Source organism: Myiozetetes cayanensis, unplaced genomic scaffold (assembly GCF_022539395.1).
Source record: "Myiozetetes cayanensis isolate MyiCay16 unplaced genomic scaffold, myiCay2020 scf32, whole genome shotgun sequence".
NCBI lineage: Eukaryota > Metazoa > Chordata > Aves > Passeriformes > Tyrannidae > Myiozetetes > Myiozetetes cayanensis.
This window is the reverse complement of record NW_026087544.1, coordinates 4,136,071-4,201,685: the sequence shown is the minus strand read 5'-3', so window position 1 is coordinate 4,201,685 and position 65,615 is coordinate 4,136,071. Positions and strand designations below refer to the sequence as shown.

Genomic DNA, 65,615 nt, shown 5'->3' with positions numbered 1-65,615 from the left:
CAATATCTCATTAGAAAAATGGGTATTTCTTTGGTTTGGTTGGTTGTTAGAGAGCAAACCAGCTCCATAATGGTTTAAAGACATGGTGGCATTACCTGCACACCTTGGTGCTGATGCTCAGGGATGGGCTTTCCTCAGAAAGGGCTTTGCAGGTTGGGGTCTGGCTGGAGCATTCCTAATTTCTCCAGGACAGAGTCATCTGACCAGAGGATCACCTCTTTCCTATGTGCCCGATTTTACAGCAGATCCCAGGCATTGGCTTCAGATTACCAGATAAAATATTGAGTCCTTGTCCTCCCAGTGACAGCTGTTTCTGCAAGGATTATTTTTATTCCAACACTTTAGTAAGCACTTCCTCGGAGTTCTTTGAGTTTTCCTTCGTGTCCTTCCAGACTTCAAATAGCACCAAATACTTCCTGATGGAATCGTAAACTCACAGATTTTGGAGGGTTTCCCTAAACTCTCCAAGACACGAAGAGGAATGACGAGGCTGCCAAGTTTTACTGGGCATCTTTGCTGTCTGAGTGGTGGGGACACTACAATCTGACTGCAATTCAACTCACTGGGATGGGAGCAGGAGGTTCTCCCATTGTGTTTCTGCCAAACCGTTCTGGAGGACGGATTTTTCTTTCCTCGTACCGAAAGAAAACAAAAACCCCTCAAAACTGCTCGTGTGTCAGTCAGAGAGATGGATAAATGCTTTAAATGCAAATGACCTTTTCTTTTGAAGCCCTACATAGAACACTGCCAGCCACTTACAGCACAGACCTCAACAGATCTCTGCAACCTGAAGCTTCACTTCATCCTCAGATCCAGAGACTGTGAAGGCTCCTCCTGCCTTGGAAAAGACAAGCCTGTACTGAGTGCACTGACTCATGGACTGTCTCTTTTTTTATCGCCTCTATTTACATAATCCAGCACACACAGTGGCCCCCCTGGAGGCATTTAGCAAGATCCTGCCCTCAAGGTTGTGATCCGACCCCGTGCTGGTTGGAGAAATGAATCACCCAGTTGTAAAGCTCTGCAAGGACCCCCAGCCCAGGTAACACCTCCAGCCTCAGCTGAACAGGGCGCAGATGCTCGTGGCACCTCCACCAAAAACACATCTGCTGCTGTTACTGATCAGATGGATCCTCTGGGGATTTGGTTCCATTTCCCTTTTTCCTCTTGAATCATTTGATTTGGTCGGATTCCAATTCCACTGCGCAGAGTCCAACTCTGAGAGCAAGTTAGGCTGTGGAAGGAAGGAAGGAAGGAGAGTGCACAATCCCAATTTCCTTGTGAGAGGCCTATTAAGCAACAAATATCAAGCCTTTTATTACAGGTTCTAATTAAAACAGAAGTTGTCTGATTGAGGAATTAAATGCACTCATTCCAAAATTCAGGTTGATGTGCTGCAGTAACATTCAAGCTCTGTTCGTGCTCTTTTTGTATTGATGATGCACAGGAAGGAAAGGGAAGAGAAAACTGTTCTTGTCACCAGCTCCAAAGGATTGCTTTGGTTCTAGGTTCTTCACACAGAGTGGAACTCAAATTTCTCAAAACGTGTGCATTCCAAGCCTTTAGACACCATGAGATGATAATTTAAATGGGGTGGAATGTGCTGATGGTAGGAAAGAGCTGCTCAACAGGTAAATAACTGATGAGTGTATTCAATTTGCTAAACAGTATCAGACCTATAACTGTAAGACCCAAGTTTTCATACTGTTTTCTCACACAAAGTTCAGAATACTTTTCAGAAAGTCATGAAAAATATTTTCCTATGAAGGTAGTAAAAAAAAAAAAAATAGGGAGACAGATTTTGCACAAATTTTTCTAGAGCTTTTACGTCAACTGACAACAATTATAAGAAATTTTTAGCCACAAATATTGTTTAGCAAACAGTAAAACTGGAGGCTTTGTTAAAAATATTCTGAATCAGAACTGAATCAGAACAGCTGTAATGAGCTAAGATGAAGAACTGAAGGTGACCAGAATGGAAAATTGTGTGAAAAGTCCCTTGTCCTCCTGAAACTATAAATCAGAACGGACAAGGAGAACAAAAAAAAAAAATATTTTGGTATCCCATAAATCAATTTAAGTGATTTGCAACATAGGAAAAGCAATATCTAATGGGAAAGTGCTGTTCTAAACTGGGACTGTTTACTGGTGAAAGATGGAAACCCAGTCCTCTGGTTTTAGGGAGACAAGAGTTCTTGAAGTTCCCTTTCAAAATGCACTCCCAAAGCAGGTCCCGAAGCCAAACACAACAAACCTCGCTGGGCTATTGTTAGGCTGAAGCAAACAACTTCTCAGATGTCTGAGTGAGGCAAGTTATGAGAGCAGCCAAAATCAGAGCGCTCAGGCACCACCACCGTTCTCAACGTGCAGCTCCTGCAGAGTTGTTTGAGTTCACTACACACAACTGAGCCCCTGACCTGCACAATAGCAGGCAAAAGCCAGGCAACACTTTTTACCACAAGTCCATGAGCTGATGCAGAAAACTCATCTGTGATAGACAAAATCTTCGTGCTCCACCCCTTGCCACAGGCAGGGACACCTTCCACTAGCCCAGGGTGCTCCAAGCCCTGTCCAACCTGGCCTTGGACGCTTCCAGGGATGGAGCAGCCACAGCTTCTCTGGGCAACCTGTGCCAGGGCCTCCCCACCCTCACAGGGAAGAATTTCTCCCTAAAATCCAATCTAAACCTGCTCTCAGTCAGTTCAAAACCATCCAATTAAGTTACATCAAGAGAATTTTCTTTCTGAAATTGGATGAGGGTGGGGTCCAGCAACTCCAGTTACAGCCAACCTGAAAACCTCCTTCAAATTGACACTAAATTGCCTCAATTTCAGCAAAGTTTTAAAGACATTACAGTTCCTAATTTTCTGATTTGCTTAAAAATAACCAGACGTTTGGCTGGAGAATTTAAGGTGCAGACTGTCTAATCTGCAATGGATTTGGGACAGATTGAAACAAATATTTATCTTATCTTCCCTAAACTCAGATCACCTTCAGCTTTATCACACCGCTTAGACATTGTGTAAAGATGATTCACTGGTGATTAATCACTCCCAATGCAGCTGTCAACTGCAGCAAGGCTGGAACACCGACCTGGGAACATCAAAGCCATGTGAGGGCAAACAGGGAGAATCAAATTAATAAACGAGATTTTGCAAACCGGATCTTCTCCTGGCTCCTTCAGCACCGGGCTGAATAATGATGTTGATTTGTAATAGTTTATTCCTAACGTTCATAACAACCAGTCATTCTGCAGACAAAAGCATCCAGGAGTTATCTTCCCATCGATCACCAAAGCCCGGGTTTGTGTTAACTAGTTGTAACAGGATCTGGTGTTTGAGCACCAGAGGTGATTCAACAAACATTTCATACTGTCACTTTCTCAGCATCGCCCAGTTCCTGTTTTCTTTCAGCCACTTTTCTCCATCCCATTCTTATTTCTGCTTTATTCTCACAAACTTACTTTTTCCACGCTCAGGGTCTTGCTTATTAATATTGTTTTTAAAATGTTCCTCAACAGCAGCAGCTCTCATTCTATTTTTTACTGGTTTTCACTTACCTGCTTTGCACCTAGTGCCACAAATCTTCCTTTTCTATTTTGCTGCCTGTTTGTCCCCCAAATTGTGCTGTAACTCACCCACCAGGCAGGTGACCATGCACAGGGTGCCCAGTCAGTCAATCTGAGCCTTCAAAAAAGGTTTTATTGCTTTCCTAAAGTGCTCCTGCCAGGATGCTTCACTCTTCCCTGACACAGCCTCTGTCATCCAACTACCTTAGATCCTTCCCTCAGATACTCATTAAATGCTGTGTTTAGCAATTCAAGCATCACTTGCAGCTGGGGATAAACCCACCCCTCCACAGGGGTCAGAGCAGCCCATGGAAATACTGGATTTCTTGGCCTTTTGCCCTGGTTGTATGAGAGCTCTGCAATTGCCTCCACTGGAAAACTGCTAAATCCACCTCTCTGCAAGGCTGATCCTTTTCAGATGCCTTGGAGATGTGGGGAGGTTCCTGTAGAGGAACTGAGCAACGATTTGTTTAGTCAATTATTTATTTATCTGAGGCAGGACTGAAAGTGAAGCAAAAATGTGTGCACTTATGGCATTTATTGCTAATTTCCTGCTGGCAGTCTCCACGTAGGTACCACATCTCAAGCATTGTTGTAAAGCCCTCAACACTCTTTCAAAGAAAAATACATTTTTTGTTGGTTTATTGAGGGGGTTTGTTTGTTTATTTGTTTGTTTGATTAAATAAAGCAGCTACAAGGATAAAAAATATGCTTCTGGGCTGACTCCAGTTGCTTTCCTGGCTTTTCTCCAACGATGTTCAAATCAGGGGTTGTTCAAACTAGGAAACAGTAGTTTTGCCATCTACTTCTAAAAAAAAAACAAACCTGGGAGCTCTTATATTTTTTTAGCACACATTACTAACAGGGTTCAAGAGTACCCTCTCCTCTGTCACGTGGTTCTGGCTGTGCATAAACATTGCTTTGACCAATGGGGGCAAAATTAGATACTTCCCAGAATGATTTGCTGCATTCTCACGACAGTTGCGATCCCAGACTGGATTAGATCCAGTGGGAAAATGTTTAGACAAAAGTGCTGCACCACAGAGCACTCCTGAGAGATGTGCCTGTGGTTTGCCTGGAACAGAGAGGGAGCAAAGGTTACAGACAGGCATGAAAACATGTCATGCTGAGGGGAGGGGGTGTTTTGGAGTGTTCACAGGGAGCAAACGCTCCACAGAGGTTTCAGGAGGGGAAAAATTGGAGCATCCAGCAGAGGTGCATCCAGAAGATGTGCAGCATCTTCCCTGGGAGGGTGGGCAGGCCCTGGCACAGGTTGCCCAGAGAAGCTGTGGCTGCCCCTGAATCCCTGGAAGTGTCCAAGGCCAGGTTGGACAGGGATTGGAGCAACCTGGGCTGGTGGAAGGTGTCCCTGCCCATGCCAGGAGGTGGCACTGGATGAGCTTTAAGATCTCTTCCATCTCATTCTGGGATTCTCCATGATCTCTAACACCAACTATTTGATTCAGCACTCTATTACTTTGATATGACAGTCAAGAAATGAAATCCAGAAAAAGGAAGGAAGTCCATGAGGAGATCAGAAAAGGAAGGTCTCACTTAACCCTCTCTTCAAACACTCTCCTGACTCACTAGATTTAGGTTTCAAGGGTCTTTAGGAAGTATTTAGCTAAAGAACACTCCTCATTCACTGATTTAACAGGAGAGATAAACACGTGGGGACTGAGTTGGAAAGTGCAAATGCAGCATAAAATTGGCAGCTGGGAAATGGTCTTAGCACCTCTGTTATGCTGCACCAGCCAGAGCATAACCAACCTCTTCAGCTTGAAAAAACTAAAGCCTCTACTCATTTCTTTTAGAACAACATTTCCTAACTGTTGCTTGTTTGTGTTTTTTTTTTCCTCCTTCCTATTGGTTTCCTCTTTCCTCCTGTTTTAGAGTTGTCTGGACTCGTTTTCCTTGCAGATTCCACTCAAGGCAATGAAGTTGTATCGAGTCTCACTCAAAACATTTCTACTCTCAAAGGCATTCTCTTTGAGTGAAGACTGTGCAACTTGCACAGCTTTGCCCTTTTAGTCCCTTCGAGTGAGTTTTATCAATTTTTGTTCCTCATTGGCACAGCAGATTGCTCTGAGTAGCAGTTACTGTATGCACAGAGTTGTACAACACTGAAATAATGAATTATGCCTGTAAATTTGACACACGTGTTGTCAGAAGTTCATTTAAACTACATTCCTGCAGTCATATTGTGACAACGTGCTTATGAGTGTGTTTCCTGACTCAGGTGACACCATCATTCAGCTTTTCTTATATTCTGTGTTTGCTGGAATATTACCTAAATCTGTTTAGAAGATGGAAGATGTGAGAAATTGGAATCATCTGGAGACAGCTTCTTGTCTGCCACTGATGACAGGTAACGTCACAAGAACTAATTCAGTGTTATTGTTAAATTCCTGTTACTTCCACATCTTTGCCATGAATGCACAGAAGGTCCTTTGTAAACCAGAGACTAATCAACAGCAAAAGATAAACAGCCAGAATACGTAGGAATGACTTAAACTGTACGTCCTTCATTTCATGTTTATTCTCAGTGTTTAAATTTCCTTCAGTTCCGAGCCAGAGGTCAAAGTGAATTTCTCGTATTTATTTTCCCAGTGTGATGGAAGCAGCAGAACCTCGTGGTGGTGCTGCTTTATGACCAACCCTGTCAAGTGACCTTACAGACATTGGCCCAGGCTCCATCTGAGGTGTAATTTGAGGCACTAACAATGCTGAGCCCACTGTTCTCCACCTGGGAATCTGGGTAATTGTGGTGCCTTTGGGACAGTCTGGTCCAGAAAGGAAGTGGGGGAAGGGGGGAAACTTTAAGGTCCATGGGCAGAATGGTTCATTTTATCAGGGTGGGAAAAGAAATGAGAAAAAAACCAGAGATAAGCAATAGGGGACCTCTGAGCCAACAGCAGCAAAACCAAAACCCTTCTGAACCTTGTCAAAACCAGCTTCTTTTTGGACCTAAACAGGATTTTGGTATTGCTGTAAAAGTATCTGTACCTCTATTTAGCCTCTTCCTTTACAAAGGTAGGACACTGAGAGAGCTGGGAATGAACAAGGAATCAAATAAACACTTCAGCCTCCCATATTGGACATCATCATCCAAACTGTCAGCCCTGTAAGGAGCTGGAGGGCACATGAATATTACCTGGAGTCTGGGAAAGACAAAAATGCACCTCAGCAGTGGAAGGAGTTCAGTCCCATCTGAATTTTGCAGAAGGACACAGCAAATGTCCATCCAAACAAAGCTGCTCAAGCAAGCAGGCAAAGTGCTACAGAAAATAAATAACTAAGAGCCTTGAACACAACCCCACCTCCATCTCTCCTGCCATGGTTGGAATATATAGAATATATCATTTTAATCATCCCTTATCATGGGCTGCACATATCCTGTGCCATTATCAGCATATATCATAGGCCTTACATTGCTCCTTCCCTCAGCTTTTCACAAGCTTTATATTTATAAATAACATTAAAATTTATATTTCAGAAGCATGCAGGCTTTTGGCCTCTACAAAATCACCAAGAAATTCACCTTTACTTCCCACAATGTAGATCCAGAGCATCCAAAGTTCTATTTGCTTGTTATATTAATAGAATTCAGAAAATTGCTCTACAACATTCCTAAAAAAGAGAATCAGCCAAAGTTAGACTTGGCATCTGCACAAGTCTCAGTTATTTTTTGGAATACTTTGACAACACTCTTATGTTATTGTCTCTGGGTTCATTTTTCTGCTCATGTATTCCCCAAAGAAGGAAAGAATGGTATTCCTGTTCTCTGAATAAGGACACATCTTGCTTGTCAGAGGGATTTAATTATTTATTTTCCCTTCTCCTTCTCGAATTGCTGGATCTCTGGATCAGGAGGTTTCAGATCCTTCTAACTCTTGCTCCCCCACATGAGGGCACAGAAATCATCCTACTGCCTCAAAGCCAAAGAAAGGAGAGAAAATTTGAGCTGCAGAGGAGACACTTTCGATTTTTGTCCTTTCAGCAGGGAGAGCCTCCAGAGAGCACAGAAAGCCTGTTAGGTTCCTAAATCTGCTTTAGTATCACAGAAAATCTGAAACCTTTAGAGCTGGAATGAGCAAAGGCAAAGCCTCAGCTCCACTTTGATTCACCTGTGTGCACCTAGAGACAAATTAAAGGCGTAGCATGAACGAGGTGATTCTCCTCCAAAGCTGCTTCTGAAGGAACTCTGCGGGCAATTGAGAACATTTTCATTTTCTTTCTTCCATTTGATCTCCTCTGCGACATATTTTTCATATTATTCCTCACATTTTACTTCCATCTGGTTTCAGCTTTTGATTAGAAACTTGGAAGCTTCAGCTTTAACAGCTCAGTGCAGGGACCTGAGCTGCTTCCAGCCGTGTTCCTCCTTGGAGGATCTTAATTCAGCCTTATGGTTCCTTTTACTGCACCCCTGCCCACACTGGGGGCTGGCTCCTCACTGAATAGTTTGCAACCCTTGCAGAGAGAGCCAAAAACCCAGAGCTCTGTAAATACAGGAGGGGTTTGTTATCCTGAAAAGAACAAAACCTGCGAGACAGATGATAGCGATGTAAAACCATTTGCTGTGCTAAGTGTCGTTCTAGGGAAGTGTCTGCAAGCTGTCAGGTTTATCAGACAGGACACAACACACATTCAAATGTTAGTCAACCTCTCACCAATAACACAGGACAAAGAGTACTTTGGATATCTGAACTCAGCCCAGAATTCGCTGCAGTCGCTACAGACAAACACCGAAGTTACCTCTCAGAAAAAAATAAAATAATTAAAATGTTTAATAATAAGCATTGCTTTGATAGGGTTGTAGAATCAGAGAACCACAGAATGGTTTGGGTTGGAAGGGACATTAAAGCCCTTCTCATCCCACCCCTGCCATGGGCAGGGACACCTTCCACCAGCCCAGGGTGCTCCAAGCCCCATCCAACCTGGCCTTGGACACTTCCAGGGCTGGGGCAGCCACAGCTTCTCTGGGCAACCTGTGCCAGGGCCTGCCCACCCTCACAGAAGAATTTACCCCTAATATCCAATCTAACCCTGCCCTATCCATGTCCTTCCCTGAGCAGGAGCAGGAGAATCTGTCAGGCATCAGGTCAATAAGGGCTGGTGGATGGCCCCATTTTCACCATTAAAAAAAAAGCATCTTTACCTTAAAAGCATTAAAAGAGGAGTATCCTGAGCCAGAAAAGACACTGATCTGTGTAACCCAACAGGGCAGGTCTGTGATACACAGCAGGCAGGCACAGAAACACCCACAGAGATGTGGGTGGAAAGACAAAGTGGTGATTTGGGAACAGTGACCCTCCCACACCACCTCAATTCCAGCAGAACAGCCAGAGGTGCTTAATTCTCCAGGACCTGTGAAAGCCACAAGAGAAAACCAGAAATAATTCAACATCAGAGGCACCAGAAACCCTGAGATTTCCAAAGTCTTTTCAACAGCACCAAGGACAATAACTTTCAAAGGCATTTTGAACCACCACCTTCCACAAGAAGTTACCAACCCTTCCTGCAAAAAGCTGGGAAAAAGGCACTCAGCTGCTGACTGTAAGAATTAAGGGAATGGGTTTAGACTTCCCACATTTCTAAGCAATCCAACAAGGCAGCTAAAGAAAGACAGAAAGCAGGATTCTAAACACAAAGCTACGAAGGAGCAAATTTCCAGATTCATCCTGCTTTTGTCATTTGGATTTATTTTTTTTTTCTAGATCCTAAGCTTTTTTTTCCTACATTCTGGTATCACCTCATCTGGGCTGTGTTTTAATATTAATCTTTGCAGTATTTGTTTGTAGAGTTCACAGTGTAAAGATTTGAGACATATGTAGGGCATATGCAGGAGATATCCTGGAATGATCTCATGTTTACAGCTCGGGGAGGGATCAGGGAGCTGAAAGTTGGTCTGGATTGTCCCCTAGTGGTCCCCACCTTTCCTGGGGAGAACCCCACACAGGCTGTGAGTGCTGACTGTCGTGGTCATCCACAAATTGTCATCTCTCCATATTAACCAGCGTTCATCTCCTTCCAGCACCCCCCAAATTCCTCACTACACACCTCACCTGGCCATCCACTCCCAGTGCTGAATGTGTGGGGATGTTTATTCCTACACAAACCCATGATCTTTAATGTTATGATTTAGTTATAGCTGCTCTTTCAGAGGTTTTCCCTAATCTGTCAGTCATTTATAATTCTAGTTCTGTCCTCCTCCATTCTGGCAGCTTTTTGCAGCTTCTTGCCATTCATAAATTCCTTACAGAGTTTCCATTACATTAAACAGGTTATGTTGAAGAAAATACTGGCCAACACAAGATTCATTGTCATTTATCCTCCATGTTTGACCTCAGCAACTGGGGGGACTCCTGAGCTTTTGCCAAGAGCTTTAAACCCATGGGAGAAGTTTTTTCTCCTTCCTTTCTGCCTAAATCACCTCCCAGCTCCATGTGCATCCCAGCATTTTGGTCCAGGCTCCTACTTGTTGTCCATTGTTCTCTTATTCCTCCTCACTTCTCTTCTCCTTTCCATATTCTGGGCCTTTTCTGCTGCAATTTCAGCTGGTTTTGAAGAAAGGTGATGTCAGGCCACACATCCAGCAGCTCAGGAAGCCCAGAAGAAACTGTGCTATTAAGTGGCTTAAGTGCAATTAACCAAAGGATTGTCATGGAAACAATCTAATTTAAGCTGAAGAACAAAATCATTAGCCTCAGAATTTCACTAAACTTTCATTTCTGTTCTCTCTTCCACCCAAAAAACACTAAGGAAGGAGGAATTTCACCGAAAACTTCAAGTCATGGTATTTGCCTAAAAAACCCCGACATAAAATTAATTAAAAAACCCAACAACAACAAAACATATTTGCAAAACTTTCCCTCAGCAGAAGGAAAGGAGTTTCTTCTTATTCCAGACACAGAAAGCTCCTCCTAGGAAGGTAAAATCTGTTCAGTTTTATATTGTATGCTCTCTTTAGACAGACAAGTTTCCCTTTAACCACTCAGGAGGTTACTACAATCTAAGTCCTCTTATTATCCATGTGCTCCAAATTCTGATTTACAACTAAACTGCACAAAAAACCCTCTGTAAGATGCTGCAAAGAGAAGCTTTACAAAAGCTAATAAAAACTGGAGGATTTGTGCTCTTATGTCATGGATATCCAAGATATGCATGGAAACATGGAAAGATTAGATCAACATGCCTGTAGTTAAAAAGTGGATCTGTGTCTCCACCCACCTTATTCCACTCAAGTTTTTGCATTAAGCTCATTAACAGTTTCCAAGCATAACCTAATAATTCTCCAAAGAGCAAATCCAGCATCTGCCACAAGAAGTTTTCCCTCTTTCCTCATCCCTGGGAACATGGATGGAGGTTCTCCTGTTTCCCTCTCCGCCTGGATTGCCCCTGGATCCAGATCAAAAGAGCCCAGCTCCCATTTGAATGGAATGCAGAGAGATCTGAGGTGGTTCCTGGATCCTGTGAGGGCTTGTCCCACAGCCCTCAGCCAGCTCCTGGCAAGGCTTTCTCCTCTGCACACACTTTTTCCTCGCTACAAGGACGTGCTGCACGTGTCAGCCTGTCAAACAACGTGTCCCACCTCGAGCTGCTGGGAGCAGGAAAACTCCCACTGTGGCTGGATGTTCACGAGGAAACAAAGTGCTGAAAGCCAAAAGGGATAGGTCAGCAATTCAACTATGGGTTTGTTTGGTTTTTTTTTCAGAGGTGCTGCAGGTGGGGTCTCATGAGGGCACAGCAGAAAGGGAGAAGACAAGAGATTGAGGAACCAGACAGGTCACAAGCCTGGCCAGCAATTCTCTGTGACTGGGGGAGTGTGATTGGCAAAAAGTGGGTGTTCCACAGTAGATACAGGAAGTCCATGGAGGAAACCTGACTTATCAGGAGGCCTTTAAATCACCCAGAAATCGCAGCTTGTAGCTTTGTTTCAGTGCTGACTGAGTGAAGATGCTGTGAGCTGGACTTTGGTTGTGTCTGCTGTTTGAAACCCAACCTCCCAAATACCTCCTGCTTCGGAGGCAGCTGCCAATTCTCAAGCAAAGTTTGTTTGACAAATACATTGTGATCATCTGCTGGAAATAAATTGTCAGTGGGGCTGTGCAGCAACATCTGGAGCCAGCCGGGCTCTGAGCACGGGCAGATGCCCAGGAGCTGCTCAGAGCTGGGACTGGGCTCCAGGACCTTGAAATGTGGGGCCCAGCACTAAAGACAAAGAGGCCTTGACCTTCAAGAGATCACAGAGTCATTAAGGTTGGAAAAGCCCTCTAAGATCATTGAGCCCAACCATCAACCATCCCTGCCATGGTCACAGAGCCCGACCCCCTCAGCTCCCCCCTCCTGTCAGGGAGTTGGAGAGAACAAGAAGGTCCCCCCTGAGCCTCCTTTTCCCCAGGCTAAACACACTCAAACTTCTATGCATGTTTTCCACACTGGGAACCAGATCAACATTTTTTTTTTTTTTTCTTTTTTTTTTTTTTTTAAATAACCAAACCTCTGAAATTCTGAAGTGTGTTACAAAGTAGTGGGGTCTGCACTACCTTTCTAATCATCAGGTTTTATTGTAGACACTTTACAGAAAGGCTGCCAAGTGCTGTTTGTTCCATTTCCTCAAAATCTATCATTTTAGGGCACCACACTCTACCTGGAGAGGGGACAGAACTGGAGCAAGAAGTAGGAGCAAACTCCAAGGAGAAGCTCAACTCTTTGGAGCTCTGTTGGAGACTGGATTTTCTTTGAAGCTCCCAAAGTATCCCACATTTCTGTGGCTGATCCATGTACAAGGACCAAACACTACTGCCATCAATCAGCAGTTTTTACCTTATTTGCTCCTAATTTGCCCATAAGCAAAATTTAGACCTGGAAATTTATCCCTATTCCCCCCCCCCTCCGAAATCACTCATTTTTCTACCAACCAGATACTGATAAATCCTGCTTTATTCCCATGTTCAATTCAGTCCATTGCTGCTCCTGAATTAACATCCTACTCCTCTGACCTCTACCTGCTCAGGATGAAGCAGCTCAAGTGCCCTCTAGTGTGGTTTTAGAACATCCAGTCCATGCTTTTCCCACTTCTTTGGCACTAAATGAGCAGGTTGTCTTTGTTTGGAAGCATTTTTGTAGATCCAAAGAATTTTAAGACATAAACCACTGTGAAAAAAGGTTTGACCAAAAAAATTGACAGTGATTGAGAATGATATTTATGGCTACTTTCACAGATATATTAACCCTCTTATCCCCAAATTAGCAAAATTCACTCAACACATGTGAATTTTTCATGATCTATCTGCTTGTGAAATGCTGCTGCTGTTGGATTGTTTCTCTTGATATGAATGGGTTTAGAGCATCACCATTCTACGAAAAAAAAAAAAAATTAAATTATGGTCCTTCTACTTTACTTCTGCAGTTTCTTATAAGCCCAAACTTCCAATACACATTTATCAAAGCCTAATTTATTTTTTATTCCCCCCCCTTACACTTTTAGTGGCCACGACAAACATTTCCTGAGCTCCAGTGATTCTCACTCCTCGATCTGAATTACTTTCCTCGCTGATTCAACCCTAAGAAATTTGGCCCTTTGAAAGCTCTTCACAGTCTGAATAATGAACGTGCTTAGATCATCTCAGAGCACATGTTTCTGGAAGCTTTCCTGGCTGGGCTGCACAGTCTTTGAAATGAGCTTCCTGTTTTAGCTAATACTTATTTAGCTTCAGTCGTGTGCGCACCATGTGAGCGAACAGACCCAGGCACCAAACGGGTTTGTTTTTCCCCAAACTGAAGGTAGAAGTGGGGGCAGCACAGGCTGTGGACTGACACTGCTTCAGAAATATTCCAGAGGGGTGGAATTCTCTGAAGGAAATGCCAGATAAACAAATATATCTTCTGGTGGTACCAACTGCCCGTCCACTTCATTGGAAGCTGCCAGTGGATGCTGAAGGAAACAACTTGAGAGTGGAAGTGTAGGAATAGGGGGGCAGCACATCCCTACTATTGGCCTTCTGGAATTCAGTAATGTTTGTTTTAAGAAGAAGAAGAAGAAGAGGAAAAGAAAATTTAGGGTGAGAATAACAGAAATAAAGGAGAGCCTGAGCTGTCCAGCTGTGGAAGGATTTCAAAGCCCTGGTCTTTGGCTCGTTGTTTCACAAACACTGAAGCACCAAAACTGAGTCTCCCAAATTCTCCTCGGCGGTTCTCAGGCAGTCATGAAACTCCAATACCTTTCCCCTTATTTTTCCTAAACACTTAATCCTATTCCACTCTTAAGAGCCTTTTCTATGACTTCTAAGACCTGGGAAAATGTAGAAGTCTATTTAAAACACTGGCAAGTTCCCAAGCAGCAGCAGCAGCAGCAGCTGTGCTCGGATCAGCTCTCCCTGATGGAAATTTTCTCCTGTTGTACCCTTACAGTATCACACCATGATCACACCAGTAGATTTCCTTCAGATTTTCCAGCCAAAAGCAGAAAAACAGTGCTCAGGGATGCACGTGAATGGAAGAGCAAATCAGATTCCATCACAGCTGGAAGAGGGATCCATATGAAACAGGACCAACCTAGTAAAGTATGGCCTGGTACTGCCACGATTTTCCTTTCCACACTTGTAAATATTTTTCCACATATATAACACCTAATACATGAAATGTTTCCAAGGTGACAGTCCCAAAGAGCGTTTCTTACAGGGGTTAATGGGAATTGTGTTTTTTACAGGAGTTAATAGGAATTGGGGAAGGGAAGGAGGGTTACAAAGCTCAGTGAAGTTTTGTGTGCTTGCTATACAAAAAATGGCAGTGCTAGACATGGGCAAATTCTACTTGAAAAAGGGCATTTTCATCTTAGTGGCAGGTTGAGAGAAAAAGTCACTATTAACACCTGATTTCAGTCTTAAAATCAAAAGTACTTGAGTCTTCTACCCAGATACACGAACAGTTAAACACCTTTATGAGCTGCCAAATACGTCTGAATTGGTCTGAGTAAGTTTGCTCTGGAAGGACATTTTGTACCTCTCTAACATGCAGTCACAGATGCAAAAGGCTTTGTATAAATAGCACAAGAATAGCTCTGGATACACAGTTTTTAAAAAGTTCCTCCTCTTCTCAGTTCCTCTGCTTTCTAGCAATTTTCCATGGAAGATGCATCGAACACTGTGTTCATTTGAGCAGCAACCACTCACACAACAGAATGAAGCTCATTTTGTCCTGGCACAGGAGTAACTCGAGGTAAAATTCAGAAAAAAAACTCTTCAGACTCCTCAGTCAGTGACTGAGATTCTGCTCCTGAGCAACAGCTCACCTCGCAGGGATAGTTTTACATTTGATTGTTGCTAAGACTCTGGGCCACGAAGTTCCCCCAGTATTGATGGTGCATGTGAAGAAGCTGAGTTAAAACTGCTGAATTCAAGGTGCAGCCCAGCAAAGGAATTTACTGTTGGAGTGAGGAGGAGGAGGAGGAGAAAGGCACTGTTGTTGCCAGTCTGACTCGAGTCACAGGATTGGAAGAGGAGCCATTCCCATCATGGAGCTGCAAAACAGATTAAATAGCAGAGAAATCTTCCCCCCAAAAATTAATAAAATCATTTACTGTAAACTCGTTGGATTGATGATTTCTTTGAACAGGAACCAAAACTTCTCTCAGATAACTGAATTCTGTGCCCAAATATTCTTCTGACACAACACAGGCAGAGTTTTCCTGTGCCAAGAGAAAAATCACATTTCATAGTAAGGGTACAGCAGGCAGCTTGATGGTGCCCCAGATATAACATTATCCAAATGTTAATAATGCTGTAGAATTTTAACTCCAAGATATTATTTGTCTGTTTGTTTTAAAAGCCATTGAGCAGTGAAATAGGAAAGTAAATGGGTTTACTAGACTTTTTCAGCTCCCTCGTTTTCTTCTGTTTAACCAACAAACAAATTTACATTCTTAAAGACCATAAACATGTTCAGATTTCCCTTTGTCTTGGGTTTTAGTGAGTATTTCTCTGTGATACCGAGCACCTGCTACAGTTTATACATCACCTGTTGCTGCTGTCTTTATATGTAAACTTGCAAAAATGTCTAAACCTCCCTCAGTTCCCAGCTTAAAGCAGTTCTGCGGAAGCAGACACTTCTCTGTAAGGATCTCTGGTGCCTGTTGGGTACCCCATCCACCAGCACAACGAGATGCCAGCCCTGCAAGTGCCACTCAACCCCTGCTGTCGGCACAGTCTTCATCTCCTGCCAGCAAGAGGCAGATCTGAACTGCAGCCAGACTGTGCTGGAGGGAGCACACCAGGCAGTGCATCCCTCCCTCCCTCCCTGCCTGCCCAGGAGCTGACCTGACTCACAGACCTCACTGGTGGAGCTGGGATTTCTTTCTCCTGGTGGTACAAATCAATCACCCCCGGTGTCAGAGCAGCGAAAGGCAGGGAATACGTGGCACGTTTCGCCACTCGCGTCTCTGATTTCACATTCCAGCCGTGATGCATTTCTGAAGGACCACAGAAATGTGCAGTTTAAAACCTGTCTAGTAAACTTCCTTGATCCTGAGGCATAAGCTTTGAATTTGAGTAATTTTCCTTTTTTTTTTTTTTTTTTTTTTTCCACTGCCTTTTGGAGAAGTTTCCTTTTCCTATTTGGCTCAAACCGTTTTCAAGTCAGGACGGCAGCAACAGCATGTTGATGCAGATTGTGAGTCAGGGCCTTTGGGACCTCTGCTGACTGGATGAAACCCCACGTGCTCCCAGGGAATTGCCCCGGGGATATTCCTGGAATGGTTGGAAATGTCTGGAGTGCCACAAAGCGCCCTGAGTTTCTGCTACAGGAGCCTCCAGGCTCCGAGCAGAGTTGCACACCCTCGCCTGGATCATAGAATCATTTAGGTTGGAAAAGATGATGGAATACAGCTCAGAGATTAGCAGGGCTTTTTAATAGGCTTTCTGTAATAAACAGTCCAGACCACTATGAAATAAGTCATTCTTAGACCATTTTATATGCATTAGATTTTAATTCCCTAAAGGGAACAACAGATTATATGGGAGTAAACCACAGGGCTGAGCTAGGGCAAGTACTCAAGAACTTACAGTTCTGGGATCTCTCCAGTAGCCCAATCTCTGCAGAAAACTTCCACTTCACACAGGTTGTGATATGTGTCTCACAAACCTGGGAAAGCATCCTGAGCCCAGAGTCAATGGACACACAAAAGTTCTGGGCAATCAGCTTTTTCCTCTGTCACCGGGCATCGAGACCAGGGAGCACTGGCAGGAGCTCAAGGTGTCCAGTCTGTAAGAACAAGGGTCATAATGTCAGTCCTTCCCAACTGGGAAGTCTGTAAATACAGGAGAAAAGTCCACGTGCAAGTAGGGACCCATTTCTGGGAGTTGGTCACACTGAAATCCGCAGTGGAGACTCTTTGGCCTGGGCCAAATAAATTTATCCCCGTCCAGCTGTCCCAGACCCCCTGTGACTCATCATGGAATGAGTTCCATACCTCATTTTCCAAGCTGATCCAAATGGCCAGCTTAGCTCAAAACAACCTCAGCCATCATACATAGCAGAAGAATTTCTTCTAATTAAACCCCGAGCAACGGTTTTGATAACCTGTTTTTCCTTAGTGTTTTTCGCAGTTTGACAGATCATGTTGTTATCCTCTAGGCCAGGTTTCCTGGGAAACAAAGCATCTCCTTACTTTTATAATCCTTCCAGGGAAATGAAGCCAAATTAAAACATTTCGTGAGCGTTCATTACATTTTATCAGAGATGGTTCATGGACACATCAACGTCAACTGCACAGAATGTGCTACTGCTTAATGGGGAGCAGAAGCAACTAAACTTGCTGTTTCTAAGTCTACTTCATGTCCAGGGGCAAAATGAACCAGGGACAAAGGTTCCTCTCTGGGCAGCACAGTGTTTCAGCCCAGGTCAAGGAACCTCCACTGCTCTGGGATTCATCAGAGAACCACAGAATGGGTTGGATTGGAAGAGACATTAAAGATCATCCAGTTCCATCCCCTACCATGGGCAGGGACACCTTCCACTAGCCCAGGGTGCTCCAAGCCCCGTCCAACCTGGCCTTGGACACTTCCAGGGATGGGGCAGCCACAGCTGCTCTGGGCAACCTGTGCCAGGGCCTGCCCACCCTCACAGGGAATAGTTTCTTCCAAATATCCCATCTAAATCTGCTCTCAGTTTGAAGAGTAGGTTTGTCCTGTTCCTCCAGGCCCTTCTAAATAATCTCTCCCCATTTTCTTTATCAGCTCCCTTCAGGTACTGAAAGGCCACAGCTGGGTTACCCTGAAGCTTCTCCTCTCCAGTCTGAACACACCCAACTCTCTCAGCCTTTCCTGCTATCAGAGCTCCTCCATCCCTCTGATCATCTTGGTGGTCCCCTCTGGACTCGTTCCAGCAGCTCCACATCCTTCCTGCATGCTGGGCCCCCAGGGCTGGAGGCAGCTCTGCAGGTGGGGTCTCACCTGAGCGGGGCAGAGGGGTGGAATCACCTCCCTGGGTGATGGCTGCTGTAGAAATCAAGTAGTTTACAGGATTCTGGGATATTACACCCTTGCAATGTTTTTTCTGAGAAGCAGCTTTCAGAGATAGGCCAGGATTTGGGCACAGCAAATTCTGGACAGTCCTAAGAAGAGAAAACCAGCCCAGTGCAGTTGTCAGGGCATCCAAGCAGTTCCCAGCAGCCTCGGATAAGCCTTGCAGGCTGATCTCGCATGCAAGTTACTGATGCAAAGCAAGTAAATATATTTAAAAAAAAAAATAAAGAGCATGGAAGGAAACAAAGGAGCAGACTATTTGACCAGACAGTTGGACAAGCACAGTCCCTTCTGACCTTCTTTGTATTCCAGGGAGCAATTCCTGAGCTGCATTCTGAGACAGAGGCAGAGTTGCCAGGCCCAGCATTCCGGCAATTACTCAGTGGAAATGGAAACAGCAACACAGATGCCAAAGGTATGATGCAAATTTCATTGTCCCTGTAAGAATGGGAGTCCAGTGTGGGTTCGGGGCTGCTTGCTTGGAATTTAAAATCACTTGTAGGTCCACAGAAACTAAACATTTAAGTCAGGGAATAAGTTTGTTTGGTTTTTTTTTTTAAGGGAGCTCCTCCTCATTCCCTGGTTGAAGCTTCCCTGAAGGGGAATCTTAAATATTTTAATTCTCAAATTAGTTTAGGGATGATCTTTATGGGAATAAAAACTTGTGCTTTCTTATAGTAATTGGAATTAAGCAACAGTTGCTGAACCAAGGACAGTTTCTTATTGATCTGTCATTACAAATACAGGTAATTCCATATGTTTAGCAGTATCTGAATACCCAGTGCTACTTCCTTCAAAAGTTTCCCAGCCTGGTCTGCAATGGGAAAATAACCAAAAGCGAACAGGTTTTGCCCCAGGATCTGCATAATTGTAAATCTAACTGTAAAGAAGTTTCCGGGCTAGAAAGCTGTTACAAGTATCCATGTGCTTGTTTCATCTAATATATAAGGTGTAAGAACCTCGAGGGGGAAAGGACACTTTGATAATAGAAGGGTCTTTAAGATATAAAGCAATAAAATCCATGGATTTTGAAGGTGGACAAGTTCAAGATGGAAATTACATTTTTCTCAGCAAACATGACCAACTAGCACAGCTCATGGAATAATGTTGTGAATGGTGTACACATGAAATTTTCCCTCACAATTTGATAATCCCGCTGAGAAAAATATTACGAGTGTCTTCTTTCCTTTATTATTCTGATTCGTTCCGAATAGCCTACGAAATTAAAATATTAATCAATCACCTTTTGTGCTTTTCCTCCAAAATCTCTTAGTGGATGGACAACCTGGACATCACAGATATGACTGTAATAAATGCCAGGGCTGCCGAGCCGTTGATTAGCAGGGAGAAGCAGAGGAATGAGGAGAAATGAGGAGAAATGAGGAGAAATGAGGAGAAATGAGGCGGAACGAGGCGGGTCGGTGTTTCCAGAGCGATAAAAGCACCGCGATGGAGGCGGAGCCGCGTCCCTGCAATGCGGGGCCGCCGCCACCAGAGGGAGCTGCCGCCCGCGGAACGGGCTGGAGCGGTCGGGAATCCTCATGGAATGCTGGAATATCCCGGGCTGGATCGTCCAGTCCAACTCCCGACCCTGCACAGGACACCCCAGCAATCCCACCATGACCTTGAGTGCGTTTTCCAAACGCTCCTGGAGCTCTGGTAGCCTTGGGGCTGTGCCCACTGCCCTGGGGAGGCTGTTCAGTGCCAACCACCCTCTGGGGGAAGAACTTTTCCCAATATCCAGTTTAACGCTCCCCTGGGACAGCTCCAGCCGTTCCCTGGGTGCTGTCACTGCTCACAGAGAGCAGAGAGTTTGGATGACACTCTCAGGCACCTGGTGTGACTCTTGGGGATGGGCCAAGGAGCTGGACTCGATGATCCTTGTGGGTCCCTTCCAACTCGGCACATTCCATGATTCTGTGATATTACAAAGTCCTTTATGAAGACACTGAAGAGCACTGCCCCTAAAGTGGAGCCCTGTAGAACCCCACTAGTGACTTTTTGCCAGCCTGATGTAACCCCTGTGCCCTGTGTGTCCCCTGTGCAGGAGGAAGAGGTGATGCCAAGAACCAGGTGCTGAAAAGCAGCATAGTGGAATTCATTCACTGCAAGAATTAAGTGGGAAGGAGACCTGCTACTTATGAAAGCTGAATGCTCCATTCCTAAACTTTAAGATAAAATTAGCATGAAGACTGCTAGAGAAGCCTGATAAAAGACTTTTCCAAAACATGTGTTGCCATCATAATCCAGCACAAAACTCCTCACTCTTTTTTTCATTGCTTCAAATCTATCAGGGGATAATGAAGTCTTTTGCTACTTGTTTGATGCCTCTCGTTGTCATGAAGTTATTTTGTCTATTCAAATGCATTCATGTCGTTGTTATTTTTAGCAGGGATCAAGGTCAACACTGTTTGCATCACTGAAGCAAAAAAAAGGGAAACTGTAAGGTTTTACTTTGAGTCATAAGGTAGGTTGAAAGTTCCTTTAAAAAACCCCAACTAATAAAGTGTTTTTCATTACAAATTAAATGAGAGATTCTTAATTAAAGTCTGCCACTGCAATTCAAATAAACTATATGGGATGATTTTCCCAAAATGCTGCCTGGCTTTAACGCAGCTGAAAATAAACAGCAAAGTGAGTGAAAATGGAAACCGCCTCCAACATCCTTTGGTATTTCTGCATCATTAGATGGTTGTAATTGGAAATAACAACACCAAGCATCTTTTCCTACGCCTTTTTGCGTGGCTTCCATACACACCTCGGGGAAAACTGATTCTAAATACGAGAACAATATGAATAGCTAACACTGTGGAGTTACTAAAGCAGGAAATAAGTGCTTTGTTAATTAAATATTGAGAGGAAATGTTGAACACAGAAACCCTACGTGTCCACAGACTCAGCCTTACCTTGTGCTCTTCTGTCAGAGCCCCACAGGTAGCTTTGGACTCAAGAGCTCCTGAAGACTCTGAAGGAAAATAACAGCTGGAAAAAAAAAAATCACAAGGGGAGAAAGCTGTAAGATTTTGGTGGCAGAGTCAGCATTTCGGGGCAAATCTAGATAACAGGGTGAAAGCATTTATTAGCGATCGGAAATTAACTTTAGGGGTCCTTGGTTTACGAGCGCGAGATAGTTTTTAAGGAGAGCGGACACCAAACCCTCGGTGCCGCTTGCGGTTTCGCGGGCAGCGCCTGCAGCGCTCCGAGCGTCCCCGCACGCCCCTGGGACACGCGGGATGCCCAGAGGGGCCACGCAGAGCCCCGCCCGCCGCTCCCCAGCCCCGCCCGGGCCGCGGCGGCTGCGGGAACCCCCGGGCACAGAGTCCGCCCCGGGGCGGGCCCAGGTCGGCGGATCCGCCCGGGCAGCCCCGCCCGGCCCCGCACCTGCCCCCGGTGCCGCCCCGGCCGGCGAGTCCGGGCCGAGCCGCCTCGGGAGCTGCTGCCGGAGCCGGCGCCCGCCATGGGCGCGGGGCGCGGGGGGATGCGCTGCATCAAGATCCTGCTCTTCATCTTCAACCTGACCTTCTGGGTGAGCGCCGGGCGGAGCGGGGCCGGGCGGGGCCCGGGGGCACCTGCTGCGGGGGTGTCCCCGGGGGGAGAGGGTGGGCGGCTCGGGAGGGGGGTCCCTCCGAGGAGCTGAGCTGCCCGAAGCAGGGGCAGCAGCGCTCAGCCGGCGCTCCCGGCTTCTGCTCCCACGGAGGCGCGGCTCTTCCCTGGGGAAGGAAGTACCCATTTGATGCGGAGTGAAACCTCTGGGAAAAGGCAGCCTTAAACTGATAATTTAAAGCAGTGGCCATTTCCCCGGCAACCAGAGAGCTGCAGGAGGAGGCTGGGAGATGTTCTCCCCAGCACCGAGTGCAGCGGAGCGCTTCACAGCATCACGGTGGGTTTTACTCATGTCATCTCAAATAGCGAGCCAGCGGCTGCTGCGTTCACAAGTTCGTCCGAAGAGAAAGCCCTCGCATCATCCCCAAGAAATTTAGGGAATGCTGTGCCCGTTCTCCCCTCATTGCACCTTTTCAATAGTCTCACAGTGCCACAGCACAGATGAATTCACGCTTTCTTTTCTCTTTCACTTTCCCTCACGCTCTGTCCTCCCTTCAGCTCTCCAGTTCTTCACGCTGGAAAACAATCGGCAATGTCATCTTCTTAAACGTCTTTTTCTTTCCTTCTGATTCACTGGGTTCTTTTAAAAAGAAGTCACAAAGTAATCCTGTTCAGCCTCTCTGGAGCAAGCAGTTTTGGGCTTTTGTCTCCTTTATGCTGGAAGCGCAGCTAAAGCAAATGCTGTTCCCTCTTGGTGACAGCGCTGGCGCCCCGGGGACACAGTGGTGCTGTGCTCGAGCTGGAGGGGCAGAGTGATGCTGCCCAGCTGCAGCTGCAAGGCAGCAGCAGGACAAAGCTCTGTGTTATTTGTTTCTCAAAAGTGACAGCCACTGTGTTTTGTTATCCTGCCTTTTCGCTGGGAGGGAAGGAACCATCTCCTCAGCTGGCTGGGGCACTCAGCCCAAACTGCCAGCCCAAAGCTGAGCCCCTGCCTGCCAGGAAGGAGGTCCCCATGCTGTGACAGGGTGGCAGGGGACCCTCAGGCTCTGCTAGGACATGTCTGTGAGGACAGCCACGATCCCACGCTCTCCAGCTGTACACTCGCCTGCTTTCCTGGCTTGTGGAGGTCATGGCACATGGATCCGGTGCCAGGCAATGCAGGGCAGGTCAGAAAGGCACCAGGCCAGGCTGCCAAGGCCAGGGGAAGCAGCAGGTGTTTGGGAGCCTTGTCCAGGTTGTGCAGGAGCTACAGACCGAGGCTCTGGGCCTCCCTCAGCACAGCAACAGGACACTGTGCCTGATCCTGTGGGATCCTGGAGCTGTCTGCCAGCATACCCACTGCTGCCTGATAATTTGTTTGGCCTGTGGTGGGGCTGAGACCACCAACTGTAGATTTTTCCCCTTAAACAACATTCTGTGACACTCCCCTGTGACCTGGTCTTGTTTGCATTAACAGGAATTTTTCCTTCCATTTGACAGCATCCATCGCTAGTTTGTAATTTCTGTGTTCCAAGATACTTTATGTGTAACAATCCTTTTACCTCCTGGTTCTGCTGGGGGTCTCCTGCCCGATTCCATTCCCTGCTGCAACTCAGGCCGAGTTTTAATGACTAAATGACTTCCCAGGTTTGAGAGCCACTATTAAGTTCAGAAGCACCACTACACCGAAGAGCTGAAACAAAGCACACACTGCCCTAAAACAGGAATTTTTTTGTTGTCAGACACTGGCGAGCAGTCCCTGAATTTTAAGGTGGGGGGTTTCAGGAAAGCACAGGTGCCAGTGACACCTCTGGGGTGCTCTCCAGCCATTTGTTTGTGCTGACTGCTCTGTTTGTGTTGCAGCTGGCGGGACTGGCTGTCATTGCCTTCGGGCTGTGGCTGCGCTTCGGTGGGGCGATGGCAGACTTTGCTACAGACAAAAAGTCCCCGGAGTATTTCTTCCTGGGTAAGTTCCAACGCGTGGGAGGACAGAGCTTTCAGCCCTGGCTTCGTCCTGGGGCAGGTGATGCATTGAATTCTATGAAGGTCAACAATTCCTGGTCCTGAACTACCCAAAACCGGGCATTCTGTGTGTGCCAGGTGTGTGGTGGCTTTTGACTTTTGTCTGCCTTTTGACTTTTGTCTGCCTGGCATCCACTTCCTTAGTCCAAACTAATCTCTTCTCCTGGATTTGATCCAGTCCTCACGTATCTTAAGTGAATTGTGCTAATACTCTCAGAATAGAAGGTGAGACAGGTCAGAGACTCGTGGGGTTCACCAATATATCCTTCCTTCTGTGCAGCTGCCAGCCAAGAAAACAGCAGGGTCACTTCAGAATGTTCCCAGTGCCAGTGCAGCAGGAAAATTTTGCTCCCCAGCTCTCCCTGTGTCTGCACAGGGAGAATTGGTGAGCACTGGTGTTGCTGCATTCACACAGGCCTCAGTGTGACTGAAGTATCAGAGCAAATCCTTCCGCTAATGAAAAGCCAAAACTACCCGGTGTTCAGTCCTCTCAGAATCTGCCTGTCCAACCCAGGCAGGAATCAACTAGTTCCTCAAGTCCACAGATCTGGTATTAGTCACTTCTAATTTTAGCATTTAAGATAATTTTTTGTCTCCCTAGGATTTCCAGGCAAGTTTTCTGGAAATGCCACCTCTGTTACGTATCTATAGACACCCTTAAATAGCAGCTGTCTGGCACTGCCAGCAACTGCATTTCTCTGTCACTGGCAGCTGTAACTTGTCTTTACAGCAGAAAAGTCAGGGGTTTTTTTCTGGTTAATACATCACCCCTGGAGATTGACTCAGTAAAATCCAGTCGGTGCAAACGTTTTTGCCACCTACAAATGCCAAGTGTGAATGAATTCCCAGCCCTGCCTTGCCCATCAAGCCACTCTGACAGGGTGGAAGGACTGGGAGTTGGCCTGAGGTGTCCTGCAGTCAGTCACCCATCACTGCAATATTGTGCAGTTACTTTAAATACCCCAATTCTCTTACTGGAGGCCTTGACTCAGATCCACCACAGTCCCAGCCCAAGCTTCTCTAACATATGCAGCTGGCTGTGGGAATAGATGGGGAGAATGTGATGTCCAGCAAAGTTTCTCTGTGATTTTGCGAGGCTGAATAAAACCATTCAGAAAAAAAACGTTGTTTGGGACCTGAGGGTTATTGTAAAACACCCTGTAGCATCTCCACTGGCACAGAGAGGCAGGGAGCATGATTTACTTTTTCTCTTACATCTGAGCTGCTAATGACAGCAGCATATTAGATCACCAACTTCATTTCCAGATCCAGTTTATACCTGCTGAACTTCCTGTGCTGCACACTGGAATGGTTCCCTGCCTCATCCACTTATGCTCGTCCCAGGAGAGCAAACAAGACAGAAAGATGTTCTGGCCTTCAGAATCGAGTGCTGTTGGTTTGTTGGAAGCCAGAAATGAATACATCCTGTGCTGTGAATAAGCACCACAGTGCAGGCTGTAACACACTGTGTAAACAAGATATTCTCTGGTGCATGTGCATTCAAATCTGCTTCCGTCCTGAACAGGAATTACAAAAGTTGTTCAGAGCTGTTCATTTTGGGAAGTCCTGGGGAACCTTCTTGTAAAAGTTTCATCACAGACCATGGCATTGAACTGCTGGGCTGTATTTATAGAGCTGTCTGCTGGAATATGTAACTGCAAACAGGGGAAGTGCTGAGGAACAAGGCACAGAGACGTTGAGAATTCCTTTAAACTTGCACTTTGGACTGAATTCTGAAGAGAAGGGTTTGCCCTTTTTTGTAACAGGCACTGGACAGAGCAGTCCTGTGAAAGAAAACCAGAGTTTTTTGCTGCCCTCCCTCATTGCAAATCATGTTAAATGCTGCTGCTGTGACTTCTGAGCATCTGATGGGGCAGCTGTGCTGGGGCTGTGAACAGTCTGGGACTAAGTGGTAAAAGAGCGGTGATAAGTTCAGTTACAGTGGGTTTTGCAGCAGACAAAGCTGCACTTGATGGTCCTGCTGAAGAGCTTTGCCTCTCTGGATTTCAGCTCGGAGTCCCACTTGGCAGTGGTGTGTTGGGCCTTTCTCAGAGTCTGTGGGACTGTTGTTTGTTTGGCTCCGTGTGTTTGCTCTCTAACATGCATCCTGGGTGGCAGCCAGGAGTCTGCATAGGAATTCTTAATATGGAACACTGTGCAGCACACAAGGAGCAGCTGCCCTGAGGGCTGAAAGAGAAAGAAGATAAGCAGTGTGACTTAAAATGTAATTACACAGCTAAATATCTAAGAGCAGTTTCTTTATCTCTGTCCCACTGACTGCTTTTGTGGCTGCCTTGTGATAACCCAAGCCCCTCTGATCACATCAGCTTTGTGCCAGTGCTTGGAACAACAGTGCAGGTGCATTCAGAGTTTGCTTTGGAGGCTGAAACACTGTCCAGAGTCACCATCTTCTGGAAAATATTTAATTTTCTTTCTTCTAAAGAGCAGCCTATCCTGCTTTTTCTGTACCTGGATCGAGCTGGCAGCCCAATCTAACCAGCTTCTCTCTTGTGCTTCCTTGTGATGGCTTTTTTCCTGGACCTGAGATGTTGTTTTAGTTTAAAATAATTGATAATTCTATCCTTGCATTTTCCATTAGGCCAGAGTGAGTCTCCTTAAATAGCCCTGCTCTTTACCAGCAGTCCAGCTGCCTTTTCTGCCCCTGGAATAGTTCAGGCCATGACTTGGCAATGGGGCCTGTTCATCTTTTCCAGCCACATCCAGGGATGTTTTTGTTGGTTGGAGAACAGCTCCCAGGCAGCAGTGCTGAGGGCAAGCACATATGTGTTCTCAGTTTTCTGTTGCTTGTGGTTTTGTGTTTGGTGATCCATATTCCCCACTGCAGCCTGCAGTTAAAACCCTGCAGCAGAAAGGGCTGGAATTGGAACTCTTTGACCCACACAGCCTCCATCCACTTTAACAGATGGATCTTACAGGCTCCGAAAATTGGACACCCACTGCTTGCAGCTCCCCAGCTTTTGGAGTTTCTGCTACAGTGGGACAATATTTTTATGTTGCTCCATCTCACAGTGCAGTTTTTGTGCCTGTGCTTCAGGTGGTGAGGCAAAACTGTGGCTTCCTTGTTTGACTGCAGTTCAGCTCTGGGATGGGTCAGATATTCCTCTTGTAGCTGTACTTGAGAGAAAAAAGAATGAAAGGAAAGAGATAATTTCAGCAAAGGTCCACAGCTGGCAGTGACCTCTTTTATCTGAGTTGTCTGTGACACTGCACTGATCAGATGGAGGAAAGACCTGTGGAATAAAGGGAATTCCCTTGGATTGCTCAACCTTCTTGAGACTCCTGTTCCAAGACTCTGGCAAGTGTTTTACTGGGCAGGAAAGTCTGCAACAAATCTCAGAAGGAAAGAGAGATGCTTCTGTGAACCCAAGGTGTCAGCATTGCTGTCTCACAGTTGGTCCTTAATTAATTCCTTGTAGTGGTGCAGTACAGACCAAGTGCTGCTGAGGACAAGTGAAGAGTTTGTGAAGTAAAAACTAACACAGGGATTTTTAAGGGTCAGTTCCAGGCCCCTTTTCTCCCCTCTCTGCTTTTGGTGGATGAAGGGCAAAGTCTACTCTGGTTCTTTGGGCAACATGAAGAACAAGCCCTTTGTATCTTTAATAAATGAAGTGCAGAGGATCCCATCACTGCCCTCAACAATAAAAATGAAGTGTATGTACTCAACAAGCCCCATCAGGAACGTGAATGAATCAATCTGGGTGACTCTTTCTCAGCCCTGAAACTCTGCTTTTCCTGCACAGCCAGAGCTCACAACCCTTGGGCTGTGTTGTGTTCTCTTTGTCTCAGTTCCATGACCCAGCCTGTGGTCCAGGCATTCATCAGGGCCAAACCAGTCGTGGACAAAAGTTCCAGGGTGGCTGTGGCTTTTTCTTGGGGTCTGGGAGAGCACTGAGTGATCCTTCTGGCTTTGAGAGGTACAGTTAGATGGCACATGCCTTAGGATATGAAGTCATGTCTGGAGCTGAAGGATATTAGTAGTTTTTCTCCATAGTAGTGGATGCCCATACAAACAGGAGTTGGCCAGCAGTTAAATCCATGTAAACTGCAGTTCTCTGCTCCTGTGCCTCACTTTGTTCTAGTTCTATTCATGTATTTTGGACTCAAGCACTATATCCTTAGTCAACAGTATTTTTTCTCCTAAATCCATAACCTCTCAAACTCCCATCAGCCTTTAAAATGAGAGCTGTTGGCAAAGCAGCCTCTGTAAAAGATGCAATACCACCAAGAGGAGCATCAATGGTCCTGCCATCATGAGTGTTGGAGAGCCTTTTAGTCTGCACTTAAGACTTAAACAGTGAATTTATCTTTCTTGTGTTTGTCTTTGTCACCTTGTGTTCTTCTGCTGTTCAGGAAGAGTGGTTTAGAAAAGGCTGAGAGTGGCCCTGCTACACTGGAAATTGGCTTAAAAATACGACACCACCACCCCCTGAGAAAACCTTGCTCAAAATGAAAGTTGTTCTGAAGTCTCTGTGCTGGATCACAAACCCTCGCAGCAGCTCCTAAGAGCCAGTATTCCCCCTGGCAAAATAAAAAGCAAGAATAAAGGCAATTCTGACCAAACAAGCCAATTTAGCCTAATGGAACAATCTGTCCATCTGCCTCGGGTGGTTTTATGTTTGCAGTGTGCTGATGTTCAGGAGGCTGCTTTTTTTAATTAATCACTTAAGCATGATAATGCACTTTATGCTTTTTGCCTATAAAACTGTGCTCCTGGGCAACTTGTGCCAGCCTCCTCTCTCTGCTGTAACCACCCAAAGCCAGTTCCACCCTGCAGCAGCAGTTGAACCCACAGTTACACCATTTCCTCCTCTGGCACACCCTCTTCTCCTCCCTTGACAGCAGCTGCCCCATCCCTGGAAGTGTCCAAGGCCAGGCTGGACAGGTTTTGGAGCAACCTGCTCTAGTGGAAGGTGTCCCTGTCCATGGCAGGGGGTGGAACAAGATGAGTTTTAAGGTCCCTTCCAACCCAAAGCATTCCATGATTCTGTGATTCCTTGCTGGAGCAGCACACTGCACTCCAGGGATGCTCAGGCTTTTTTTTTTTTTCATACAAATTCTCTTTGAAAGGACCATCTCTGCTCTAGATGCCAGTCCCTAAAGGGGCTTCTGGAAAATAACCAAACCAGTATAACCCATTACATCTCAAGGGGAAATGTCCTCTGCTGTGTTTCATTCTGACAGAGCTGTAAATACATTTGGAATGGCCACTCTTGAAGCCATTTAGAGGAAAGTGTTTTTGTCTGCTGGGAAAAAAAAAACCCCAAACATAAAACAGCAGCCAAAAAGCTTTTTTGGGGTGTGTCAGCTCAAAAAGCATCTCCAGAGAGGGTTTGGATTGAGCTGGCTCTTATATACACAGGATTATTCAGGGTGTCCTAATCTAGAGGGGATTGCAGAGAGTCACGAGAGGGTTTCAGAGTGCCAAATGACTGAGTATTAGGAGGGCAGATGAAACAGAGTATCAACAAAGCAAAGTGACGCAAGTGGCAGCAGATAATGTAAGCAGAATAAACACTGACAGGCTTCAAATGTGCTGTAACCACACAGGAACACGATCTTAGACTCGCTGTCAGTTGCTCCTGACAACCAACTGCCTTGTTCAGCTGCACTCAGAAAGGCATCTAAATGTCAGGAATTCTTAAGGAAGGAAATGGGAATTCAGCTGAAAAACCTTCATGTCGTTTTGTGCATCCCCAGCGCCCTCAGTGTCCTGAAGGCTCTGTGGTTCTGCTCAAAAAGGATGTAATAACACTAGAAAAAGTGCTCAGACATCTGACAAGATTATGATTGTTGTGTGTGCACTTTGAACAACTCCCACACGAGGAAGATTTTCACACTTTTCACGTCATTAAATTGTAGAATCCGTTGCCACAGGACTCTGTGAAGTTCAGCCAGAATTGTACAGGTGTGTTGGTTACTCCTGATTTCAGTGCAGTTTGGTGTGGGGTGGCAGACACTGACAGGGCCTTTGGTATCAGCTTGGCTTAAGTGAATTTGGGATGTAAATTATTTGGGGTTGGGAGAGGCAGGTGAGCAAGACGTGGTGTTCTGGGGGAAAGGGGAGGAAGTGGACTGGGATGTTGCACTGCACTGAGGCTGCTTTTAAATTGAAATTCAGGATCTGTGCCTCAGCAGAAAGCCTCCAAACTGGCTGGTGCCTGTAATGCTTTTGTGGTTCCAGGAGGATTAAGCACGAAATCCCCGTTGAATTCACACAAGACGTTTATTCCTGTACGTCCATTGTGCTCAAACGAAGGGTACGTTCCAATTCTCCAGAAATCCATCTTCCTTCAGAGGCCTCTGCAGCTTTTCTCCAGTTTTGTAAATGTATTTTATAGATAAATATACAATGGAAATGTCTAGTAACGAGCCTGTTTCAGAAACAGCCTTTTCTGCCAAGTGCCACACACACACAACTGTCCCTGTCTGGCCAGTTATTTCCAACTCCTACGTGTGTTTCTCATATTTTCCAGTAGTGTGTCTGTGCTACAGGTTCCTTGGTGCTCTCCTGAGGGCTTGAGAGCCTCAGTCCTTCAGTGGAGGAGCACATCTACCCCCTGGACTGGAAGGAATACACAACCTCAGGAAAATCCCTTCAAGTCCCATCCGGGCTCTCGGGCTCCTGCCATCGCTGCCTCTGGGTCCCCTCACCCCAAGAACAGAGCTGCTTGTTTTCTCAGTGGATTATGAACAGTTGGTGGTTTGTTCACTGTTATTTACTCAGCCAAAAAAAAAAAAAAAAAAAAAAAAAAAAAAAGGGAGAATTATTTAAAATGGAAAGTGACCATAGCAGCCAGGTAAACAAGAAACCCGTGTGAAATAAAGCCAGACAGAGACACTGTGTGTCTGTCTGCTCCTGCTCTTTGCAGGAGGTTCTGGGCAGGGATTTGTGTCTCAAAAGCTTCAGGAGGATTTGGGGAAAAACAAACAAACAAACAAACAAACAAAAAGCAGCTCTGGGTGTGGGTTCTGTTCCAGACTCTGAAATTAGATCTCTACCAGCCTTGTCTGATCCTTCCCTGGCTCTTGGCACACACATAAAGACACGTTGCAGTCAGCAGTTATAAAGTTCCATCCTTCTCTTCTACCTGGTCTGAAATGAGGGAATTTTGCATCACTGCTAATCACAGAGGTTTTGTTCATCCAGAAATAACACACAGAATATCTTCAATCCTTCTTGGGGTGCTTCTTCACACTCACAGATCCACTGTCTCCAAGTACAGCCCCGGAAGGGATATTGCCCATATCCAGAGGAAACAGTATTTTAGGGAAGAACTCTGTGCCATGAGCACAAATACCAATCCAGAGATGTCTGCTGGGCTGTGGATTTGCCATTCTTCACTGCTGGGAGCCACAGGATGCTCTGAGATTGCCAGATAACTTCTGAATTCCCCTTGTAACTGCAAAGCGGAGCCTGCTAGAAAATGGGAATCCCTCCTGTTGGAATTTTCCCAGGGAATACCCCCATTTGACAATTTCCTTCCAGGAAATAATGATTTCCCCCATGGGATGAATCAAAAGATCAGATATACAGAAAAGCTGCTGCTTTATTGCTTTCCAACTGTGTCCTTTGCAAAATGACACAATGGCTTTGCAAAGAACAAAGGCTGAAGAAGGGGCTTTCCCCCCTTACACTCACTATTTTATAGCCAGAGGGGAAATCAGTTTTTTTATCAGGTGTTCTCTCCCTTGACTCACTGCTAAAAGTGGAAGTCTTTATTTCCCTTCACAGCTATAAAAACCCCTGTGTGTGTGTGTGTGGGGGTGACTTAGCACAGCAAAACAAACAAACCAACCACCCCAAACCCTCAATATTTCCTCACACACAAAAAAAAGGTCAAGAGAACAGGCTCTGTCCAAAAACCCCCAGTCCTGTGACACTTTGTTCTTCATCCTCTTGTGGTTACAAAGAAGCCCCTATTTCCTCCAGAACCTCTCACAGTCATTGGTGCCCCGGCTGTGTCAGCTCAGAGCAACCAATTTTCTGTTGGATTGGTGAATGGATTTGACCCTTTGGAATGTGCCTCTTCATCCCTTTGCATTCAGGGGTTGAGGGTGACTTGTCTGTGGGTCCTGCATGGAGGTGTGATAGATATTGCTGAGCTGGGGGCAGTCACAGATGGCAGGTCCCTGTCCTTGGGTCCAGCTTTGCCCTCCTGGATCGAGTGCTCCTGCTCTCAGTATTCCCAGTTCTCCTGCTCTCTGCTCCTGTTTGGGTTCTGTGTTGCCAACAACCTCAGAGAGGAGTGGCACATCAAACCCTCTCTGCTCTTCGTGAGCAGACACAGATCAAAGTGCCCAAATTACAGTAAATGAACAGAGGCAAGAAGAAGTGAGAGGAAAAATTTCACCCAGGCTGTAAATACATTTGCTTCCTTTCTACCTTGTTTTGTTTTTTTGCCTTCTGCTGCACAAAAAGCTGCAGCTGGGCAGTCTCCTCATCATTTTCCATCCACCAAAACAAGCTCTCAACCTTGACCTGACTCACACACCTTTTTCTGCCGTGCTGAGCTCTGTGGTGAACTGTTCTGTGTGCATTTCCAGCTCTCCAACGTGTTCCATTTTGTGCCTTTTCTTGTTTCCCTGCCGTGCTGTGGGTGCCAAACTGGAGGCCGTGCCAAGGCTTTGTGTTTTACAATGGAAGTTCTTATGAATAGAGGCTGATTAAGGCTCTGCTTTCCACCCTGCTTTTTGGAAAGGGATGGGTTTTAGTGAAGCTCAGTTACTGCTGCCACATGATACTCCTGGATAAGGATGTTTAGCATTAAAACCACCAAATTTCTGGATTTGCATTGGTGAGGCTGAGTGGGCTGAGGATGGCTCTCAGTGCATGATGGCTTTAGGTCAGGCTGTGGTTCTAAGGGGTGTGTGCCAGAAATTGTCATCTTTGGCTTTCTCTTTTCTCTCTACTCTCTCTTTTTTCTCTCACTTAAGAGTTTAGGTCTCTTTTTATTCAGAATTTGAGGTGATCATGCCTACATTGCTGCGTGCAGCCCACTAGGAAAAGAAATACTGCATCCCTGCCTCATAGACTTACACCATCTAGGATGTTTCTGCATCTACTGCTTTGACACCCTCCCTGGAAGTCATCTTCCATCGACCATACCTGAATGTGGGTGCTGGGAAACCTCCTAAGGCAAACTAAGAGATAACTTGAATTCCCTTTGAATTTTTTTTTTCCCAAGCAACTCTTCATGTGTCTCACAGAATCACAGAATATTCTGAGTTGGAAAGGGACCTACAAGGATCATCGAGTCCAACTCCTGGCCACAGGACAACCCCAAAATCACAAGTCTCATTCCTGTGTGAAAGATTACATGTGTGTGTGTATATATAGCAGACAAGCAAAAAATATCTTTATTTTTGTGGAAATTTGAAGTGCCATCCCTATTTTCCAGCTAGAAATACCTCTCTGAGTATCAGCAACTGGTGCTGAGAAAGCACAGAGTGGGCTGAACTCTCCTGAGCAGCAGAAGAAGATGGAAGAAGGTGGTTTTAAACTCTCGGCTGGCTCAGCTGTGGGGCTCAGCTTTGTTTAGTGAGTGGTGTGAGTTCTTCCTGTAACACGCCTTAAAAGGGAAGTTCTGATTGAGGTAGCGGTTCAGTTGTGACTCATGCGAGTGAAATGCTCAGGCTGCTCCTCCGACAAACGCAAATCCAAACTCCTAAAAGTGGTCTCACCCCCCCAGGCTCACAGAGCTCAGCCTTTGCTCTCCTCGCAGGGAACGACAAAAAGAAATGGGGAGACTCCTCTCCCGACTCCTGACTCGAAAATAGCTCTGCTGAGTGGCCTGATAAGTAATTACAGGGACGGGGACAGGGAGTGACAGAGAGAAAAGGTCCAGGAAACATCTTTGTAATTACCCGGCGTTTGTCACCATGGAGATCGGAGGAAATGGCAATGTTGGTGTTTGGCAGTTGAGCAGCAGGTTCTGCACCTGAGAGAGGGTTCTTTTATTTTGTCTTTTCCAATTCATCTTCCACCAGGGCTGACCTTTCTCTCCTGAGCCATATTTATATATCTTTGTGTATCAGTGCTGTGAATGTGTGTACAAGCATCAGCTCAGTCCTAGAAAGACAATTGCTGAATATTAAAAATCTAGAAAATACAGAGCATGAACTGCCAGCACAGTCAGCAGTTAAAATTAAATCATTAATTGTAATTGTTTTATCGCTATTTAGCAGAATTTATTTCTCAGCAGGAATCTCTAGCCAGCTGGGACAGAAGGATGGAGGGGAAGAGAAGGATCACAATGACTGGGATAGATACCTGGCTGACACAGAGAGCCTGGACAGTGATGTGGCAGTGAATGGGCAGCAGGCAGAAGTTTGTATAGCTGGGTGCTCTGCACTTATATATTGATTATTTTTACGTTTTTTTCTAGCAACTACAAACTGCCACTTGTAGGGCTTCCTGGTCTGGGTTTTACACAAGGCCTGCTAACAGCAAATGCCAGCAGCTCTGCTAACCCTGGGTCAGATTTAAAATAACGTTTAAATTGGTAAATGAGCACGCTAAAGGTTCTCATTAAAGTTTCCACAGTCCAGGCTGGGAGCAAAGGCTTGCTGTGCCCTCTAGTGCACACAGCCAGCAGCTCCCTGTCCCCTCGCTGGGAAGACACGAGGGAAACTCTGTGCTCTGCTTTCCTTTTGTCCTAAACAAAGCCCATAGAAATACCAAACCATCTGTTGAATGTATTTCCAGCAGTTTTACAGGTGGCAGAGATGAATGCCATTCCCCTTACCTTTACAGTTTAGTCCTGTCAGGTCCTGAACAGTAGCCAGAATCCTAAATATTAACTGTGTATGGGGCTATGCTGACATCTCCCCTGTTCCTTTAAGTTCCACAGCTGCAGGGCAGTACAGCACACTGCCAGCCCCAGTCAATTAAGAATGGGACAGGTTTGGGGGCTGTTGATATGATCAATCATTAATCATATCCTCAATCAACACAAATATCTCCAAGGGGTGTCAGAGGACGGTGCCGGACTCTTCTCAGCGGTGCTCACTGGCAGGACAAGGAGCAATGGCCATAAAGCAAAACACAAGAAGTTCCACCTGAGCACGAGAAGCCTTCCTAAATTCTTGCCTGCCTCTGTTTTCCCACAGGACTCTACGTGTTGGTGGGAGCAGGGGCCATCATGTCTGCAGTCGGATTTTTCGGGTGCTGTGGAGCAGCGCGGGAGTCTCAGTGCTTGCTTGGAGCAGTGAGTAAAAGCTTTCAAGGGCCTGGTGGGATGAGCAGGGTAATAATTCAAAGCATTTAATGTGTCATTAGTGGAAATATCTTTCATGTCCAAGACCTTTCAGGTCCTGTGTCCTCTTAACTGGCTAACCCAGCTTCTCTAACCACCCTGCCATTGCAGAGCTGCCATGCATGAAGGAGTTCCCATGCTTGTCCCTTGTGATATATTCCCTGGAATTACCTTTTGTCTCCTCTGAAACTCCACCTGAGCCACATCTTTGCCATTTTTCCTGTTTCCAGCTTTGGAAAGCTTTGTACAGACCCAGCTTTGCTTCAATGTGGGGTGTTGGTCTGGGCAAGGACGAGGGGCTGACTGGCAGCCCACATGAACAAGGGATATTCACGTGAGATTCTCTCCTTCCTCCACAGTTCTTTGCTTGCTTGCTGGTGATATTTGCAGCTGAGATCACTGCTGGAGTATTTGCCTTTCTAGGCAAGAAAGTGGTAAGTAGCAAAGAGCCTCTAATGTGCTAATGGGGCAGTTATGGATTCCAGTGCTGACTGACCTACAGCATAGGAAAACTTCCCTGGAGACTTTTCCCAGGAAGACCCTCTGACATTCTTTTCTGGAGTCAATGAGAGCTTGTGTTGTCACAAGTCCAGAACAGGATGCAGTTTCTGCCCCCCTCTATTAAAGAAAATCTGTAGGTGTGATTCTACCTCCCATCTACAAGGAGCACCAAAAAAAGAGGGCAAACAAATTCAGGCACTGAACTTCTCTACTGAACAGTGTATAACCAAAACACAGAACACAGCCTGTGAACATTCTGACCCTCTGAATGTCACCAGGCCACAAAACCTCCTGTCTTTCCAATCCTGTACCCATTTCTCAGGTACAATTTCCTGCCCTGGAGGTTGATCACACGAGCTGGAAGTTTGCTCTGGGCTGGTGGTAAGACTGATTTGCCTTACTCACTTAGAAACTCTGATTTCTGCAGGCAATACAGGAAGCCCAGAAAATCTACGAAGATGCTTATGATGACTATATGAAAAACCCAGGGGGGAAGGTCAACAGTACCATCTATCGCTACCACGTGGCTGTGAGTACTCACCTTTGTCACCTCACCACTGCTCCACTGTCACATCACCCACTAGAACCCAGAATTCCTCCCACTGAGGTATGGAAGAATAGAACAATGGAGCCAGAGCTCACAACCCTGAGAGTTTCCTGAGGTTTTTTTTTCTTTTTGGATCCAGAGTTCTGGTTTTTGGATCTCTACTTTTAAAAGTGCAACCGGCCAGGCTTCGAAATCCCTGATGCTTCTGGTCTTGGTTGTGCAGATGATATGAGTATTATGGCCCTTTGGGGTATTGAAATCCAAGGAAAAATACTCAGAAATGCAGAGAGAAGGAGAAATTCCTGGATCCTCTGCATTTGTCACAGAGAAGAAAGTGACCTGTGTCCCAGGACCCACCATGTGGCAGATGCTGTCACTGGCTGCACCAAGTAGGAAAAGAACCAAAAGCACATGTGTGACACAGTTCAGGCCACCCAAAAAGTGAGTGTCTGGATCAGAGTTGGAACCTGTGACTTCCTCAATCCTATTTGTGTCCATCCTATATCTACACTGCCTCCCACGGAGATCAAGCCCAAGCTTTGTTGCTCCTTGCAGCAATTCCCACGTTCTTTAGAACAAACATTTCACAACCTCAGACCCTTTTGTCCTTCTCCCATAGCCGTTATTTCTGACCCAAAGAGGAATTCCAAGCATTTTCTGGGAGATAGGCAAACAGGAAAAACAAACCCTCTGAAACACTGATTTATTACCGTCTCCAAACCCAGCACGATGTTGTGTCAGAAATGAAATTCCAGCATTCTCTGCTGCAGCTTTTGTGCATTGCCCATAATTCTGTGTGTGATACTTGACCTTTCTGCTTTCTCCCTTTAACAACTCCTGTTTCCTTGCAAGCCACGGGTCGGCTTCTCCCCAATCCACTTGTTTGCTTTGTCATGAGATACTGTAATAAAAATCCCTTCTGGGCATTGTTGTAAATACAAATTTGCCTGCTTGCTGCAGCCTCAGACAACTGAAACTCATTCTTGAGAATTTCATCCCACACAGCTGGAACTCTACCAGAGGCACTGGTTAATACAGAGAATAAAATTATTTGATCTCTATTCATTCTATTTTTTTTTTATTTATTTATTGTCTCACTTTCAGTTTGAAAGTAGTAACTGATTTTCAGTATGAAACAGTCTGTGGCTTTTCACCTTCTTTGATTCTTCATCTCTCTCTCTCTCATTTAGCTCCAGTGCTGTGGGAAAGGTAACGTGGAACAAGTGGCATTACCCTGTCCAGAGAATATCCAGCTGCCAAAGGTAAGTGTCCTCTGTCCTGGTTGTTCTAAGCCCTTTTTCATGCCAATTGGTGAGTAAAAACTGGAGACATTCTGTAATTAAAAGAAAGGAAGAACTTCCTTTTTTTTTCCACCTTGCCATTTCCAGCATGAGATTCCTTCCTGGCCTGTTATATAAAAGAGTTTAAATTTAGGGAGAACCGAGTGTAAGAAAAGCACTTGTGTCAGCCTGTACAGGCAAGAGGTACAGATGTCTCACCAGAAAAGGGAATATGCTGTGAAAATTGTCCAACAAAACACAAGGCTCAAGTGCAGGAATTAGGATGGTGACTGCAATATTTTTTCATATTTATCGTTATTCTTTGAGAACAGTTAATGGAGTTGGTTGGAATGTAATTTTTTCTAGGAGTAAAGAAATTTCTTTTTTTCTTCTTTCTTTTTTTTCTTTAACAGAACTGCCTGGTTGAAATTCAGAATGTAATTGATACTAATCTGCATTTAGTTGGAATTGTTGGAATTGCAATTGCTGGCATCACAGTGAGTAAATCCATGTTTTCAAACCTCTGCTTGAGCCCAGTACCCTGTGTCCTTAGACAGGGTCCAAAGCAGTGGTAACCTTATTGTAATTGTTTGTAACAGTAGGAATGTGGAGTGCACATGAACCAAGCTGAAAAGCAAAAGGCCACAGCAGCATTTCATCTATCCCAAAACAACTCCACAGACTGATGCTTTAAATCCTTTAGGATCCATTCCTTAGTTTTCATGAGGAATAGAGAGTACCTACCATTTGCAGGACAGTTCATAATCAGGTTTTCTAGGACAGAGCTGTGACCAATAGGTGTCACCCCGACCCAGGGATGCAGCAGATGCTCAGGCTGGAGCTCACCAGGCTTTAGCAGGAAGAGTTTTCCAGCACATCTGCAGTGCTCAGCACCAGCTCCAGGAACCTGGTCCCTCTGGAATCACTCAAACCTGTATAATGTTCCACGTAAAATCATCCTGCAAATCAGAACCCTGTGGTGCAATACCAACAAGGGGAGAATACCAACAGCCACTGTTATTCAGTCTGTTAAATTTATGTTAATAACGTTTGGGGCAGTGTTGGTGGCCTTGACATTTAGAAGAAAGAGCAGTAAAACCACGAGGAGCAGATAAAATCTTGGCTTTGAGGATCAGTGAAATCTCTTGCGGGTTACTTGCCTGATGTTTTGGGGTTTGCAGATGGGAGCAGCCACTCCTCTGCCATGTGAGCCTTCAGATTGTTCTGATATGCAGATTGTTTTATCACTGTTTTGTGAGCGGATCCCTAAATCACATCCCTTCTCTTCTAGATCTTTGGCATGATATTCAGCATGATTCTGTGCTGTGTGATCCGTAACACACGAGACATGATCTAAAACTTTCACTGCACAGCTGGGTCCCAGGAGTTCCAGACTAAGCTTACAAGAAGTGCTCTTCTACCCAATTTAATAATTGTAATGCATTTTAATCAGTGTTTTAACATACTGAGAGGAAAACATCCCATTAGGTGATCAGGTGAATTGTATTAGTTACAGTAAAACTGAAGTGAACAAAAAAAAAAAAAAGGGGGGGGGTTTTAAAATGTTCTTTTTAATGAAAAAAAAAAAAACACAAAAGGTTCATCTAAGACTAATTTGGTTTTTAATGTTTGTATATGTGCAATTAAGAGTTTACACATGTGTAAGCACATGCATATCTGTGCCCTTACAAATGTATATGTACCTGGATGTGCAGTACCTTGTCTGGGTAAGTATGTGCAAAGGGAAGATGTTGTGTGTGCATCCAGAGTCTCCCTGTGCAGGAATCTGCACATCCCACAGGGACACAGTGCTTGGAACCCTCTCACACTGAGCCCCTGTTTGTTTGACAGGAATTAGCAGAGGAACAAATGCCACTGTAAAAAGTTAAGACCTACCACCCCTTTTGTAACTGTTCTTTCCAAAGCCCAAAGAGAGTAGAATTAATAAAATTGGACTTTACTTAAAAATAACTAATGCCTAAGGGCCTGCTCCAGCAAACTTGAATTCATGTGAGTAGACCCCCTGACTTCACTGTCATGCAGAGACTGGATATTTATTTGTTTTTAGGACTGGACCCTTCATGCAAATGCAGAAAGCTCTGGGGGAGGAAACCTGTCCAAGGAGATCCAGGCTAAGGGAAGAGGGGGAAAGAGGTGGGAAGCTGGCAAGGCAAGGCAGTCATTTGGGAGCAATTGCAGTGCAAAGTGTGCTTAAGCTTCCCAAGGAGCCTGAGAGACACCAAAAAAAACCCAACTGTGAGTTAAAGGGGCCACTAAAATCCATCTTCAGCAGCCCCTTTGTCCCAAAAGCCTCGCTGTGGCTACAAACTGGTGCAGGAGTGGAGCCCAGATCCAGACAAGCAGCCCCTTTGTCAGATCTCTCTGGAATCTGACTGGCCTGTGGAAGCCAAACAAAGAGTGAAAACGGTCAGAAAAAGACCCACAGCACTTTAAAATCCTCAATTTCTGCTTCTGTGACTATCACAGCTTCCACAGGGCTCTTTACCTCAACCTCTCACCCTTTCTTGTGGGTGCAAAGCAGGAAAGAAAGATGGGACGTTTTTACAGAGCCACAAAGTAAGGTTTCTTACTGGCACCTTTAGATTGCATGTCAGGTATAAAAATGACACTGTGTGCTTGAAATACCTCAGGGCTTGCGTTTACATAGTTTGCTTCTATATTTTTATTTTTCTATTTGTCATATTTATTCAGAAGAGAATGTTCCTTTTGAACCAGACTAGGAGGGAGGAAGGTTGTCTCGAGAAGGGGAAAATAAATTACAGCCAAGGCTCAGAATTTCTTAATTTTTGGCTCACTTGAGATAATTCACCATTTCAGAGAACAGCTTTTTGCTAACAATATCCCCATAGCAGCTCTGTCTCTCTGGTGATCACTAGTTCAGATTTCTGATGCAGTTGTTCCACACACAACTGGGAGAAGTTCTGTTAAACTACACATCATGGAGCATTCTGATGAGTAAGAGCATTTACAAGCCATGGGGGTCTTTATTTCACTGAAACACAGTGGAATGAAGTGGGATTTCAGGAAATATGTGCATTCCAGTGCAAGTGTTTGTGTGGAATATACCCCCTTTATATTTATCTTTATATTTATCTCGTGTTTCCAAAAGAAACCCAAACTCCCATCACCTTTCTGTCACTTCAGGAATGGAAATAAGTGCTGCTGCTCCAAGCAGCAGGTTAAATTGACACATCTTTGCTGTCTTTTCCATAAGTGGTGGCACTGCCAACTGAGCAGGGAGACATTAAATCACACACCAGGAGAAAGTCAGGCTTGGGTCACTCTGTCACTGGATGCCAGTTAAAAACTGGGCCTGGGATCTTCCTCTGGAAGTAGCAGACCAGGAAACAGGACCCTGCTCCTAAGAAAGGCCCAGCTGGGAGAATGACAGTGGCAGCAAATCCACGAGGGTCTCAGCTGAAACTCGGAAATCAGTTTTTCCAAATCAGCCAACAAAGTGATTTCCTGGCTCCCAGGTACACCTGGGGCTTTGGTTCTGCTCTGGGGTGTGTTCTCCCAAGGTAATACTGACAGAAAGAAGAAACCTGTGTAGAGTATCATTTTTGCCACTCAGAGCAAGCCAGCTTTCCAGGAAAAGCAGTAAAAAGAGCACCATGCCAACAGCACTGTAGCCAGTGGTTCAGGTTCCAAGATTATTGCCCTTCAGGGATAGAAACTGACTGGAAATAAAGAGATTTCCTTCTCACTCCCCCTCATAATGACAGTATTTTATTTATTTTAAACACATCTACATAGATAATTTGCAGCACCAGAATGTAATGATAGCACCAGAGTTTCTCTCCTTTATTGTTTCTTAAGTTGGAAGATGCCCACTCCTGCTTTGAGATGCACTGAATACCAAGGCAGCTTGCAGAACCTGCTGTTGCTTCCCCAGCAACCCCACCCTCACTCCCCCAGAAGTACAAAACCATCTCAGTGCCTTAGGAAAACAGGGAAAAGTGGTACAAAAAGCCCTTCTATAAATTCAGACTCGAACCACCGAACTTTCTGCTGAAGTGTTTTGGGTTTGTGGTTTGTTTTTTGATTCCTCTGAGGAGTGTGTTTATTTTGCTGAGCGTTACTGCTCAAGGGTTACTGCTATTTAGGTCTAGGGGATACTTGCACTGCATACCAGGAACAGAATATTGCCTGTTACTGGTCTAGTTCTCTAAGTTATTGGTATAAATGAAGCTGGAAATCAACATGTTGTTCATATCCTAGTGCCTTTAATAGAATCCAGGGATAAAGGTCTTTTGTTGTTTCCTGCTGTTGTGAGGTGCTTGATATAATAGCAGTTTTCTCTGCATTTTAGTAACTGAAGGTCTTTTTAACTCATCAAGAGACATCAAACCCAGCTGTTCTTTCCCTGCACCAGTACCTGCCACCTAAGGCAGCAGAAATACCCATTTAGTCCTGTCCCTTGCACCCCTTTCAGAGGAAAGACAAAAGATCAGATCCCTCCGGGTGATAATTCTGAAAGCACATCACACAGCTTTTCTTCTTCGCCTCAGTCAAACAGTTTGTTCTAAAGCCTAAAGATGTAAATTGTCGATGCCCTTATTATGTCTCTAAACACCCCTATTCACGTTTCCCTCGCCTAATTTTTCTAAGTAACTGACTTCAGTGGGAGCTTCATTTGTCCCAGGAAAGCTCAGCCAGTTTTGGTACCTTGCAGAGACCACGCAGGGGCTGATGAAACTCAGCCCTGTGACATCCCTACCATGATGAGTCACCTTTCACTTGTCTCGATACTGATAGTTTTATAACAAAACATATTTCGTGTGTCTTGAAAAAGAACTTGAGTTATCTTGAGCCTTCAGACGCTGTGCTGGACAGCCTTTGGAGGCCGCGGATTAACAGCTGTTCAGAGAAAATGTGCGTAAATAAAGCTTTTCAATCTTCTTCCTCTCTACTGGTGCTCCAGCCACGAGGTTTTCCGAAACACAAACCACTTCCAGGATAACGTGTGTGTGTTTTTACTGCACAAATTGTGGTTTCGGACAGAACTGGCGTTTTTCGGTTCGTGCTGCAAAGTCTGCGGCAGAATTACCTCTACGGCTTCTTGCTTTTGAGAGAGAAAACAAACTCACTCTGTGGCTGAAATTAGCTTTCGCTTCCCTACGATGTGTTCCGAAGTGGCGTTTTGTCGGCTTTGTGTCTTGAACTTGAAACGACTTCCTAATAAAAATAACCTGGAATAAGCGGCTCCCGGAGAGAACTCGGTGCGCGCCGTCAGAGCCCCCGCAGCACCTCCCGCCTCAGGGTGAGGCATCCAGGGGGGATCGGGCGGGCTGCAGGGAACGGAGCAGCTCTCGGCAAGAGAGACGGGCTGGACGCCGGGCCGGGGATTGGGATTGGGATTGGGATCGGGATCGGGATCGGGACAGGGCACGGCGGGATCCGAACCGGCGGCACCGCCGGGACTCCCCTTAGGGTCCCGCGTGCCGCGGAGGCCCCGCCCACCGCGGGCAGTGCTCGCTCCCCATTGGCTGCGACCGCCGAGGGCGGGGCCGTTTCAGGGGGCCCTGGAATGGTTTGGGTGGGAAGCGACCCTTGGGATCATCCAGTGCCACCCCTGCCACGGGCAGGGACACCTTCCACCAGCCCAGGGTGCTCCAAGCCCCGTCCAACCCGGCCTTGGACACTCCCAGGGATGGAGCAGCCACAGCTTCTCTGGGCAACCTGTGCCAGGGCCTGCCCACCCTCACAGGAAGGATTCATTCCCAGTATCCTAAACCTGCCCTCTTTCAGTGTGGAGCCATTCCTTCTTGTCGTGTCACTACCTGCTCTTGTGAATAATTTTGCCCTGTCTTTCTTGTAAGTTTCCTTTTTTTTTTTCCGAAACCTTCTCCAGGCTGAACCAAGGTGGAACAGGTGTCCCTTCAAGACAGGTCCATGACCGGGGGCTGCCCCCTCAGGGGTAAACAGACTCAAAATTCCCTGTGCTGAAACACCCCTTTTAACCTCGAGAAGGCTCAGGCTGATGTTGAAGCTGAACAGTTTGTTTCTTTGCCATTTACCAGCTGACATGATGGCTGATTTATTCCATAAATACCTATTTCCCAATTTTCCCCTGACATTACCTGTGCCCTTCACCAACTAGAGAGCAGCAGTTCATGTTGCAGCTCTTTGCTGAGAGCTTGGTAGCTCTTAGATGTGTTGGGGCTGGGACTACCAGACTTCTCACCATTAGAAATTATTTGTAACTTGATTGTAAGTAATATTTCCTGCTCAAACAGCTGTAGAAATAGTCTCATACAAATCTAACCATAACTGGGTTGTTTAAATTGTACGTGCTAAGGATCAATCCTCCCACTGCTCCTGTAAATCCTCTGGATTTTCTGTTAATTTTAAACGTGGGTTTGGAGAGTTTAAATTTTCAACTCTTGGCTGTGAAGGCATTTCTTTATCACCAGTTATACACATGATGTTTTTCATCACAGACTCTTAGAGGTTGGGAGGAACCTCAGCAGCTCATCTGGTCCAACCCCCAGCTCCAGGGGGTCACCCAGCAGGTTCTCCTGGGCTTTCTTGGAGGCTTTGCTGCAGATGAAATAAAATGAAGGTGTCTAGAGTGGAGCATCCAGGAACATTCACAAAAGCTGCAATACTCAAAGCAAGATTTTCCTAAGGAAATCAAATTTCGTATTCGTAGCCTGTGAATTTCGCTTCCTTTATTTACTATTCCAACCAAAGGGTGAATGGAATATCTAATTTCCTGGGAACCACAACGTCAGGGGAAAGGGAGCAGTTGTTAGTTTACATTTATTTCTTCATTCCTGGCTCTGCACCTCTCACCTGTGCGTGTTCAGCACTCAGGGTGGGCTCAGCTCACCTCCCCACTCCCAAGGGACCAGCTGCCCTGTGTGTGGAAGAAGAAGTTTTTTCCTGAATTTTTCTTTAAGTTTGAGGGCATCCCACTCCCCTTCTGGAGTAAGGTTTGAAGCTTCAGTGATTCTTCAGTGCTCACGGAGACAGGTTTTTCAAGCAGTGTATTTCAGCAGGAAAGGGAGGGTTATGCCACTAGTGCAGAGACACGGAGAAGCATTCCCAATAAACACGTGTGGAAAACAGCAGGAAGGATCTACAATGTGAATAAACAAACTATATGTGCTTAGTCCCAGCTGACAACACTGAAGCTACAGGCCTAAAAAAACCACTAATATTACAGAGATGGAAAAAATACCATTGCTAATTTGAAGGCTGCAAGTGTATGTCAAAATCTGATTAAAATGTTCAATACCAAGGGCATGTGTTGCCTTTTTTTTAACTCCAAAACATAACAAATGAAAGATATGAACTCCAAAATATATCAATATCGAACTCCAAAATATATCAGTATCAAACTCCAAAATATGTCAGTACATCAGCTCTCTGAGCATCTCTTCATAAAACACCTGGGATTTATAAGCACAGGTTTACACACCACAAAGCCACGCCTTCTTCTTCCCCAGGGTAAATTTGGGGTGGGTTAAAAACACAAACCTGCAGCCCTGTGATTCTTTTAAGCCGGTGACAGAACATCCAGTTAATTAAAACAGGCAGTGATTGATACACTTTCAGAAGGAATCTCTGCACAAACCAGTTTGCAAACCTAACAACGAAAGAGGCTTTTATTTCTGTTCAGCCGTGGGCAGAGCGAGTGCATCCCCCCCCCCCACCACGCTGCTCTGGAAGCTTCACACGGTGCAGAACTTCTGTGGCTTCGTGCAGTAGTTGGTCCTGACCCTCTCACGGACACAGTCACTGTAGTCAGTGTTGCACTTCCCACACTTGCAGCTCAAAGCCACGGGGTAGGAGTAGTAGGGGACGGTGTGGTGAGGGCAGCCGGGAATCAGCGCCGTCTGGTACAACATCTCCTTGTACGTGCACACGTTCTGGGACAGGGCACTTTTGAGGAGCAGCTTCTTGCCATTGCTGTCCTACAAAGAAAAGAGGAAATGTGTTGTTGAAGGGAAGCATCTGCGCGTCAGAAAACTTCCTGGGAAGTGCAGAGATCAAAGCTCTTGTGCTTAGCCAGGCTCTGGCATTACTGTGTTCAGAGCTGTAATTCTGAACCTGTTTGTGACCGGGGCTCTCTCCACACGTAGATGCATTCACCTTGTTCTCGTGGTTTAATTAATCCGCTGGGCTCAGAGTGCTCCCAGTGCTTTGGGATCTGTGCTGGCTCCCTGCTGGAAGGAAGCTTTAGGTGCTGTGTTGAGCAGCGAAGCTCAAGCACAGTGTGTGGTGTGGCTGCTGGAGAGCTGTCCCCACAGCCAGCTGGGACAGCAGCAGCAGGAGGAGAAGCCACCTAAGTCATTTACATTAATTAAGACTGAGCAAATATAATCTGCTCCTCACTTCTTGCATCCTGCCCCCACAAACTGCCCCCAGAGGCTCTGCAGTGGCAGCAGCAGCCAGGTCTGTGCTGTGCCACTGCTGTTACCAACTCCATAGTTTCAGAGGCTTGGCATTTCTCATCCACACCTTTGCCAAAACCTGACTTGGAAACGTGATGGTGGCGAAGTTTTCAGAATTCGACCATTTACACACTGTTTGCTGGGAGAACAGGCACCTGGTTTGCAGTGGTGTTACAGAAATAGCAGAGCAACGCCTCGTACCCGAGTCATGCAGAATCCGGCGCAGATGGTGGTGTTGATGGCCAGGCAATAGGCACATTCCTGTTTTTCCACGTGGATTGTGTACTCAGAAGGAGCACAAAGTGATGCTGTTTGTCCAAAAGTCAGGCCAAAGAGGAGAGACATCACAAAGAAGGGCCTCATGCTAGATGGGGAAGAACAAACAAACAAAGCAAACCCCGAGTAAAATGGGAGTAAAACTCCTCCCAGCCCTTTCCTTGGATTCAAAAGGAGCAGTCAGGACAGTCACAGGTTAGGATTAATCTTAATTTTTTTAGTTACAGCCTGACAACTTCTTTCCAATCTCAGACCTTTAACTGAAGTAGTACCAACTGCTAAAAACAAAACAAGGGTAAACAGGCCATTAAAAACAAAACAAATTCAACTTCCCCCCACTAAAGCATATTACATGGAACTTCTCACTAATGAGTGATAAAATGGTGACAAATTAAAAGTAACAGGAGATGAAGGATTTGAAAATGTGACATGCTAGAGAACATGAGCTCTAGAATTAACCCAAAGTATTAAAATAATCTCACTGGTTTAGAAACAATTTCCTAAGAGAAGCACCATTTAAAATGTTCAAGAGAGAAAAAGACACAACAGTGCATATCAGGCATAAAACTGGATTTTTCAATTTCCAGTTGGCTTAGAGGAGTGATGAAATGGGAACACTGCCAAGAATTAAAAACAGATTCAAGCAAATTACAATAAAAAACATCAGCAAAGAGTTCAACTCCACGGATCCCACTTTATCTGTCTGCTGTGCCAACCTCATTTCTCAGACCTGCTGGGGGATCCCGAGAACAAAGCCTTGATTAGCTCCAAGACAATTCCAGGAGCTACTCTAGAGTCTCTAGATGACAAAATTTAAATGACAGTGTCTACCAACATCTGGCCATCACCCTCCAGTCTCTTCCAGCTGCCAGTTTCCCATAGAAAAGCCATTCATTTCCCAGTCTCCTTTACCCTGGAGCTGCCACAGTGCAAGTCTGGAAAGAACAACCTCTTGTCAGCGGAATTCTTCCCTATTACAGAAACCTGACTCTGCCTTGAGCTGGGAGAGGCAGTGACCCAGCACAAGCTCTGCGTGTGCTTTATACCTCCAGCCTAATTCCAGGCTGATCTTACTGTTTATATAATTGCATCTGAATTGCTGCTTTCTTATCACAAAGTCATCTACTGAAAATTCATTCTGAACCACGAAGCAAATGTGACAGGAACAAACGTGTCCAGAAAATCCTAACCTGGAAACTGGAGCTGGAAATCTAATTATTTTAACAGTCATCCCCTCCTCGGGCTTTTAAACTAACCACTGCTTTAAAAAAAAAAAAAACCAAAACAAGTGGCTATTATTGATTAATTTAATCTCTGCATAGGACAGCAATATCATGGCAGGAAGGCTGGCATGGAAATGGATTCCTCCTGAATCACAGATGATGAATTTTACACCTGTGTTTTGCTAAAGTTTAATGAGGTCTGGTTCACTCTGTTTGCTGATTACAGGGCAGGCACAGCTGGGAGATGATGGCACAGGTTGCCCAGAGAGAAGCTGTGGCTGCCTCTGGATCCCTGGAAGTGTTCAAGGCCAGGCTGGATGGGGCTTGGAGCATAAAATTAAATCCTAGAGAGGACAAAAAGTGCTCAAAATAAGAATTAAAAAGTAGCACTCTTAAAGCAAGGGTATCACATGTGACCCTTGCACTCACAGCTGCTTCTTCCCTCTAAAGAATTCACAGTTCTGGGCAGTTGGAGCTGGATTTGTGTAACCTGGACCTGACAGGGAGATCCCCACACCTGAGCTTGAAGTCTCAACACAGCCTACAAGAAGAGAGGCAGAGAACAGGTCAGAGTGTGAAGATATATATTCTTTGCTTCCTCAAAGTGCTAGTTTCTCAGATTTGAGAAAAATGGGGTGCAAGGAGGGTGGGATTGAGATTAGGGTAAAAAGGGTTTAAGAATTCGCTTTAACAAGGTTTAGGGAAATGTCTGCAAACATCAGCAGCAAATTAGAACAATGCTTGAAAGTGTCCCACAGTGAAGATGAAAAAGAGAGTGCAACAATCAAAACTACAGCAAGAAAAAAGAGGAAAACCACCAACAATCACTGCTGGAAGTGAGAAAATGTAGGAAACTTGCACAGGAAGCTGGAGAGTAGGAAATAAACTTCAACAGTAAAGTCCAGGGACATTGTGAGATGAAGACAAGCTGTTGATGCAGAGTAAATGCAAAAGCTTCAGCAAGTACTTGTTCATTTGAAAAAATAGTGGCTGAACAACCAACTCAGAGATTTGCAACAAAGGTTATTAAATAAATCATATAAGGAATATTTTAAACTCAGCATGATTAGCTGGCTAATGCTGATTTCAACAGGTCTGGAACACTGAGGAAATATCAAAACATTTTAAAAAAAGTGCTAATATTATGGCAGTGTTTAAGGAGAGAGTGTTGACCCAGGTAACTCGCCACCAGCCAGGTAAAATAACAGAAAGTTGATACAGGATTTGAGCAACAAAGAATTAACAGATGAGAATGTATCTAATGACCGTCAAGATGATGTTACATAAAATAGGTCATGCCACAAAAACCCAATTTCATTCTTTGCAGTGATTAAAAATTTGGTTGTTAAAGCAATTACAGAGATATAATGTCCTTGGTTCCATCTGTCCAGAGCCCTCCTGTCAGGAAGGTTTAGAGCTGTCAGGCAGAGCCCAGCCTGGTGGATGCTGAATGTTGGGAATTATCAGCCCCTGGAGCAGCACAATCTCAGCAGTGCCTTTACTCCCTGCAATGTTTTTACCCAGCCTCTGAATGCACCTCAGTGCACTACAGAAATACTTGACCAAAAGAGTGAAAATTCATTTATCTGGAAGGGCAGTAAATTAGTCTGAGTGGACCTTGGCACTAATGTGAGTGCTGCCCCTCACACTCAGCTCAGCTCCACGCTCATATGGGCACAGAATCTCCTGGTGCTGCCTCTTCCTTGCTGGCACCATCTGTCAGAGAGGCACTGGAGAGCACCAGGGTGACACCCACACACCTTCAGTGCCCTACACAAACTATTAACGTGTCAAAACAACCTCCTGGATCGTCCTGGCTGTGACCGTGGAGCTCATTCACTACTGACCTCTCTGAACTGGGAGTTCTCACACCTCTGGGAGTGAGATCCCACAGCCTCCAGGGAGCAGCAAGACAAAAGACTGGCAGGACAACACAGTCCAGTGTCCCAATCTGTGACTGCCCGAGGCTTCTTCCATACAGTTTCCCAAAATCCATCATTACAAGTCTGATGCTTATGGATCCGTTTCTTCCACTGCCCTCCTGCTGACCTGCAGATACACAGTGATAGAAATTTTTGATGTGTTTTTATAGCCATCAGCTTTGCAGCCCTGTTCTGGAACAGCCAGCCACACTGTTAATTATTTATCTTTAACCTTTCTGTTTGCTAAACCAATCCATTCACTGACATCAGGGATTTTACACTTTCATTAAGTGAAAGACGGTGTGCTGATGTTCTGCAGGAAGTGTTTCAAGTGATACCTGTAAATGGAATTTGGTAATTATAAAAATCCTGGGTTCATTCCCCAGGAGTCTCTGTAATGGGCTCCAGAAATTCAGTGCATACCAAAAGCTCATATGTGACAGCAGGTTAATAGGATTCCCTGTCCCTGACCAGTGCCTAAGATAAAAGCAGGAACAAGGAGAAGTTATCACACATTATTCCTACTCACTCTGCCCCTGGTAGTAGCACAACACCATGAAAACTTCCTGGTCTCATGAGCAGCCTTCTCATGACAGCAGGGTCACTCTTGTTCCTATGACATATAGAACTGAGAATGATAAAACAAATATATGTCCAAACTTGCAAACAACTGAGAACTGGAAGCTGATGGAAACCAGACAAAACCAATCAGATTGTTGAAAGGTGAGTATTCTGGTAGAGGAATTATTTCCAACCCCGTCCTGTTGCAACCCTCCACTGATAAAAGGAAATAAGATCCTGATATGCTGCCATAGAAACAAGTGGTTTTGCCAGATTTTGCATTTAAACAGCCCGTGGCTGCTGAATTTTCAAAGCTAATCTTTCTGTTTCAAGTCCCTGTAACAGCCTGAAACACAGCTCCAATCTCTGAAAATTTATGGATTCACAGGCGACTGCTCTTCTCTTTCTTTCCTAGGATTAGCTGCAGCATTTCCTATCAACCACAGATTAAAACAGCAAATCTCTTCATTGCATATCATATGCCAGGCATCTCCATTTCTGGTCTGAAAATACTCCATAATCCTATTTGCTGTTTGGCTCGGACAATAGAGCTCTTTGGATTCCGTTTCATTTCTTTGGAAAGTGCTGGATATTTCTGTTAGCCTGAGATATACAATCACCACGCTGAGGGCAAAGTTAAACAAAAAAACTCCAAACAAACAAAACAAACCCCAACCAACCAACAAACCACCACCACCAAAGACAAGCCAGAAGCTTTCTGCAATATTATGGACAAGGAATGATGATGATACCAACCCAGGAATGCTAAAGGTGAATGCCCCAGGTGTGACAGCCCCAGGCCACTCTCAGATTCCAACTAAAAATTCCTATTTAAGTAAGATACAAAACATGAGTTTACCTCAAGTTGTCAAAATATTTTAAAAAAATTTAAAAGAATGTGCAAGGTGATTGTTTATTTGAGTCTTACCTGAATCAGTGATTTCACCACAGTTTGGGGTACCTAGTGGCAAATTAAAATCACCATCTGGAAATCTGTTAACCCCCCGCACAATTTACTTTATGGTAGACTGGTAAAGAAGGATTATAAAATCCAGAAGGAAAAAAAAAAAAAAAAAGAGTACAGCTAATGTGAAAATAGCATTTTTTTTTATTAATAAATCAACTGCTTAAAGTTTTCAAAGCCCAAGGTATTGGCAATGGGTTTGGAACTCTCTTACTTGCTTCTTACTTCACAGTGGGTTATCAAACTCTTGGTTTTTTGTAGTTTGCTTTTTGGACTGTGGCCAAAGTGAAAGCTTTTGATGCCAAGAACCCATCAGCTGTTGTCTGTTTGTGCACAGGTGCATGGAAAGGGACTGAGTGAGCAAAATTACTTCTTTAAAGTCCAGTAGCTGATTTTTTTTTCTTTACTCCCAAGGGCTGTTCTAAACCACATCCAATCATGTTTTAACATGAAAATGTCATTTTACAAGGTTTTTAAGTCACAGAAGTTCATCTTGTAAATAGCATAACTCATCTCCTGTCAGAACATCACACATGAATCCAAACATATTTCACAAGGAGCCTCGAACTGAAAAAATAACTTGTTGAATTCCCATAGCTCGGTGTGATGACAGAACATTTTCACGGCACATTTGATCTGGTGAGAGAGCAAGACATCAATGCCAGTGTGGGCAGCCAAGTGGGGCACTGCTCACTGTGCTGAATTACCCACGTCCGACGTGGATTTATCACGGGTGATAAATCACAGTGATTTATCACAGTTACAACACAGAGCAGGCGCTCAGGAAGACGATTCCCTTCAGTCCTGATAAGAGAATAACAGCAAAAGTCTTTGAAACGAAAACGGAAGGTGTTCCCCCCAGCACCGATCTTGGCAGAGTGCAGAGAAAGGAGCTCAGAGCAGGGGCTTTCACGCCAGTGTAGAATCCCAGAAAGGTTTTGGTTGGAAGGGACCTTGAATATCATCTCGTTCCGCCCCCTGCCATGGGCAGGGACACCTCCCACTGTCCCAGGTTGCTCCAAGCCCCGTCCAGCCTGTCCTTGAACCCTTCCAGGGACAGGACACTGTGTGTGGTTGGTTCTTGGGGACTGTCCCCGTGTCCCACTGGAAGGGTCCCCTCGCTCCCCCCCGCCCACCTCCAGAGCAGCCCTGCCCGAGCCGGGCGGTCGCGCCATCCACCTCACACACCCCCGGGGGGCCCAGCGCTCGCCTGGGGCTTGACCGCGGGCACCTCCCCCGGCGCTCAGGGCAATTTAAACGTGTTTTCTTCCCCCCGCGACCCCGGAGCGCGGCCCCGAGAGCTCCGCGGGCACGGCCGGCCCCTCAGGGGCGGCGCGCGTGGGGGCGCGTGTTGGCGCCGCCTAGTGGAGGTCCCAGAGGTCGCGCAGGGGCGCGGCCAGGCGCGGGTCCCGCGCGCGCAGCGCCCCCGCGTGGGCGTGGCGGAGCGAGCGCAGCTCCGTGAGGCGCCCCAGGAGCCGCGCGAAGCGCTGCGGGTCCCGCGGGTGCTGCAGCTTCGAGTGCTTGTACAGGATCCACAGCAGCGGCTCCTGCAGCTCCTCCACGTGGCGCTTGTCCCTCAGGAGCGGGCGGTCTGCGGGAGAGCGGCGGGGAGAGAGCGCGGCGTGAGGGGGAGCCTGGGGGGCAAGTGGCACCCCCGCTGAGGGGGCAATGACAGCTCCCCTGAGGGGGCAAGTGGCGGCTCCCACGGGGGGAAAGTGACAGCTCCCCCGGGGTAAGTGACACCTTCCCTGAGGGTGTAAGTGACAGCTCCTTTGAGGGGGAAGTGGCACCTCCTATGACGGGACACCTCCCTGAGGGGGTAAGTGACACCTCCCCTGTGAGGGGATTAAGTGACATCTCCCCTGAGGGGTTAAGTGACACCTCCCCTGTGAGGGGATAAGTGACACCTCCCCTGAGGGGTTAATGACACCTCCCCTGAGGGGGTTAATGGCATCTCCCCTGAGGGGGTTAATGACATCTCCCCTGAGGGGGTTAATGACATCTCCCCTGAGGGGTTAAGTGACACCTCCCCTGAGGGGGTTAAGTGACAGTTTCCCCGGGTAAGTGGCTGCTCCCCCGAGGGGGTGACAATTCCCCTGAAGGGGGGGGCAAGTGGCAGCTTGTTGTCACCTCCCCAGCCTACCTGAAAAGAACACGGTGGTTGCTACCAGCAGAGCGTACTCGGTCTCGGTGACTTTGAGTTCCCCCATGCTTCGGTAGAAGTAGAACAGGGCGGTGATGAACTCCTCCGTTAGGCCTTAAAGATGGAGAAGAGAATTCCAAACCAATCACGAAAGTTGTGTTAGGGTTGTGCTGTGGAGCTTTGGGTTTATGTATGGCTCAAGGCTTTATCCTGGGATATAATCAAACACCACCTCTTCCTATGAGGATTTAATGCCTGTGTGTGTGACCAGAGCAGCTCAAGGAAGAGGGAGCCCGGTGGCCAGCAAAGCAAAAGATTCCCAGTATTTAGATTCTGAGATTCCCAGTATTTAGATTCTACTTCCATTACCTGTGGTAGTAGTGGAAGTTGGACTCTCTTCGTTGTGAGACATTTCCATGGAGTAAATGTTGTTCCTATCAAGGCTTTGAACGTGGCAACACGTCCCGTGATCAGAAAGTCTTGCATGACCTGGAACAAGACAGATGACACTTTCCAGCCAAGCTTGAACTGCCTTTAAATATATGTGTGTATCTGCTCTGCAGATATACAGCTGAAAATGTGGGAATTTTTCCCAGATCCAGGTAGGTATAAAAGAAATGTTCATTGGTTGCATGATTGGTGGTCAAAGTCTCTTGTGTTAAACTTGACACAGTGTATAATTAGTCAGTAATACAGCTAATATTAGCCATCCACCCCACAATTTATGCAAACACTCAAAATTGTTGCTTTTGTTTAGAACTAATGGGAGAAAACCAGAAATCTGTTCATTTAGCTATTAAAAATATAAACTGTGTGCCTTGAATAAAAAGCCTTTAAAAGGTACATTGTCATTAATGATACTATTCTAAGTACCGCTCTGCTTGGGGAGGTAATTATATGAGATCAAATGAATTAAAATGAATGGAAGTGGTTTTTTAAAACTGGCAGAACCTTCTACTGGTGTGAGTGAAAAGGTCCTTAATCAAACTTACTCTCACTTGTTGATGGCTGGCACTCGCTCATTCTCTGGTTGTATATTTGGGCTGATAGCAGGAACATTGCCTCAACTGTTGACCCTTTCAGCAGTGCAATCTGGTCCTCACTGGCTAAACTTTCAAATCCTGCAGAGAAAGGGACATGTTCAGAATCAGGGAAAGCTGGGGCTGCCTTTAAGCCCCTAACATGAGGTGATAAAATGATTTTTTAATTAATAAATGCCTTTACTAGAAAGGAGGAGCCATAGTTAAGTGATGCATGTACCAAGGACTGTTGGGATCTTTCCTGCTTTAGATGATTAAAAATAAAAAAATAAAAAAAAAAAAAAAGGAGGGGGTAGTTTTAGTGTCCAGTTTTAGAAGATTCACTGGAAGATAGAAGTGAAAATTTTGGGACTAAGCAAGACTTTATCCAAAATTTCTTCCTTATTTCTGGTATATATCACATGGCTTAGCACCTGATAAATCTGCTGCATTGCTTTGTGACTGGGTATCCCCCTTACTCATTGGTACATTATTATCTTTTTAAAATTTGTGTTCATCCTTTGACAAGCTTATTATCTGCACTTACAGTTCAACAGCAAAGGACCTTCAGAGGTTTTTTCTTAATCCTGATCAAAGCAGGATATGTAACACCATGAAAACAAAGAGCTCACCCATTCAACTCTTTCTCAGTGGTGCTAAATTACATCAAATATCTACCTTAGACTTGGTGATTGACTTTTGTCAGCAAGTTTTACAACGAAAAAATTACCACCCTCCCTGTCAAATGTCATTTTTGCCAGCTTTCCGTTGAAATGCAGTGGATTTAATTGCGTGTTCCCTTGTTCCTTATCGAAGGAAAATGTGAATAGGAGCACCTGGTCAGTCCCTTCTGTGCTGCCTTTTCCTTTGAAGGAACATCTGGTTTTTATTTTGATGATTATGATATATTGCAAAACTGGATTTCAGGGAATATGCAATCCACTCAAGATGGTATTTTGAGGCCCACGTGCTTCCAGCAAATGTCTCCACTCCACGTCAGAAATGGAAAAGAAACCAAATCATAGCAAGGTTTTCAAGTGAAAGCTTCTAAGTTTGTCCTCACGACAAGTAAATGGTAAGTTGGAAATAAAAAATAATCAGTTGAAAGCGTTTTTTTTTTTTCCTTCAAGCCTGTATTTTTGGGGGATTCACACCATCAGTACGGTTTCTGTAATATTTCCCCAAAGGTAGGAACTTACCTGGAAGTCTCTTTGTGAAGTCCACTAACACTTGGACGTGGACAACGGCTGTCTCAGAGAGCCGGAGAAAACTCTCCTCGGCACTCGCAGTTTCTTGTAGCTGCATGAAAGGGCATTTGGACATTGGGTATAACCCAGGCACAGTGCTGGGGACAGCAATAACTTAGCAATGCAGGCTGAGTGTGCTGGATACCTACAAACTTCTTGGCTTCCTCGAGGGGAATTGTGTATTTCTGGTGTGCTGCTACGATGTGGTCGAGAAGCTGATGTTCCCCTGGGGTAAGTTCCATCTTCTCTGGGATCTGCTGGAAAAAAAAATAAACCAATCAGGTGACAATGACTTGGGGAAAGATAAATGATAAAAAGAGGTATTTTAAATAGAAGAATATCCCACTTTTCCAGATCTTGTTGTAGATGATACATGCTTACTGTTCAGTCCCTCATCTTCCAGCTTTATGTTGCAAAGGAAACTGCTCTTCTGCTTGAAATTCTTCCTGAGTCGCTTTGACTTGCACTGGACTTCAGTCAGCAAACCTGCAAGGCATGTAAGTGACCATAAATATGTATATTTTGAATTAATTATGATTTGAAATCATCTTCTTTATTAGAGATGGGTCGAGTCAGGAGGCGTCACCCGTAAGGTAAAGTTTAGACCGATGTCATTTAATGAGAAGGGATTTACTTTGGGAAAGGCTTTGTCCAAGTTGATTAGTGCAGCAGGCAGCACGGGTGGAGCACTTACATTCTGCCAGCATTCCCACAGCTTTGCACTTCTTCAGGCGACATTCCTGACACTTCCTCCTCATGTACATGTCCATCTCGCAGTGCCCTCCGTTCTTGCATCGGTACACGGCGTTCTTGGTGATGCTGCGTCGGAAGAACCCTGCAAACGAGGGGCAGGTCATGACTGGAGCGATCTAAGGAGCTTTGTCTCTCAGTGATTTTAAAGAATTGAAAGTGCCTTTCAGGTTTGGTTGGTTTAGGCTTTTAAGTGGAAACATTACCTTGCTTTTAAATTTACTTTTTAACAACATAGTTATGTCTCGTTCTTTCTGACTGATAATAAATGCTGTTTTCCATACATGGAGTCATAAATCACAGAATATCCTGGGCTGAAAGGAGCACACAAAGATCGAGCCCAACTCCTGACCCTGCACAGGACAACCCCAAAAATTCCACCCTGTGCATGAGAGCATTGTCCAAACACTTCTTGAGCTCTGGCAGGTTTGGGGCTGTGCCCACTGCTCTGGGGAGCCTGTTCAGTGCCCAACCACCCTCTGGGGGAAGAACCTTTCCCTGAGATCCAACCTGCAGCCTGCCCTGACACAGCTCCAGCCATTCCCTCAGGTCCTGTCACTGCTCACAGAGAGCAGAGATTGGAGCTGCCCCTCTGCCTCCCCTCCAATATAACAAGTTAAATATAATTAGTAAGTCATTACTACTTGCTTTTATTTAATTTTAATAATAAGTAAAATTAATAACACTCAAGAAAATCTATAATAAATGGTCATGAGAAAATCAACACCTGCTTAAACAGAAGCTATTTTATTGAGTCATCTGTGGAAAAATGAGATGCTTGAGGTGCTCATATTAAATACCAACTGTGAAACCATTTCTTCAAAAAACGCTGTAAAAATGTGAATCTGGAGTAAGTGTGTTGGATAAGGGGCTCCTTAGATAAATTAGACCCCTCTGTAGAAACAGCTTAAACCCCAACAAAAGCTGTTTGCATAAATCACAGGAGAGGAACGCTGTGGGGCCAGCGCTGGGTCAGGTCCTCACCTTTGCAGCCCTCGCAGGTCAGGGCGTTGTAGTGGTACCCGGAGGCCTTGTCCCCACACACGACACACAGCTCCTCCTGCCCCTTCAGCCTCAGCGAGTGGGTCAGTCTGGGCCTCTTTAAGCCCTGGTACCCCCCGTCATCCACGTGGGGAGCCACGAAGGGGGGTTTGCTCAGCTCGCAGCTGCTGCCCACGCAGGGCCCGTCGCTGTACGGAGGGTCCAGGCCGTAAGTGCCGTACGGGGACAGAGGGGGCTGGGACTGCAGTGCCGGGGCAGCAACTGGCACTGCTGAGTACTGGCAGTAAGGGGCACTCTGGAAATCCGGCTCTGGTAGCTGGTAGTTGATGTGCTCCGGCAAAACGTCTGAACACGGGGAAAAATGGAAAGTGAAATAAAAGCCTGCAGAATATCTCAACATCAGCTATTTAAACGTTTAAATATTTTTCATAGATTTAATATCACAGCTCTTAGAGGAACGCGTTTTCAGATGGGCAGACTGACACGCTGTTTTTAAATGTACTACCTGTAATGTTCTTAAGTAAAATCTTAAGTGTTGTAAAGATGGCTCAGTGATGGTTTGGACAGTGTCATGTGGATGCCACTGGACTATTGTTAGTACATCACTGAATAGCAGTTGCCAACTGATGATGCAGCTGCCTTTAGCTCTTACACTTGAGGGTTGTTTGTTGTTCACGTTACAGTCAAATATCTTCCATAAGTGAATGTTTTAATGAGTGAAATTTTAGTTATCAATGCATATCTCAGGCATCATTTTGAAAATGTTGCACAAGAGTCTCAGAAAGATGGTCTAGAAATCATTGAATGGTAAAAATTACTGTGATAGGAGTCTTAAAGTTGAAGTCAATAGAATAAAAAGCAGATCTTGTTTTATTTTGTATTTCCCCATATATAAGTCTTTATAGTTATGAGATTTCATTTTACCTAAATGTAGGTACAGAATTGTAAAGAGAGTTTTGTCATGCCCTTCTCTAAGTTTTAATTTCATCCACACACAACTACCAAAGCAAGCCTGTGCAACATGCATCGTGTTTCATTCTTCCTTTGGGACAGTTCAAATCTCTATAAAACCAAGTTGGAAACCGTTTTCAAGGCAATTTGGAGTTCTTTTTCTTTTTCATGGGCTTCAGGTCCTGCCTTTACTCTTCCAGAATCCAATTTTGCAATTTAACATATAGAATATGCCTTATCTATTTATAATGTATCTGGAGCACTGCAATAAAAGCTGTGTCTTCTCCATGCAAGTCCAAGGGAGGCAGCACCAGGAATGTTTATAAGGAACAATCAGTCAGAATAATCACATTTCAATACTGGCAGTCAGAGGTGTAGCTTCTAAGAGCTTTAAAGGTAAACTAAAACAGAGAAAAAAATGGGAATTCCCACAGGTGTTCATTTTACTGTAGTTTCAGGATATAAAGCTGTTGCTTCACTCACCGTAGTACTGGATGGGCTCGGGGAGACAATACCCATCGGGCACGGTGACAAAGGTGTTGGCCATGCCCTGCTCCCAGCTGCACTGCTTCATCCCCCCTGCTGGGGGCTGGCTTTGGAACGGCGACCTGGAGAAAGGGAACAGCAAGAGAAACGTGCCGTGAGAAAGAATTGCTGGGTAGGTTTGGACACGGAGATAAACCCAGAAAACTCCACAGTACAGGAGGGTTTGAGATCATTAGAAAATCAGAGGTACAAAGTCACGTAACAGCCTCGGTGAGGCTACAAAATGTTTGACTGTCCTCGTAGTGCAGATTCAGAATAGAGTCCATTTCTAAATCTCCAAGTTATAGTAGAACTGGTTTGCTCTGAATTTTACACAGAACCACAGTGGGGGAATCGAATTAATCCCTAGTAAATTCTCATGTTTGGGAAGATTAAATACAAAAACTTGTTTTGGGCATGAGTTGGAACATCTGCACTAGCGTGGATGTCCTGTTTGTGCACAAAGAGGGACTTTTAGTGAATTTGTTTCTTCCACTCTTTATGCAGATCTGAAGCAAGTAAATAAAGGAAAATAGCATGGAAAGGCCAGCATGGAATATCTGTTCTTCCCCACGTAAATAGTTGTTTATGCAGTAGAAGTCAGCCTTGCTTAAGCACTGCCTGATTTACATTTAAGAGCTGGGTTTGGGTTCACATTCACAGAGCAAACCTCTGGTACTGCTGAGCAATTGAGAGGGAATGGAGTAGCCATAATTAGAGGAGTTAGTAGGAAATGTTTTCCTTGCCCCCTTGTCCCTCTGCATGTGGAATGTGCTCACTGGTTAAACAAATGTTGAGTCTGTGCCCGTTGAGTAAGGGCTGTATGAGCCAATTTGCCCCTGAACCACTCACAGGCTTTGCCTGGGCAGACAGAAAGGACAGAAAAGATGAAAAAAGGCATGGAAGTATTTGGAAAATACAGCAAAAGCAAAAGGATTCTCTGTATGTGCCTCTTGCAGAATTTACAGCAATTTGGGTTTAAAAATCTTCCTGGAAGGACTCACATGGTGGGGTTTGGGCAATACCTACACCTTGCTGTGATTGAGTAAATGAATGTATCATCCCAGGAAACCTGAACTGAAGTCCTGCCTGGAAGGACAGACATCCCTTCCCCCAAACTGGAGTATCTTTGGGAATGAACACTTTCGCTTTGTGTTGTCAGCAGAAGGTGAAAGGATGCAGCGAGGCTGGAATGTTGGGGTTTTTTGTTATCTCTGCTAGTAAATATTTGTTTCAGAGCAGAATGACTCACTGAATCATGAGGTCCTTATCAGTTAGATCAATTTGGCCTGGGCAAAGTCTACATTTTTTCCCAAAAATGTGTATTTGCCAAAGAGACGCGTTTCTGAATTCCTGTAGCTTCTTTAAATAAAAATAGAAAAACGAATAGAAACTAAAATAAAATTACACTGATCCAGTGTGATAAAAACAGTATATTGGGAGCATGAAGTGCATATTACCAAATGTTAAGTGGTCAGTTGATTAAATGTTCTAAATCTTCGAAGGAAATTTTCCTTAGGCAAAGTTTCCTCACATCAGGATTTGAGGAAGTATGAGAAAGGATTTAGCAATGGGCTTTTTAAAAAAATAAAACCAGAAAGAACAGAGTAAGATACATAAGGAAGGAACTTCATCTCCCAGGATGGGAAAGTTTTGATTATTTGTAAGAGTGACTGTGATCGTGGTGTGTTCCAACCTTTGCCTCACCCCTGGTCTGTGAGTGAGGCATGCCCCAGGGAAGCCTCCTCCAAACTCAGATCCATTAAATGCTGCTCTCCCCAGAGCTCAGTGGCCATCCCAAATCCCTCACACCTCCTGGGAGTGAGCCATGACCTACGGGACACTTCCTGAGCCCACACAGATGCTCATTAACCCTTGGCCAGGCTGGCAAGTGAATTCTGCATGTGCCCAGCACAGTGAGGCTCTGGAGCCCCTGGCAGAACGTACCACACGTGCCCAGTTGTAATTTTCAAACCATAATAACTTGGATAAAGCTGAAATAAGGTTGGAGTGACAGGTTTGGGTGTTTGGGGCAGTTACAGCCGTGCCCTTCCCAAACCAAAATGTTTTGTGCCCATTTTTCTCTTTTCAGTGCATTCACAATATAACCAGATGTTTGTGTGTGAGTGCTTTAAAAGGAAGCAAAAATTTAAGTATGTTCCCAGAGATAGCACATAAAGGTCTTTACCCTGAAAAGTGGAAATAACTGAAAAGAAAAGAAGATGATTTTTTTAATCCCTTGTTTCATAGAATCCCAACACAGATAGGATGGGACTCTTCAGTCCTCAGTCACGCAGACCGGCCTGAAAGAAAATATCATCTGTGCAAAGGCACACAAATTCTCTGATTTTCCCTCTTCTGCTGGGAATTTTCATATGTGAAATCCTGACCAGGTGGGGAAAGGTGTTTTTTGAGAAGAACAGGTGACCTTCACTTTGGGTTGTTTAAGCACGTTGGAAAATGTTGCGCTTTTACGGGCTTAGTTTTGCCCGTGATCAAAAACGTCCAAAATAATCCAGAATGTGTGTCAATTCAAGGGGTTGCTTATCCACCTAATGCAAAAATTCAGCCAAGTTCAGTTCTTAGTCCCAGCTGAAAAACTTGTCAATTTATAAAAGATGGAAACCGTGAAGAAAAAAAAAGCCATTGACTGATAAAAGCAAAGTAGAACCATAAATAGAATGTACATGTTCAGACTAGAATCTGTGCTGTACATCTATTTACTGCTATTTATGGTGACAGATGTGGTTTTCATCATTTTTATTGCTACAAAACCCCATATCATAAAGTAACATATCATCAACTTCTCAAATTTATTAAGATGCAAAACATCCTTCACGTAGCAGAGGCACAGGGAGCCCTTCCAGGGCTCTGGGCTGACAGTGCTTCAGCTGCTTTCGTAAATATTTTGACAATGGAGCCATGGAGAAATTTCTTGTTTACAGGGAATTTTAGGAACTCGAGCTGAAGGTCTTCACCAACTATTTGAGCACACCTTGGGGCACGTTAATGATCACATAGTGGAACTCGAAGAGCACGTTTCAGTCTCGGTGTTAATCCCTGTCCTTTGCTTGCTGCTGGAAGCAAAGCTTTTTTTTATATTATTTGTGAAAATTTAAACCAAAAACTGAAAAAAGAACATGTTAACTCAGTGCAATCAGTGGCATCTGTGTGTGATGCCAGGTGATATAGTCAACTTCACTCAAGCAATTTAGTAATCACTTGATTAATTAAAGGCTGATTTCGCAGGGGAAGCTGTAGGATCACTTAGCTGATCCTGTGTGCAGATTATATGCATTATTAAGGTTTTATCTGTTCCCCTCAGTTTTAATATGTCAAGAAGCTCCCCAAAGCTACCCTTGGAAGCAATTCCACTTTTCTACCCCTTAACTGTGTTCCCTCCTGGTCATATAATAATCATAATAAGAACTGGCTTATTTCACTAATGGACTGTGTTGCAGTTATCTTGAAATCTTCCTTTAGAATTGTTACCTCCATGGATAATTATTTCAACGCTATAATTTTTATACATTGTAAAATAAGAGGTTAGAGGTTGTTTGAAACTCATAGATTGCCAGGTACTTTCGGGACAGGAAACAAATAATTTAATTTAAAGTTGTTTTTCTTCCCTCTGTCTGTCCAATGAAGTACTGTTGGAACAAACCCTTGGCAGTAGGATACCAAATTTAAAAGTACGTATTTTCTGTTTTCATTTAGTCAGATGTTTAAAAGAAAGAAAAAAAAAGGGGAAAAAGAAGGAAAAAAAGACCAATGCCCGAAATATTTTCACATGGTAAATTGATGTCTGGCTGGAGCAGCAACTTATAATCCCAGAGCATGCAGAGAAGGAAATTAAATACTCACGGTGGTTCCAGGGAGCTCCTCTCTCCCGGGGAGTCCGTCGGGCTGCAGCGCTGAGCCCAGCTCTGGTCCCAGCCCTGATCCAGCTGGAGCAATGCAGGCCTTTCCCTATTTATCAGTTCCTGTGCACACCCCAGGCTGCAGACACTCCACAGAGCAGCGCTCCGGCTCCGAGACACCAACTTCCCACACAGCCCTGCCTGGGGTCGGAGCGAGGGCAGCTGCGAGCCCACATAAATCAAATCCCAACTGGGTCAGCAGGGCCAGAGGCCATGGGGACCCTCACGTCACTGCTTCCCAGAGCGCTCCCTGCCCCGCCACCAAATATTCTGCTTTCTTGCTAGGATTTCAAACTCTCCCTTTCTGGTGGCTTCTCCATCGACACGTCGCAGTGCGGGCGGGAAATGTTGGTTTACCGGGCAGAGCAAGCACTGCAATCGTATTATTTGGGGATTTCTGCATGACATGATCATTTCATTTGGAAACTCTGGACTAGGGCAGGATCTCCAAACACCAAACTTGGCCTCCCTGCTCTGATCCTGACATCCCTGGCACTCACAAAGCTCACCTGTGCATTAGGCTCATTAACGATTTCAGTGAATTCAGGTTCATGTTGCTGCTAATTTTGCAAAATTCCATTCTTAAACCCCCAAGTATTTCCATTATTAATAATTTCTAAGGACTTAGTATTACTGTTTGATGTTTTCATCATTTCCTAGGTAGAAGATGGGACACTTTGGAGAGGGAATCTCCTGCTGTTCCATGTGCTCCTTAATGTGTTGCCCAGCAGGTTGCAAACCTCCTCACTCCCTTCCTGTCTAGGCAGTTCCATTTACCTCAGGAAAAACTGGTTCTGTTCTATACTGCATGGAATTAGGTGGCAAAAGGCTAAAATAATTTCCTGTTGGATATCTCACAGCAAAGTCACTTAAAATAGTCTTTAGGGACAGTAGGTTTTCATGGATACACAGCAAACTGACATCACCCTGCAAAGGAGGGTCATATTTGTATTCCATGGGCTCCAGAGAAAAGTAGCAATAAGGCTACTTAAATCCATGTAAAAGGGCACTCATTTAGGAGTCTTGGAGTGGAGTGTTTGAGTTTGACTTTCAAGAACTAATGGGATTGACTGACAGATGTTATTTGAGCATATTAGGGTTTTTTTTTTTAAGTTTTCAAATGTCCTGCATTGATCAGGTGTGGTGATGGAGGGCTGGAATGCATTGATGATGCAGCAGACATGAAGATAATGATCTTGCAAGCTTTATTATGATCAGCATTTGTCTTTCTGGCAAAAGCAGCCTCAGACAGCAACTTACTAAATTGTTGAAAAAACCCTCAGTGGTAAAAGTGAAGAATTTACAATTGATGGAATGAAGATTTTTTTTCATAGCAGTACCTCTTTCACATATCCCGTTGGCTTTTTCATCCAGCCATTCTCATGGAAGCTAGAAAAACAAGCAGAGGGTTTGTAGAGCATTACCTTTAGCTTGTAAATACTACTGACTTGTATTTTTAGCACTTTTTCTGATAGAAGCCACCTCACTGATAAGCTGGTCAAATGTAACTGTGGGATATGAGTATTTAGAGCCTTGTTGACTCTGGGGAACCTGAAGCCCAGTTTTTTAAAAGGTATCAAATCCCCATTCTGTTCAGTTTATAAAGCCCAGTGCACTCAGAGTAAATTAAATCTCTAAAATAAAAATGTAAGAACCTAAAACTTACTCGTAGTAGGAATAAACAGCAGTGCCATGTTCAGTATTAGCCTGTGGTTGTTCGCTCCAACCCCCCACGCTGTCTCATAGCTGCAGTAATAAAACCACTGTGCATAGTCATGCAGTGATTCAGCCCAGGTGACTGGTTAAACACATGTACTTATGTTCAAATACAGATAGTTACATTATTTTAACAAATCACTGTTCCTACTCAAAGCTTAGCATGACAAAAATGGGAGACCTGAGGGCACACCTGAGTCACCAAAAGCACTGCTTGAAAGAAGAGGACAAGAAAGTTTTCCATGTTTGGAAAGGATCAAGAAACAAAGAGGTTATTTAGGAGTAAGGGAGGTTTAAATTAGATATTAGAGAAAGCAATTACTGTGGTAAAAATAGCACTGGAGTAAGTTGCTTGTACAATCTTCTTCACCGGATATTTGGAAGATCAGTTTGGGCAGAACTTGAGAATTGTTATTTTGGTCTGTAAAGGAGGAAAAAGGATTTTTAAGCTCCCTTCCAGCTCTGTTTGCTTTTGTTTTCCTATACATAACATCAGTTTTACAAAGCACTGCTCACTGATGAAGTCTCGGATCAGTCACATACCCAGAGCCATTTTGGTGGGCAAAGTAAATAATCACAGACTCCAAGCATGAAATACCAGAGGTGAGTAAACAAAACCCTACTCATGGACATGGCCTGAAAATACTGGCTGCCCAAATCCATGCCATGAGCCCACATCTAGAAGTGGCACCAAAGTGGAGAGTTTTGAGGGATGTTTTCCACAGAAACAAGGCACGTTTTCCCCGGAAAATAAGCAGATGTGGTGACAGCAGCCTGACCTGGACACTGCATTGCAGCGCTCGGGCAGCCTCACTGGGAGCTGCTGTGCAGCTGAACCTCCGTGGAGCCTTTGGGCAACTGGGGCTGAGGGTTTGGTGAGTGGGGAAACTGGAGATGAAGGAAGGGTTGCCCTGGGTCGATACCTGTCGAGAGAACCTGTTTTCAAGCTCAGCAGAGTTCCTCGTTCATCTGAACTGGAGGTTTTAGATCTCTGTGACTTGCTTGGTGTCCGAATAGTTAAAGGAAATCGTATCCACTCCAGCTGGATCTTCTCTACATAACTGACCCGTTTGGCTTGATCTGCTATTGGATTGTTTACGTAACTCCAGTAATTAACCACTATCAGCCTCATTAATGAAACATAAACCACCTCTTCTGCTCATTTATAAAGCATTTGTCAAACAAAACTCAAACAAGGGGCAGAATCTCAGCAGAGGAGCAGTCCTCCAAAAGCTACTGAGCCCTGACTGCGAGTCACCACGGTCACTTTGTTGTTGTTTTTCAGTAGAACCGAAACAGAAGTGATGGCATGGCCTGTTGCTCTTGGCTAACTTCTCCCCAGACCATCTGAGATCTGTCACATGAGGGCAAGGATGCCTCGGCAACTATTTTGGCCATTTCAGTACAAAATACTGATGTTCCAGCTCATTACTGTAAATCTTTGAATGATGAAAGCAAGAGTCAAATACTAAACGATTTGGGAGCTCTTGGAAAACTAATTGCTCATTACAGTAATCGTTGTTCTATGTGAGCTAAAGGTTATATTGAAATATAGACGATTTCATTACAGGATTAAATCTCTCCTAGTAAACTGTTCTAGGCAATAGTAAAGAAAGTTGAGTATTAACAATAGCAGCTCATGTATTAAAGTGATCTAACCTAAGCTTTACCTATTTCTGTTTTAGAGAGATAAAATGGTTTATAGGCATAAAATACACTGGCAGACAAATCC

The 65,615-nt window shown here is 45.0% G+C and overlaps 3 protein-coding genes and 1 long non-coding RNA gene across 6 annotated transcripts; 1 reads left to right on the top strand and 3 right to left on the bottom strand.

Annotated features, from left to right (window-relative positions):
* Positions 1 to 14,054: 14,054 nt before the first annotated feature.
* On the bottom strand, positions 14,055 to 22,536 carry LOC126646017 (uncharacterized). The gene is made up of 4 exons (XR_007630210.1): positions 22,106 to 22,536; positions 21,000 to 21,075; positions 16,633 to 16,831; positions 14,055 to 15,260 (listed from the first exon to the last, which is right to left on the bottom strand). It is a non-coding gene; the product is annotated as an uncharacterized LOC126646017 (long non-coding RNA).
* Positions 21,455 to 42,463, top strand: TSPAN2 (tetraspanin 2). Its single transcript, XM_050327001.1, has 8 exons — positions 21,455 to 21,619; positions 23,479 to 23,581; positions 34,768 to 34,865; positions 35,273 to 35,347; positions 35,842 to 35,943; positions 37,152 to 37,223; positions 37,655 to 37,738; positions 38,533 to 42,463. Exons 1-8 carry the CDS (start codon positions 21,551 to 21,553, stop codon positions 38,596 to 38,598), a joined length of 669 nt encoding a protein of 222 aa, XP_050182958.1. The 5' UTR covers positions 21,455 to 21,550; the 3' UTR covers positions 38,599 to 42,463.
* Positions 42,464 to 44,852: 2,389 nt separating this feature from the next.
* TSHB (thyroid stimulating hormone subunit beta) lies at positions 44,853 to 51,678 on the bottom strand. 2 transcript variants are annotated; one of them, XM_050327012.1, is made up of 3 exons: positions 49,615 to 51,678; positions 45,866 to 46,028; positions 44,853 to 45,184 (listed from the first exon to the last, which is right to left on the bottom strand). In XM_050327012.1, exons 1-3 carry the CDS (start codon positions 49,674 to 49,676, stop codon positions 44,942 to 44,944), a joined length of 468 nt encoding a protein of 155 aa, XP_050182969.1. In that variant the 5' UTR covers positions 49,677 to 51,678; the 3' UTR covers positions 44,853 to 44,941. The 2 variants fall into 2 exon arrangements, with proteins under 2 accessions (XP_050182969.1, XP_050182968.1); XM_050327011.1 differs by having other exon boundaries at positions 45,866 to 51,678.
* A 148-nt stretch (positions 51,679 to 51,826) lies between these two features.
* LOC126646019 (bile acid receptor-like) lies at positions 51,827 to 62,230 on the bottom strand. Of its 2 annotated transcripts, none has more exons than XM_050327009.1 (11): positions 62,112 to 62,230; positions 58,206 to 58,330; positions 56,754 to 57,116; positions 55,714 to 55,854; positions 55,366 to 55,505; positions 55,169 to 55,276; positions 54,972 to 55,071; positions 53,746 to 53,874; positions 53,123 to 53,242; positions 52,754 to 52,867; positions 51,827 to 52,201 (listed from the first exon to the last, which is right to left on the bottom strand). In XM_050327009.1, exons 2-11 carry the CDS (start codon positions 58,294 to 58,296, stop codon positions 51,972 to 51,974), a joined length of 1,536 nt encoding a protein of 511 aa, XP_050182966.1. In that variant the 5' UTR covers positions 58,297 to 58,330; positions 62,112 to 62,230; the 3' UTR covers positions 51,827 to 51,971. The 2 variants fall into 2 exon arrangements, with proteins under 2 accessions (XP_050182966.1, XP_050182967.1); XM_050327010.1 differs by having other exon boundaries at positions 55,169 to 55,273.
* Positions 62,231 to 65,615: the final 3,385 nt, after the last annotated feature.

Coding starts and splice junctions, on each gene's coding strand:
- LOC126646019 (XM_050327009.1), bottom strand. CDS start 58,296: ATGAAGCAGTGCAGCTGGGAGCAGGGCATGGCCAACACCTTTGTCACC. Junction 55,072..55,168: donor TCGAGGAAGCCAAGAAGTTT/GTAGGTATCCAG, acceptor CCTTTCATGCAG/CTACAAGAAACTGCGAGTGC. Junction 52,202..52,753: donor AACCACCGTGTTCTTTTCAG/GTAGGCTGGGGA, acceptor GCTCTCCCGCAG/ACCGCCCGCTCCTGAGGGAC.
- TSHB (XM_050327012.1), bottom strand. CDS start 49,676: ATGAGAAGGCTGCTCATGAGACCAGGAAGTTTTCATGGTGTTGTGCTA. Junction 46,029..49,614: donor GTGCTACTACCAGGGGCAGA/GTGAGTAGGAAT, acceptor TTCCCCATCTAG/CATGAGGCCCTTCTTTGTGA. Junction 45,185..45,865: donor CCGGATTCTGCATGACTCGG/GTACGAGGCGTT, acceptor TTTTCTTTGTAG/GACAGCAATGGCAAGAAGCT.
- TSPAN2 (XM_050327001.1), top strand. CDS start 21,551: ATGGGCGCGGGGCGCGGGGGGATGCGCTGCATCAAGATCCTGCTCTTC. Junction 21,620..23,478: donor TCTTCAACCTGACCTTCTGG/GTGAGCGCCGGG, acceptor TTTGTGTTGCAG/CTGGCGGGACTGGCTGTCAT. Junction 37,224..37,654: donor AGAATATCCAGCTGCCAAAG/GTAAGTGTCCTC, acceptor TTTCTTTAACAG/AACTGCCTGGTTGAAATTCA.